This window comes from Lepidochelys kempii, chromosome 3, assembly GCF_965140285.1.
Source record: "Lepidochelys kempii isolate rLepKem1 chromosome 3, rLepKem1.hap1, whole genome shotgun sequence".
Taxonomy (NCBI): domain Eukaryota; kingdom Metazoa; phylum Chordata; order Testudines; family Cheloniidae; genus Lepidochelys; species Lepidochelys kempii.
The window spans coordinates 157,626,229-157,696,467 of NC_136382.1; the positions used below are offsets into that span (position 1 = coordinate 157,626,229).

At 45.0% G+C, this 70,239-nt stretch overlaps 1 protein-coding gene across 2 annotated transcripts; it reads left to right on the plus strand.

The window, feature by feature from the left end:
* Positions 1–5,771: 5,771 nt before the first annotated feature.
* Positions 5,772–38,325, plus strand: EHD3 (EH domain containing 3). Of its 2 annotated transcripts, none has more exons than XM_073338660.2 (6): positions 5,772–6,776; positions 14,460–14,636; positions 20,752–20,849; positions 32,886–33,298; positions 33,789–33,953; positions 36,188–38,325. In XM_073338660.2, the coding sequence occupies exons 1-6, from the start codon at positions 6,550–6,552 to the stop codon at positions 36,713–36,715; spliced, it is 1,608 nt and encodes a 535-aa protein (XP_073194761.1). In that variant the 5' UTR covers positions 5,772–6,549; the 3' UTR covers positions 36,716–38,325. The 2 variants fall into 2 exon arrangements, with proteins under 2 accessions (XP_073194761.1, XP_073194762.1); XM_073338661.1 differs by lacking the exon at positions 5,772–6,776 and adding an exon at positions 10,841–10,932 and having other exon boundaries at positions 36,188–38,324.
* Positions 38,326–70,239: the final 31,914 nt, after the last annotated feature.

Below are 70,239 nucleotides of genomic sequence, written 5' to 3' on the forward strand. Positions count from 1 at the left end.
TTTAGATGGAATTGTTCTGACCAGCTATAGGAATGGTTACAAGTTTGCATCAGTACAATAAGTAAAAACACACAAAATAAATGCTGTGAGCCCGATTCTGCTCTGATACATCAGAGTAAAACCAGTGTAATTCTGTTACAGACTGCTGACTTCAACGTACTTGTACTGGATTTACACCTGTGTAACAGAGCAAAATCTGCTCCATTGTATTGACCAATTTATACTAATAATCTCTGTAAATACCCTGCAATAAACTCTCTTGCTCTCTCTTCTACTATTTATTGAAGTTCCCTTAACAGCATCGCTTTCGTCAACATCACAGCTATTGGGGACAATGTACATTTTAAAAGAGCATATTGTTCATTAGAGGCAGACTGTATTGCACAATGCAGAACAACAAAGCTTGGAGGTAGAGCTGATTGAAAACTTTTCCACAGATTGTTTTTCCATTGGAAAATGCTGTATTGTTGAAACCGATTTTTTTCATGGAAATGTGCCAATTTCAATGAAATTTCATTTTGGAAAAAAAAAGAAAAAAGGTATTTTGATAACATCTTAATGTTTTCATTTGACATTTCTGAATCGAACATTTTGATTTTTTGTTTCAAAATAAATTTTTGGTTTTGAGGTTTTTTATTTTATATAAAAATGTCTTTTTATAAGGCAAAAGGCAAAATCAACGAGAGACATCTATCTTATCTAAATAAAATATTTCAAATGACCCAAAATATTTTCTGGGAAAAAAATCATTTTGTGGGAATTTTCCAAATTCTTTCTGGTTGTCCCTATTCAGAACAAAAACAAATGTTGAAATCACTGAATATTCTGAAAAAATGGAAATTCCAGTTCCTGTCCAGCTCTATTTTGGAGCCACTTAGCCATAATAACCCTGTTAATAACAACAGTTTTAACATTGTTTTGTCTTTGTATAGCTTTAGTTTCAGACACTGCCTAGTCACTTTAATGTGGCAAGCTGTCACGGAAGCCTGATAGTGAATTTCACATTGTACAGTCATGTTATTTTAATAGGGATATGTCCTTAAAAATGCTGCACTAGGTATTTAAAGAGAGGTATCAGGAACAGTTATAGATAACCCACAAAGGTTCATGTCATCATTGATCATATGACTTGTTTTATACGGCAGCTGTATTTATCTGTCAGTTTTAGACCAGGCTAAACCACATTCCTTGGACAAGCAGTATTTTCTCCAAGCCCCTCCACTGCACAGAAAGTGGGAAAGAGAACAGGCTTTTATATGGACATCACTTCCAGGAAGGCGATGTAGTGTTTGTGTAGAGCTGTTTGAGTAAAATATTGTAATTACTATTACAATTTGTATTATGTAAAGCACCTACGGGCCCATTAGAAATCAGAGACTTGTTGTGCTAGGTTCTGTACAAACACAGAGAGAAACCTAACGAATTTGCAATCTAAACACACAAAAACTTGGAGGGGAAACTAAGGCACAGGTGAAGTGAATTGCCCAAGATCACGCAAGCAGGTCTGTGGCAGAGTGAGAAACAGAACACAACTCCTGACTCCTAGCATCAATCTCTATCCACCAGATCATGCTGCCTCCCCCAGTAGTACCCAGGTAGTTCTTGGATCTACCCACATTGTACCTAGCATTTGTTCTCCTTCATTCAGCAAACGTTTGTAGCTGCCTTCATCCAAAGCAGCACAATATGCTGATACCGCCCCTGTGAAGTGTTGTCCCTGTTTTATAGATGGGAAAACGAAGACACAGAGGTTAGATGGCTTGCATGAGGCATCACAAGAAATTCTATGGCAGGTTCAGAGACAGAATGCCAAATACTTGACTCCCAGTGAGCTTTATCTCCTGAGGAATGATATGTCCACCTACCTGAAAAACGTAACCAGAATGAGAACTTAGACACAGAAAGTTTGTGGTTGTTATTTAATGCCTATACTGTTAAGATAGAAATAGAGACAATCACACTGGCTGTTAGACCCAAAGAATTAGTATTTGCCTAGCATTTTTCATCCAACAATCTTATGGATATTAAAAAATTAAGCTTCCTTATGTCACTATGGAATAAACAAAGGATACATACAAATAATGATCACTTCACCCAGCACTAAAATATATCCACCCTGGAGTGGAGTCTTGTAGCTATTTAAAATCAACATAAGTAACAGGTTTAAACAGGAAACAAAGAAAACAGTATCCATTTGAAACTACAAGTGGAATTTACGTTGGCAAGATGTAATACCAGAAGCAGAATTTAACAGAGACATGGAGGTTAACATCTCTCTCTTACGAGCAGTACAATGGGCTCTTATGTTACTGGTGGTCAGGACCTTTGTCCTACATCTCACTAGAAAGACAGTACCTCTGGAAGCACTGGGACACTTAGCACAATCATCATGGGGCATAGATTCAGTGCTTCTGAATCACCAACACCACTTTCTACAGCATCTAGTTTCATGAAGAGATTAAGGGGTGATTTGATCACCGGTTATATATCCATAAATAGGGAACAAAAAATTGATAATAGGCTCTTCAGTCTACCAGACAAAGGTGTAAAAAGATCCAATGGCTGGAAGATGAAGCTAGACAAAGTCAGACTGGAAATAAGGCATAAATTAATCATTGAAACAATTTACCTGGGGTTGGGGTTCATTCTCCATCACTGGCAATTTTGAAATAAAGATTGAATATTTTTTCTGAAATATATGTTCAAGTTCAAAACAAGAATTCAGGAAAGTCCTATGGCCTGTGCTATGCAGGAGGTCAGACTAAATGATCACAGTGGTCCCTTTCTGCTTTATAATCTCTGAATCTAGATTTTCATCAGTTGTCTCCCATCCAAGGCCTGACCGGGCTAAGTGTGGCTTAGTTTGTGAAAAGCAAGGCAATCACAAACACAGACTGTAAAGTGGAAGAGTCCAGCCATGCAAAAACAGCTGGGTAGATACTAGAATGGCCTCGCAAGTGTACCGTTCTTGAATGGTAGAGACAACTAGGAGATGAAATTGGCCATTTTTAACATAACAGGAAAATTTTGCAAAAGCCATGTTGATTTCTTCAGCATTATCCATTTTTAAAAATTTTAGAGAAAAAAAAATTAACGCACAATCATTTTTGAAAATGAAAAATTCTGAAGAAATCAGCATAGTTTTGCAAAAATTTTCAGTTGAGATACAATTGCTTTAAAGTTGTTTGTTTGTTTTAATTCTACTTTTGCACCATCTCTAATAACTACTGAAGAAACTGAAGTAAGAACCTTGATCTTCTGCAGGAAATGCAATAACAATATAATTTACTGCCACAATGGATATCCTTGCAGAACAGATAAATCACCACTTGGATTCTGAACTATCCAACTTCTATGCTAGATTGGGAGACCAGCCGGAAGAACTACTTGTACAAATAAATCAGATCATAGAATGGAAGCAACCAGAGATGACAAAATGCTTAACCAACAGGAAAAAAATAACCCAAATTTATTATCAAATATTTAGTAGCCAAAAGACAATGGAACCGGCCCTCGGGGCAGATGTAGATCTTTTATATTCTTCACAAAAGATAGATACAACAGAAACAAGTGAATAATGTAAGTGTAATCTTGGCCCATTGACTTCACTGGGGCAGAATTTCACCCCGACCTTTAAGATGATCCCACTTTCACAAGAAGTTACATTTATGGAATCTCTTAGTTTGTGTGGTTGGAGTAAACACTAGCACTGGTGGTCAGACACTAGTTTTGGCCTTCAAGGGTGCCTCTTCACTGGAGATTACTAGGAAAGGATAACCACATCTAAGACCCTGACGATCCTATTATCCCTAACTTGCTCATTCTTATTCAAATGCAAGGATTGTTTGTTGTCATACCGTATGGCAGACACAGAGGGCCAAATTCAGCCCTAGCTTCAGCAGATATATATCAATTGCCTTTCATGCAGAGTTGGAGTTGTTTATGCTAAACACATTTGGTTGAGGGATTCTTGAATTTAGCTGGAATTTGGCCTAGGGACTCTTTTCACTGTTATACGAACCACCCACCACCTGCTGGGAAGGTGTCAGAGCTTCTGACACTTTTCCAAAAAAGTCTCCTGACAGCTGGGAGCTTTTTCCAAAAATGCCTCCTGACAGCGTTCTTGGCAAAGGACTCAGGGTTTGTCTTCACTACCATGCTACATTGGCGGCAGTAGCCGACATAGCATGGTGTGGACACCGCTTTACGTCAACGTAATTTACGTTGCTCAGGAGTGGTTTTTTCACATCCGGAGTGATGCAAGTTACATTGACTTAATGGTAGTGTAGACACACCCTCAGTGGAGGCATAGGCACAGGAACTAGGGGTCCAGGTGGTGCTGCAGAACCCCAGCTTTTATGCTGGGTCCCGGCTAGGGATGCCAGGCATCCACTTTCGACCAGAACACCCAGTCAAAAAGGGACCCTGGCGGCTCCAGTCAGCACTGCCGACCAGGCCATTAAAAGTCCGGTCGGTGACGTAGTGGGGGCCCAGGGCTAAGGCAGGCCCTTGCCTGCCCTAGCTCCGCACGGCTCCTGGAAGCGGCCATCAGGTCCCTGTGGCCCCTAGATGCATGGGCAGCCAGATAGGCTCTGCGCGCTGCCCTGCCCCAAATGCGAGCTCTGCAGCTCCCATTGGCTGGTTTTATTGAGGGTTATTTTGCATTAAAAACATTTAAAGGGGAAAAGTTACTCAGATTATGGGCCAACCAAATTTAACTGTCCTGTTAAATAATATTTAGTTATTACTGTAAGATTATAGGTTAAAATATTCAAAGTCAAGCACTTGACTCTACATTTAGGCATCTAAATAAAAGGGGCCCGCTTTACAGGAGGTTCCAGAGGACCTGTAAAGCTTCAAAGTGACTTCACTGGGAGAAGGCTGCTTGGCACCTCTGGAAATCAGCCCCCTTTTATTTAGGTGGCTAAATGTGGAGCTAGATCCCTACCTCTAGGCACCCTAGTTTGAAAATATTTGCCATGGTTTTCTTGTACCATGCCAGCCATCTTTTTGGTATATGGTAGACAGGCTGGATTAATATAGCTCATATTTTAATTGCACAGTTATATACCCTACTGTAATGTAACACAATTAAAGAAAAATAATAAGTTTGCTAACAGAAGAGCTAAACTGCCAATGAACTATACTACTCAGCTGGCAGGTATGGTGCCAATGCAAACATAAGACAGATCAGGGAGAGCCACACTAGTGGCTGCTGACACATATAAAAATGAAATCCACCACAATACAAGCTTCCTTGCTGGCAGGTTATGCGAAGATACCAGACCCCAAACAGGCCTTGGAAACTGAACTACCCTCTCAAGGTCAATACCCAGAGGTCATTCCTGTGGGTCAGAATTGAGGTACATTTGAGGGGCAGTATGAGAGATCACAAGGCTTCTCTCTCTCTCTCTCTCACACACACACACACACAGAGTTAAAGAGCTCTGTCATTCTAGATTCTTTGGGATGAAAAGCACCATAATACACATACATTATGGTCCAGATTCTAACCTGGCATGCCTCTTCACATCACCATTGCAGTCAGTGGAGCTATGCCAGTGAATGCCAGATTAAAAATGAAAAACGAAGTATTTTTAAATCAATAAACCGTGTCTTTGTGTAATCTGCTAATCGAGATCCCTGCGTCTCCCTCTAGAGGCCGCTGTGCCCTGATCCTTTCCCACTCCAGAGATGACTGCGTCCTTGATTGCAGTTTGCAATCTGACCATGCCCAGCACTGCAGCAAATCCTGTGCAGGAGCAAAGCCAGCTCCTCCTCCAGACATGGTGTTTCCCTGCTCAGCCTCACCCGGCCCGTGAGAACGGGCAGACCCTGCCAGGAGCTGGTGACTTCCGCTGCTCGTCGATTTCCTGAAAGGCTGGCATTTAAACACCAGCTGCGGCTCCAGGGGAGGATGCTGTCGTGATTAGCCGCCTCTTCTCCAGAGCTGCAGCATGCACCCTCCGGGAGCAAATCGGCGCCTCAGTCCCACCTCTACGATCTGAAAGGAGAGAGTGAATGAAGTTTAGCATTTAAGTGCCTCGCAAACCGGGCTGGGGGGGGGGGGGGGGGAGGCATTTTTATTTTGCATTATAATTGCAATTCAAGAGGAGTTTTTATGCAAATGCTTAAAAAAGCCTACCTACTGCAGATTTAAAACAACAAAAGAATCAAAGCTCCGGTTGTGGATAACAAGAGGTCCTGGAGGAAATCAAGGAGAGTCATCTCATCTTCCACTGACACAAGAAAAAGGACGTTGTTTTGCAGCCACTACGGGTATTTCATTCCCCCTCTCCTCTGCATCCTGCCCAAGCGTCTTGCTTTGCATTGCAAGAGAATGCTCTTTCCTAGAGGATAACCAGCAACCTCTGGAGATAAAGCAGCAAATTTCTGTTTAACATAAACAAATACACAGTGACTAAATTTAGGAATTGCTGCCTGGAACCCTCCCCAGAAAGAGTTCCGGCTGAGCCATACACCTCTTCTGCTTTGTGTTCTGAAGACCAAGCCTCACTGAAAGACAATCACCTCTCTGGCCATTCCATCATGTTCAGCTGGTTGGGTACCGATGACAGGAGGAGGAAAGACCCTGAAGTGTTCCAGACTGTGAGCGAGGGTCTCAAAAAGCTCTACAAGACCAAGCTGCTCCCTTTGGAAGACTACTACAAATTCCACGAGTTTCATTCGCCAGCCTTAGAAGATGCTGACTTTGATAATAAGCCAATGGTGCTGCTGGTGGGGCAGTATTCCACTGGGAAGACCACCTTTATCAGGTAATAACTTGGCCTATTTACTTGAGGGGTGGAAAGTTTTGCTATGTTGGAAGAAGCCAATTTTGCCCTCTGATACACACATACAACCCCCATTGACAGTGATGGGAACTGTATGCGTCTCTCCCAGGGTAGGTTTTGGCCTATAGTATTCTTTTGCTCACGTTTGATGGCGGGGGCAGCCCTGGTTCTCTTCCATCTGTCTCCTGGGATGCCAGCCACCAATGACTCACAAAAAGGTGGCTTCATAGGAAATTCTCGGAGCTGTTTCTTTAAAATGATAGGTAGGTCAAATTCTAAATGGCAGAAACGTACTCAGATCAGGACCAAATGACCCACAGCAAGAGTGCTGGAGAGCTAGGGCACCACCCACGAGAAATAAGTCGCATTGACGCCTTTTTATCGGGTATGCCAAACATTTACACTTCAGTGCTCCTGCAGTTGCATGGTCAGCGTGACCCTAATGTGGCCTTACTATTGAATATCCCCATAGCTTTTGGAAGGCGGTGGAACAGTGTGGCCTCTGCACATGTCTCTCTCAAGGAATTCATTGATTTCCTAAATGACAAGCCTTGGGTAAAATTTATTGTGGGTTCTTTGGGATTTATTTTTTAAGTTTATTTTCTGATTGTTTTTTCTTTGTACAGTGTCCTGAGGTGCCCCTATGAAGAAGGGTGGGAGGGTGAGGGGGTGGGGGTGAAAAAGGACGGTCAAATGGCAAGGCTCTAAAAGCAGCCCTTTCTAGTTGTTTCGGATCCATCTAGCACCTATGTACCAACAGTGCTGGTGCCCGTGTCAGGTACATCCTAAAGGCGACCTGATTTCAGTGGAAGGTTAATGGCAGATAGCAGGTCTGGTGGAAGGCCAGCAGAGAGAGGGTTAAACATATTCACAATCTCAGGATGAGCTGGTCTTGACTGCAGGTCGGTTCAGATGCACCACTTATCTACCTCAGCAGTGATACTAACCCCAGGTCAGCTCCCTCCCAGTGCCCTCTTTCCTCAGATCAGACTTGGGCCACACCTTCTCCATTTCCCGTGTGGATTCACAAGATGAATATCTTGGGTCCGATTCACCACTGAGTATCTCTGGTTTGACACTGGGGTAACTGCACTGAAATCAAAGGAGTAACACTGGATAAAGCCACAGTAAGGCAGAGGTGAGGCCAGCCCCTTATGTACCTGAGAGTAAGCTTTACTTTGTACCAACATTTGAACGGGTGTGTGGGGAGAATAGGAGAGGGCCAGTGAAATGGGCTGTGCCTGAATGACTTTGTGGAATGCTGGCGTTTTTACCTGCTCTAATATTCCTGCAACCTACAGCTGTAACCAAGAACTAGACACAGAATGAATTTGCAATGCCTAGCCAGCCACCTGGCTGGCGCATGACCCCGTGTGCTAGAAAGCAGACAGTGCAGAGGTCTTGCTTGGTCTCATGAAGTTATTTTTAAAGAAGGGTTGAGTGAGGGGAGGGAATTGCCCTGCATAAAGCGAAACCACGCTGGCAGAGCTGGCTGGGCTAACCCTGCCCTCCTCTCCCCCACACACCTGACCCAAATCTTTGTTCTTAAACTCTGCTTCAGACCTCAGAAGATTTAAAAGGCGTGGTGGGGTCACATGTTGGATCCCTCCTCATTTTCATTCTCAGCCACACTTCAGAGCAGAGCTGACTCCAGATCTGGGGAGGTCATTAATTCTTCCCCTCTAAGCTCGCTGCCTGCACATCCACTCCCTCTCTTTGCCTCTCAGCCCCCATCTACACCCAGTGCTTCCTCCCTGGTCTCTGCAGCCCACACGGGCTCCCCCCAGCCCCCCCACCACACTCTCCCCTATTTCCATCACTAACTCCAGCAGTACAAGACTCACCACCACCTACCCACCTTCCCTCCTAGATCCCCTCTCCCACTCAGTCCCTCTCTTCTCTCCAGGCCTGAGAGCTGGGCTCCTCACTAGGTGAGCATGCCCAGGTGACACAAGTGTGATTCCACAACTGCTAGGGGGTAATTAGTGACCTGGGAGGCAGCATCCCCCCACCTCTTGGATTGATGCACTTGTGTGGTGAGTCAGCTGTCTCTCCTGAAGCAGCAAGTTCTCATCAGCTATCCCATGCCTGGCTGCTCTGCTTTCTGCTCCCGCTGTGGGCTCAGCTGGGAGCCCTGGGCAAAGCAGAAGAGGCCAGCCTGTTTCTTCCCGGGAGCAACCCCATCAGAATGGATGAGTGGGCCTTTCGAAGTGTGTCTGTCCCTCTGCATGTGCCAGTGGGTGGTGGGAGTAATTTTGGGGATGTAGGGATGCTGGGACTGGAAACAAAAGCATTAAAATAACATGACAGGCTGGTCTCCAGGTAGTTCTGGCCTGCCGGAAACAGGAAATGCCAGGAAGCTTTTGAGAGGTTCCAGCCCAAGCTTGCAGATCCTGTGGGTCCAGATAGTCTGGATAAAACCATCAGAAGTTAAACACAACAGCAAAGAAGTAAGAAATTCCTCCTCTGCCTCAGCATTAGGATTAGGCTAGCGATGGCTCTGACCCATCCTGGGGACATTCCCCTCCAGATTCTTCACCGGGACTCTGAAACAATTGAAGGACAGGCTGCCCCCAAAGAACCCCTCTTATCTTTACTTTGAGCTCTGTGTGCTTCAGGGCAGAACCTGGAGAGATTACTCGGTCCTGCTGTGCAGTGCAGATATGATCAATAAAACTCAGTCATATACCTGACCATTGAGTCTCCAAATGTTGATTTAAGGCGCTCCCAGCAACACAACAACACCTAAGCCACAAAATTTGGGTTTGGCCCCCAAGCCTCCTCCCTGAAAGTTGAAGGAGGGCATCTCTAGCCAAGGTTTAGATCCAGATGAAATTGTTACGCGGTCTCTCTCTCTCTCGAGGACTAAGCAGCAGCATCTTGTGATCAGACTCCTGCTGTATCTGGAGGTGGGGGTGGAAACAAGACAATCAAGGTCATCTGTGAAATATTTCTAGCGGCTCGGCAGGGGGAGGCTTGCTGTGTGTTTGGAAGTCGGTGAAGCGAGACTGAAATGCTCCCTTTGGTTGTGGTGGAACCAGACTGTTCTCTTGTCTGCCTTCAGTGACGCAGGGGACTGAGCCTTATTTTGCTAGGTGAAAGATGTACTGTCCTGAATTTCAGCTTGTACATTTCAACCATCCCTCACTCCTCCCAAGGCTGTCTTGGCAGAGTTTCCAGATCCGCAGAAAGGGCATATGTGCCTGAAGAGACACAGCGAGCTGGCACTTTTAACTGGGAAGTTAACCACCAGCAGCCTTTAACCACCAGCAGCCTAGACCAGTGGTTCTCAAAGCCAGTCCACCACTTGTTCAGGAAAAGCCCCTGGCAGGCCGGACCGGTTTGTTTACCTGCCGCGTCCGCGGGTTCGGCCGATCGCGGCTCTCACTGGCCGCGGTTCACCGCTCCAGGCCAATGGGGGCTGCAGGAAGGGCAGCCAGCACGTCCCTTGGCCCGTGCCACTTCCCGCAGCCTGGAGCGGCGAATCGTGGCCAGTGGGAGCCGCGATCAGCCAAACCTGCGGACACGGCAGGTAAACAAACCGGTCCGGCCCGCCAGGGGCTTTCCCTGAACAAGCGGCGGACCGGCTTTAAGAACCACTGGCCTAGACTGATGTTAGCAGTGACAGCAGGATCCCATTGGAGTCTGGCTCTGCAACATTATTACCTTTTATGTTTCCTGCTTGGGGAGGGGACAGCAGGACAGGATGTTACTATTTTAATTAATTAGTGGGCTGTAGTCTCTGCTAAACATAGCTCTGGCCTGGGTCCAGCCTCCCTGTTAATAAAATAAACAAGGGGCTAGAGTCCTGCTGTCCATCAGCACAGGTTGCTTTTGGTGCAGGCATCTCATCACTCCAAACATTCTCATGCTCTGCTCCCCAGGCCAGTTCCAAGCTGCTCCTCCAGCCACTGCTCCCCACTGCCCCTCTACAATCACTACATCATCTCTGCCTCTCCACAGCATCCTGCCTGACTCATCGCTAAAGAAACACCCTCCCTCCCCCACACACACAGACTCATCCTGCAGCATCCTTGCATGAAGATCAGCACTTCTGTCCTTTCTAGCAGGAGGCCGCAGTGTCTTGGGGTTAGAACGGAGGAGCCTGCAAGCATGCCCTGGAGAGGCTGCCAAGACGGTATGGACCTGATAGACCATGTGGGCAGTGGAGATTTCTCTTCCCTTTTATCCCTAGCAGGGCATCTCACAGCTGAGGGTTAAGGCACAGTGGCTGGGGGAAGCGTGCACTGCAGCTTCCCAGTCTCAAGGGTTAGAGAACTCTGGTGCTGTCATCCAACACCTTTTACAAGCCATTACATTCACTGTGCCTGTGTATTTATAGGATTTTTTCCCCCCACAAGCGTGCTTTAGTTTTCTTCTTTCAGCACAGGCAGCTTGCTTCACTGACCTGAAGCTATGCCATCAGCCCATCAGACGAGTGTACACAGCACGTTAATGGATTGCCTTGTGTTTGCCCACAGCATAGCAGAACCCTTGTTCGGAAGTTGTCCTGCTGTACAATGCGCCCAAATCTCCTGGAGAGTTCTCCCTGGGCAGTGTAAATTCTCATGTACCTTAGAATCTACTTCAGTTTGATTTCATACCGCTTGTTGCATATCAATTAGCTTTAACTTGTAACTTCTTTTGTATCTCTGTGAGTGCTTGGGGTTTTTTAAAGTGTTTTATATAACAAACAGTTGCGGGGGGGGGATTACTAGATGAGTGGGGATGGCTGGCTAGAAGAGGATCATTATTTGCTGCTTCTTTCTTAGAGGTCTTGTCTATAACTGAAAGGTGAAAACCACAGGCTTCTTAAAAGTCTGTATTCACAGAATACTTGCATGATGTCATGGTGCTTGTTCATCACAGAAAGGAGTGTAAAAATGACTTTTTTATTACAAAGTTACAGGTCAGTGTGGAGATCTTCAAAAAGGCACCTAACTCCCCTTTGTGCCTTTATCTCCTCTGAGTATATCATCTATTTTCCTATCACATTTTAAAGTGGGAATTCTAAAATATCTAACTCTGTGGATTCAATCTAGTCTGTGTGGGGAGAGCTTTTGTGTATATTGGCTCAGATTTAAAAAAAAATTGCAAAAAGATCAGAGGAAAGCCAATAGAAATAAAAGTATTTTCGGGCTATGCTATCAGTCTAGGGGTCTGCACTGCCATGCAGGAAGTCTGTGTTCAGTTTCTAGACTCCATCAAAGCAGCTTCTGAACTAGCTAACGGGGAAGCTAAAATGAGCTTTCCAGGAAGTGAGCTAGCCCTTCCTAACTCAGAAAGATAGGCCCAAGGAATTGAATCCAGGTAAGTTGCACGGAGGTCCATGCAGCACTTGGTAGAAAGTTGGCTGGCCATCTGGTGCTGCTAAATCCCACTAGAGATAGTAAAACATACATCCACGTTTTCCTAATATTCTTGTATGGAAGGAGCTGCTGTAACTGCCACAGAGAACCTATGGGATCATGATCAGGAAGGGAGGTGGCTCATACAATCATGAATGAGAGGGGAGCTGAGCCAGTGAGATAATCTCTCTCTGCTAAGATGTGGCCATCTACAGTAGAACCTCACGGGTCAACCACACACCTCATTTGGAACTGGAAACATCCAATCAGGCAGCAGCAGAGACCAAAAAATAAAAGGCAAATACAGGACAGTACTGTGTTAAAGGTAAATTGCTAAAAAAATAAAGGGAAAGTTTAAATTTTCGTTGACAAGGTAAGGAAACTTTCTGTGCTTGTTTCATTTAAATTAAGATGGTTAAAAGCAGCATTTTTCTTCTGCATAGTAAAGTTTCAAAGCTGTATTAAGGCAATGTTTAGTTGTAAACTTTTGAAAGAACAACGCTAACATTTTGTTCAGCGTTACGAACAACCTCCATTCACGAGATGTTAGTAACTCTGAGATTCTACTGTTCTGGAGACATTTGAGAACCTCTGCAATAGTCAACTGCTCGTGAATTTTAGGTAGCCTAGTCTAGGAGCTATTGGGCTGTTGTATTTTCTTCTCTTCCTGTCCTAAATTTAGTGTTGCTATGAACTGTTAAGCAGTTTCCACAATGCACCCCAAAGCTCCTTATATTTCAGTGTAGGTGAATCTTTCTAGTCTGTACAGAGCTTCGAAAGCACTGGGATGAAAGGCATGTAAGATAAAATGATTGTGACAGGAGAAGCAGAGCAAGACCAGCTCTTTCTGGAATCTGGAGATTCACCAGTAGAGTTAATGCTGTTGTAGCTCTACTGTTAATTAATCCCTTACAGGATCAATAGCCATCAATCTTGTGTGCTTCCTTGCCACGTGGCCTTTCAATTGGCTTTTACGTCTTATACTTGTCTGTAGCGTAGTTCCTCCTTGCCCAGCGAGAGTGGAAAATGCAGCTCCAGCCCAGGTCCCGGGAGTACAATGTAGCCAGATGAGTATAAAGGTTGCCATTCCTAATACGTCTATATGGTTTGCTGTGGATCAGATGACATTCGTTAAGGTGAAGAGAAGATGAGAATTCACCCAAATGATTGACCCACAGACCCTCACATGGATGATGGATTATGGGTGACATGCCCAGTATCACCCTCCTTCATAAAACTCATCCCATATCAAAACAGCACTAGCTGTGAAAAGCTAGAACCTCCCCATCCTTGTGTCTCCATTAGCTGGTAAAGACCATAATCTCAAAATGCAGCCTATTTTCCCCCCGAATTGACTTGCAGAGTCCATACAAGTCTATATTTGTTTTCCTCACCTCATGACAAGGTTCAATGGTGTGCTTTAAGCAACGGAAAAAACAAAGTGCCAGCAACCTGGCTTTGATGATCAATACAGTATTAAACTAATGTGCATAGTCCAGCACTCAATCACCTATAGCAACCCAGTGCTCACAAACTAGGCAATGCCAAGTCAGTATGTGCAGCCCTGTATTCACCAGCAGCCTTATAATCAATGCCCCATATACTGTGACAAACTTGCCCTAATTTTTGCAGCATTCCAGCTTTGTCTACATTAAAAAAAACCTGAGGGTTTTATTAATTGAGGGATGTTCTGTAGCACAGAATTGGTAAGTAAACTGACTTACCGCCCCTCTACATAGGTTATGTAACACTGCCCCCTATCCTTTTAATGTTCAGTGTGCTATTCTAAAAAGAACTGCATTGCAGAAGCTATCACGGAGGAAGGGGAGAGGGAGATTTTGACAGCGGAGTATGGGATAGTTGTGGCTTTCCGCATCTGCGAAGCAGTTCTGGATTGTGGGCTGAGCCCATCAGCTGAACGTTTCTGCTAAAATGATCAGCAGTGAAGTAATGTTAATATTGAATGTTAGGTTTCAGAGTTAACAACCCCATGTGCAATGAATGGAGGCAGTTTGCACTTTTCTTGGATAACAAATAGATCAGGTCTAAATGTCTAAGCGGTCATGGCACAGACTTACAGAATGACTAATCACGATGCGAATGTCTTCACAGCATCTGACATTCTCTGTTTCTTCATCTGATTATGCGGAGGCAGCCGTAGCTTTGAGATCCCAAGTGAAAAGCTACCATTGCATTTGCAGATTTCCAATGCTAAAAATAGTCTCAAGGGGCTGCACCGTGCACCTCAGCAGCAGCTCTGATAGAAATTCAACAGCTCAGATCTCAAGCATCATCATACCCCATTTTCTCTCTCAAGGTACCTGCTGGAACAGGATTTCCCAGGGATGAGAATTGGACCAGAGCCTACGACTGACTCCTTCATCGCAGTGATGCAGGGGGACGTGGAGGGGATCATTCCTGGTAATGCACTGGTGGTGGATCCGAAAAAACCTTTCAGGAAACTCAATGCTTTTGGCAATGCTTTTTTGAACAGGTCAGTGTATTGCGCTTGTATACCAAGGTAGAGCTGCTCTGCAGTGTCATAAGTCCCTGGTGAGCAGTACGATGAGTGTCATGGGGGCAAGACATCACCCAAGCTTCTCCCCACATTGCATTGGTGCGAAGCCACCCCAGTCACACAGGGAGCACTCCTTCCCTACAATTCCTTGTCATGGGCCAGACCTCCAGGCATAATGGCCTGGGCTGAGCTGTTTTGTAACACGGGCAGGCATTCACTAGAGAGCACTGAGGACACCAAACTTGCTTTGTGTCCTATACTACCTTGAAACTAATAGGGTTGAAGGATCACTACATTCCACTCTGCTCTCCCCTGCTTTTATATTCCTAGAGTCCTCTACTATGCAATCAGTTCAGTTCCTTGGCCATATTCATCTCTGGTGTAACTCCACTGAAGCCAGTGGAAAAATATCAGAAGTGAAACTGGCCCAATGTGTTCATGTTTCATCTCTGGATTTCAGCATTGCTTGAGCATCCCTTGAAACAGTATACGGATCTCTCCATTCTGTTGCACTGGTTTCAGATACAAACTGACTAGGGCTCCGACTTCCCACGGGACAACCTCTGCAAGGAGCACGTATGCTGTGTCACAGCTAGACGTGGGCCCTATGCTGTGCTGTTCGGATCTTAACTTCTCCAAAATTCAATGAATTTGAATGGGTTTGGGCTCATTTCTCCAGGCCCAAGACAGCCAGTGTGAGCATTAGGTCTGGGCAGCCACGCAGACCTTCCCCACTCCAGGGGCCCAGCAACACACAAACCCTAATCCAGACAGAGCACCAGTCTCAGCCTTTCCTGTGGCCTTGTCCAACTCCAGTGCGAGCATTGGCAGCAGAAACTGAGTTCTCTAACTGCCCTCCCTCACTTTCCCTGACAGTGCCTGGTACGCAGCAAAGGCGGGCATGCCAGACACTCTGCCACATGTTCTGCAGCATTGCACTTTGGCTCCACTCCTGGCTTCCAGGCGGTAATCGAAAAGCAGCAGAGCTGCCACTCAGAGAGAAAGGTGTGGGTATTGCTGCAGCCAGGCAGGAGATGGCATGGGCATACAGGGCGGGTGGGGAGAGATGGATTCCTATAGGTGTCAGGCTGCAAAGAGCCTCCCTGTGCCTTCGGTTGACTCTGAAAGTAACATTTGATCACAGCACACTCTGACAATACCAATGTGATGTGGCACTAGTTCCAGAGAGATTTCCAGCTGTTTTCAATGTCCCACAGGGCCCAGAACATCTGCATCCAACCAATGACCAGGACTTGTGCCAACCCACCCTTTCCTCCAGGATAGGGGGTGGTTTGCACTATGGAAATAACAGATCATCTGCTTAGGGCACAGAGGCATTAGATCAAAAAAGCACCATTAAGAGCAGCTCGGAAAGGAGTTGCAGAAGCTTCCTCACCCCAGAAAGACAATGCAGGAGAGCCCTTGCTGCCAGAAACATTCAGGTCGGGGGACAGGAGCGGTAATAAAGAGGCTAGACAAAGCGTGAAATACAAATGCACCTTACTTTGGCTGCCTGACTTATACTGATGACTTGCTCCTAGTACAAACCATGAATCTTCATACTGTTGCTAAGCTTCCAGTGGACTAGCTCATCTCATCACACCATGCTCTGTTATCCTATCATCCTTCTGTGCTGAAGGAGCTGGATGGATACATGGGAGGTACGTGGCGGCAGTTGTCTGCACCAGTGATTCAGTGGCAGGAGTAGAAGCACAAGTCCTGCTATTAATTCAGGGAATAGCCAAGAAATCTGATTAACCCCCTCTTTGCCAACACCTATGCAGTAAATAGAAAAGGGCAGTGTTTTCTGAACTGCCGGCTGTAGAGACTTCAAAGAGGGAAAGTCTGGTACATGCACATGGAGGTGCATTTTGCCTAGTGCATACAACTACATAAAGCAACAGCCAACTGCTTCAAAAGATAAGTAAGTACCCAAAAGAACTGTCCTGCTGTTTTAGCCGCAAGAGGCTATGGGCCAGATCCTCAGTGAAGTGAACAAAGTTATACCAGTATACACCAGCTGAGGATCCAGCCCACTGGCCGGAGGGAGGCAGGGTCCCCAAAAGAATTAGGAAGCTTATTTTCCAAGTGCGGCAAGTGCTACAGCTGGGAAATATCCTGCTCTTGGTACGTATCTCTCTGCCAGTGAACACTTGCAGGATCTGCATATGCAGGGGAGATGGGGCTATCATCACCCAGGGAGGCATTGGCTGCTCCATCCCTTTGCATTGTATTCTGTGGGTCATTCCAGAGAATGAACATGCTGCTCAGTTCATTAGCCTTTCGGTAAATACACTTCTGGAGAGAACATATCTTAAATTCTGACAATCAGGCCATGAATAGTTAAAGCCAGGGAACAGAGAGCCAAATACCACCCTGCTTTTGTAATTCTGCCAACCTAGTAACACCAAGGTGAATTTGGCTCAGTATGTTCAATCTAAGGAGAATGGTATGCGGATACTGAGCCTCTTGCCTCTAAGAGTTCAAATCCAACCCAGGCTAGTAGTGGCTACCACCCGATGGCTGTGATTGTTTAGCTGTTATATTGCAGCAGCATCCAAAAGTCCCCATCAAGATTGGGAAAGATTATATTCTGTCCTGTATGTAGTTCTGTTGTTGAACCAAATTCCATAGTGCACCCCGGCAATCCCCTGTATCTGTAGTGAACTGTGGCTGGTTATTTTAAGCCATCATCACTCTGGCACATATGATCAGTTGCCTATAGAACTCTTGCTCAATGATACCATGGAGAAAAAAAAAGTAACACTCCCTAAACAAATTAAGAGAATCAACCCATGTCTGAAGTAGGTGGAATTTCTAACTGAGACAAGAGTCTCAGCAGCCTGTTAAAGGAGGTAGCAAATATAACTTGGTCTAGTGAATGAGTCATCTGAATAGTCAGTCATAATTGTCAGCCAGTCACCATGAAGATCAGACAACCTGTCCTTCCCCCTTGCATTTCAGGGTTGTAGCTGCGTAATGTGGTTGGAATTTTTCCTGGATGAAGATCCTGGTACCATTTCACCTTACAGTGCAGTTCTACTCTGCAAAGTGGTATCAGCAGGACATCATAGTGCAGAGGTCCCCAAACTGTGGAGTGCACCCCCTACAGGAGCACAGAGGAATGCTTAGGAGGCACAGCTGGGGTCCAGGCCAGCCGCCACAGGGGCCAGAGAGGGAGCCCCCCCAGGGCCCTGCCTACCAGCTTCCAGCCTCTTACCACATATCCATTCCCCTTCCCCATAAGCCAGAGCCCTGACAGGGGTAAGGGGTACATGAGGTAAAAAGTTTGGGGACCACTCTCATAGGGGTTCATTTTTGTTGTATTGGGTCAGGTTTTCTGCTGCATTCAGCTTCCCCTAAGTGAAGCAGAGACAGGGGTAAGCAGGTAACAGCTGTTGCTCTCAGTTTCTACAGAGAACCAGGTGCAGGATCCTACACCAGCCGGGGATCACTGGGGCAACACTCTGGCCCTCTCCTTGACCATGACATGCCATGGGGGCTGAAGTGAGGGAGAGACACATACACTTTGTATCAGCTGGGGCTCCCAGTGCCCCCACTCCTGGAGCAACTTGAATGGCACAAAGTGCATGGAGCAGGACCAAAACTCTGGCTCATCACTTTTTCACATCAAGTCTGTACCATTGGCCAAACTGGGTCTCCCTGTTTGAGTACTGTCAGCAGTAACAGAGACTCTGAAAGCTAGTCTGCCCCCCATGTATTGTACAGTTGTGCAGTCCCTACTCTCTTCACCCGGGTTTGGCCCTGCAGCTGGAATTTAGCTACCACCTCCTGGGTCAGAACAGAATCCAGCTCTCCCTTCCTTCCTCCACCATCAAAGGGGCATTCTTACTCTCTGGATAGAGAGAGGGGCAGCGGATGGAGTTACAGTCACACCCCCTTGAAGGCAGATCAAAACCCAGCAGAGAAACAGCAAGGGACCAAAAGAAACATTGCAGACTCAGTCCTGAGAAAACAGCCCAGCCCAGGCATGGTTCCCCCTAACCTTAGTTCTCAAGGCATGAAACAATTGCAGAGCAGCTGCCTTCCACCTCACTGCTGTGTCCAAGAAATAGTCTTGCCATGATAATATGATCCTCTTGGGTCCTAGCAGCCCTTAACTACCACAGTTATGCTCCCCTCAGCCTAGGACTATGACAACTACTGCCTGAAGAGAAACTCCTCTCTCCCTCTCATACTCCGCTGCTTCCCTTTTATGGGCTGCTTCATGCCCACCCTAGCACAGCTGTCAGTTGCTCCTCTCAGTCTCAAAGTCTGACAAGCCACACCTGCCAGCCCTTTCCACCAGATCTAGCACCTCTGCTTGCCCAGAGAAAGTGTTTAACCCCATCCTGGTTGCCACAGCAATGGGTATTAGATTGTATGCTCTGGGGCTCTGTCTCACTAAGTGTGTGAAGTACTTAGCACAGCTAATCAAGCATTATCTGTGAAATAAGACGGTGTCACTTGTACGTGGTTCCTTTCCCTGGTATAACCAAATTTTAAACTCTGTTTCATTGGTCACTTTAGTAGTGGAATCATAGCAACTACACGGTTGAAAATACATTGTGGCTGCCTCCATGTGATGCACAAAACCCTTAATACTTAATAGACAGGCCTCCTTTTTGTTTTTTGAGAAAGCAGTACCTGAGATGAGTGTGCTAGTAAATAAAATGCATTCAGCTCAACCTCTTCCTCCCACCTACATAACTACTGAGACACAACCAGCTCTGCAGTGGAACATGTATTGCTGGCACAGAACAGCTGCCCACACAACGTTTTAGTGAGGAATAACTTATCCCACTGGAAACAACGGCAGGCTTGCAAGAGCGGCCAGGATGCAATTATGTGTACTGGCAATCTATTAAATCCCCTTCTTCTGGCTTCAGATCTGATCTCCTCTGTGGAATAGCTTCCCTGAGGAAAGTGCCGAAAGTCCCACTGCATGGGTCATTTAAAAGTAGCCCAGACAGAGCACTCAGGCATATACTGCAGGGAACAATCCTGTCTTGGCAGGGGATGGGCTACATGTCCTAATGGGTCTTTCTAGCTCTGACTGCACTGTTGATACGTAAGCTGTGCAGTGAGAAAGCCATGCCAGAAATGCTGCTGAATGCTCCGGTTTTGTTAGCTAACAATCATGCAGTGAGAAATGCCCACTTGCCAAGCTGGGGTGGTGTTTGAACTGAAATTCCTAACAGTGTGGGGCAGAAGTTTGTGGGACTCCCATTGCCAGATGACTAAGTTCATTCGTATAAAAACCAGCTGTGTCATACTTCAGGGTGAAAAGGTATTGAAGAAACAACCGACATCAGTGACACTCGTTTGTCCAGATGCCACGGCGACTTCAGCAGCACTGTTGGACTGTGTTCCCCCATCCTGACAGCACCCAGCTGTCCAGTATGCCAAATTTACCTCTGGGTTGGGCCAAAAGTTCTTCTGGTGCTACTGCTTCCTCCCATGACAATGCCTGGCTGTTACTTTTCATGCCAACTTCCACTACCTTCCACCTTGCCCCACACACAACTCCCCTCCCTCGTGACATGATTGCAAAAGAGGCACCCATGAAATATTACCATGGGCCAACAAGATAAATAACAGTTTAAGCTTTTGGCTTTCTCATCAGTGAGGTCAGAAGGGTCAGTTTTGCTTTCTGTTTATAGCCAGCTTTACTTTTGCTTTTTCAGATGTGTTGCTGTTTCAGCTCAGTTGAGTCCAGAACCCTGCAGGTGAATGTTTACTGGAAGAAAAACAAAAATCCTTTCTCACTGCAATCTAAACAACAAAAGAAAATAGTTTTCTCCATATTGGGATTTGCACATTGTTTTTCTTTAGCAACCTACATTTGGGGCCCACATGGACAAAGTGCTGTATGCCAACAGAGTGAACATAAAAATATTTTCCAGAAGAGCCAAATAAGCACAGAAGGGACTAGATACTGGTTTCATTTCCACCTGTGTAAATGCAGAGGAACTCCATTGATGTCAACAGAGTTCTGGATTTACCACAGTGTAAGTGAGATCAGGTTCTGAACCATATATCCAGAGGTATCAATTTATCACAAGATTTTTTTCCCCTTCTTTTTACACAGATTTGTATGTGCCCAGCTGCCCAACCCAGTTCTCGAGAGCATCAGTGTGATCGATACTCCAGGGATCCTTTCAGGAGAGAAGCAAAGAATTAGCCGAGGTAAGGGCGAGTCCATCTTCTGGCGTGGAGACACAAATAGAGACCAGTATTCAGAGTTTCTTTTCAAACAATAAGAACTCAAGAGTTAGGTAACCATAATGGGAGTCTTCAGAGTTACCTCATGGTCATATTGATCTAATATTGGACTTAGTGTGCAGTATCCTATACGGTACCAGAAATGGTCTCAGAATGGGCTGTCAGCAGGGACTGAATTAATTGCATCTCACCCAAGCACATATGGGAGAACCAATACAAATGGAATAAGCATTGACCTGGAACCTAAGCTGAACTTTTCTGAAGTTTTGAGAAGGTCTGGTCGCCTGGTAATTTCTCCACAATTATTTTTTTATTTTATTTAATTTTCTGCACTGCAGGTTCTGGGTGGGCATTCAGCAGGAGTGCAGGCAGGAGTGACCTGACTCAAAGCAGAGAGTGGCAAGAGCGCAATGCAGTTTAGTGGTATTCAGGACTCCTTTGTGCTAACCCCAGCTCTGCCCCTTGCTGTGTGATCTTGCGGGAATCATTTAGGACAGAAATGTCAAAAGTGTCCACTCATTTTGGGTGTCTCCATTTTTGAGAGCCCAGCTTGAGACATGCAGATGTCTCATCTTAGGCACCCAAAAAGAGTGGATAGTCTTCAACGTTTTGGCCATAACATCTTGGAATCTGTTTTTTCATCTGTCAAGTGGGATTGGTGACACTTGCATTTCCTCAGATTATGGTGATACAGCAGTTCATGTCTGCAGAGTGTCTTGATGACAGAAAGCGCTATGCAGGTGCTAGGATGAATAACCTAGTAAGCGATACCGACAACCTCAAACACAGGTCTGAAAAAATAAATGTTCGTGAAAGTCATGTTTTAATGCTTGCTCAATTAAATCTCAACGCAGGTCTTGTTAATCCCTCTCCCTCACCTTAATGCATGCCCTTCCCCTAATGTTTCTGATGCCCTGAATGCCTTTTCTGGTATTGCACTCGTCTCCATCCCATAAATAGGGCTCTTCGTGTACATTTCACTTTCTCTTGTCATTGAGTAACCAACTCTGCATTGACCAAGGTTTAATGCTTTTTGCTGACACCTGGTAGCAAGTTCTCAGTTAAAAAAAACAACAGAGGTATAAGATACACTGACAATATCCTGGAGCAAAATGGACCAGTGTTTGCTGCAATCTCTGCGGTAAATTTCCCCACTGCTTTTCTACGTGCCTCTGAGGGTGTGTCTACACTGCAGTCAGAGATGTGACTGCAGTATGTGTGAATATTTCCAAGCTAGCTTGAATAATGACAGCAATGAAACCATGACAGTGCAGGCTGTACAACCCCACCCAGAAGCCTGTGTATGTACTCGAGTAGCTAGCCCATGCTGCCCATGGTTACTGGCGCTAGCTAGGACACAGCTAGCATGGGTTACTCTGATTGCAGTGTAGACATATCCGGTGTCCTATCCCCCCATCTTAGCTATGGCAGGCAGCATACAAGGAGCTCTCTTGCTTGGAGCATTGTGTCAGTTGGTCACACAGTATCAGTTGGCAGATTACAGGCTGGAGGAGTGCTTCAGCACACAGGACCCAGTTCTTCCCTTTACTCTATTGAATCTAATGCAGTCAGATGGTGATGGATTGGGCCTGTGACTTGAAGTAAAACAATCAAGGGTACAGCTCCGGTTGCATCTTGGATCACTGACAACCGCCTGCCACACAGTTTGTGTAAGGAAGAACGTGGCCATCTGCTGCTGTTTGAGCAGCTAATTGTCCCACATGCCAAAGCCCTTTCTACACTAACATTGTAACCCAGTCAAGGGAAGCAATGACATCGTGGTTGTCCCCGACCACCACCCAATCAAAAGGTATGATGTAGAAGAGATGTAATGTCCCCGTAACTGAATTAAAATCCAGGACCGTCTGAGGCTTTAGCCTAATTATGGATACATGGCTGGGTTATGTCTACATTCATCTTGTAGCAGATTGTACAATGACCTGGTTAGAGTTGTAGGGCCAGATCCTCCACTAGTGTAAATAAGTGTAGCTCTGTTGAAGTGAGCTGTAGCTCACGAAAGCTTATGCTCAAATAAATTGGTTAGTCTCTAAGGTGCCACAAGTACTCCTTTTCTTTTTGCGAATACAGACTAACACGGCTGTTACTCTGAAACCTGTTGAAGTCAATGGCATTATGGTGACTTGCACCACCAAAGGATCTGCTTTACAGCACAGAAAGGGTCTAAAGGGTCAGGGTGTGATGCATGAGGGAAGAGGCTGCCCACAGCTCTTCTCAAGGAAGCCATGTTTGAAAAGGGGAATTTTAACTCCCAACCATGATGGAAAAGAAGCAAGAAGAGGTGGGGAGGCTGGCCCCACCTGCCTGGCTAGCCAGTTGCTCTCATTGGCAAGCTGATGTCAGAGGCGGGAGGAGCAGCAATGTGGTTTCTGGGAAGAGAATGGGAAAGTGCCAGGAATTGCTGATACAGCAAAATGCTTTCCCCGGTCCCACACCTTGCCAGCTTACTGAGATTTCACTTGGGCACCTAACTCAGACAAATGTCTGGCAGATGTTTCCCAATGGAGACCTTGAAGTGTCTTAGCTGAGACTGCGAAATAGCTAGGAGCAGGGAAGGAATGGCTTTTCTTCAGGGAGCTTGCGTGTAAGGACTATGAAGCCTTGCTTTCCTCCCCCCAGCGTACCTCCGGTGTAGTGTCCTGAAGGGACAGCTTCCACGGATCTCAATATTTGAAAACTATTTGAAGGGGAAAATAAGACTGATAACAGGGTGGTGAAATATGTAGGATGCAGCTGATTTATTTCTCCCCTTGAATGAACTAAACCAGCGATTTATTTTTTTTAAAAAAATCCTTAAAGCTAGGAGCTCTCCCAGCTAGCAACATCTTGCTGGCATCCATAGATCTCCTTCTCCCACTGATTTGGAGCGGGCATTATTGGAAAACGGAGACTAGAGCTATACTAGGAGAACTGGGCATGCTGTGTTGAAGCGGTTTAACCCACAGGGGCCTGGCATGTTTCCACTAGTCCTAGGAAAAGAAGCATAGTAATAATCTCTATCCCAATGGTCCAGGGAGTCTTGGGTGCCACAGGGACACACTGGTTCAAGGCAGAATCAGCACACTTTGGGGACTGCATGGCCCAGGGGACTGAGAGTGAGGTAGGGAGCCTCTCACTAATTTGAACCCAGCAAAGGGTCATGTGGACCAAAACTCACTGCTGTCTGCTAGGCTACTGAACAGCCACTGTCAAACAGGGGTGGGGGTGGTCACAGTCCATTTCCTGTAGGCAGGTGACCCCTCAGAACACCAGCACACATTAGCACTAACTGCCCCCTTGCTGGCAGTCTCAGTAGAGAGAGCCTGGAGACTAGACACCTCACCCACTCTTAGGGGTGGTCCCTCCCAAGCAGGGATGAGGCATGCAGGAGTGCAATATCACAGCCCACGTTGCAGCTGTGCTGTGAGTAAACAGAAAGCTCCAAGCCAATGCTCTTCCCGGGCACTAACGTTACCAGTGGTCACCCTGCCAAAAGAAAGTCCTGAGGGACCTTGAGGATTCTGGATGTCAGAACAGTCAGGCGCAGGACATGGGGGAGCTGAAGGCCCATGCTGTCTGTCAGTGCAAAGGTCCAGGGTGTCTAACTGTGTAGTAAGAACTCCATCGCTCGAGCAGAACAGGACCAGAGTCATAAGGCCGAGTGCCAGAGGGAAATTCCACAGAGGGGGGTAGATGGCTGTGAAATCAAGAAAGGCGCGAAACCTTGCTGCCTTCTTCCGCTCTTGGAGCATAACACGTTCCTTGCCTAGGGATCACTAGGGTCAATGCTGCTGTCCTTCAAGAGTGGAGCTAGCTCACTGGGAGGCAAAAGGAGGCTTGATTTAAGGTACCTGAGGGAAGTATTGCCTGGAAGCCACAGCACAGGGCATCCCTTCACTGCTCTGGACTCTCCTGGGCACGAGAAGAGTGGCCATTTATTCTCTCTTTCCCTTGTTGAGATGGGTGTCAGTGTCCACGTTTAAAGCATTTGTCACTATCTACCTCTGTCTCTCACTCCATTTCCTTCCCCTTTCTTTTATTTCCTCCAGCGCAAGAGGAGGGCTATAGCAGTCTGCGTAGATGCCCATATGGAGGTATTCGTACCAAAGCAGCGGTCGCTTTGTAGTCTTGGCCGCTTTGATCATTTGATAATAATACTGAATGCTTCCTCTCTTCAAAGCATTGTTCAGATATTGCATAACTAATCCTCACCACGCTCCTGGGAGGGGAGGTTTATGCACACCTGTGAAATGGGAATAACTGTGACACAAGGGGGGAGAGCGCAGCTTGTGCCATGTCACACAAGGACTCGGTAACAGAGTAGGGACCAGGAGTCAGAGGCTTCTGCCTCCTTGCCCCTATGTGCAAATCACTAGGCCATGCTTCCTCTGTTTATTTTGCAGCGATGCCCTGCATGGAGCAGTAAACTGAACCACACTCCTAAATAAGCCAATAATCCTCTGATAACAATAATTCATCCTCTGCTATAGCAGGGCAGCACTGGAGGGCTGAGCATTGCACACTTTGCTAACCAATGATTGACAGCTTCACACTGGCCTAAAGATAGTCCTCGGCTAAGCAAATGGAATTCCACTGAATGCAGTGGGGTTCTGGCTGGGCTGTATTGGGCTCCTGGTTGAGGTAAGGTTTGAATAGACATCCAGAAACCTGAGTGCTTGTTTGAACTAAATCTTCTCCTAGTGAAAATCCTTCGAGCCAATCTGCTTTTCTTCCCCCACTAGCGGTTGAGTGTGAGAGCCTAGCCTGGAGATAAAGGATAAGAGTGGGAAAATGGCTTTAGGTTTCATTTCCAACACACGCATTTAGCCACGTCCATTTTTGCTGGCTCAAGTCCAGCCCAGGGATCTGCACAGCCAAGGAAATGTATATTCTAGCCCAGATGTCTCCCTTAGAATGAATGAGCATCAGTGATGAGAAATGCAGGGCAAAGTCATTCTTTTGAGGAGCAAGTCTGTCCGTGAGAGTCATGCATTTTCATGGTACAGTGTAAAGTTGAAATCAGTAGTAATCTTATGTGACTACAGAACCCACCGATAGGTTCCGCCTGTAACGGCCGTGCTTGGAGCAGAAAGGAGAGCAGACAGAGGGCTTTTCACCTCCTATCCTGCATGAAAAATTAAGTTAAATGGATACTATCAACATGAAACTAATTTTACAAAAAGTTTCTTTATCAATATCAAGAACAGTGTGATACAGAGCTAACCAAAATTATTTAAAAGGGACAAATTTTAAACCTGTGCCGAGTCTTCGCCACAGATGCTGGTTGCTTACATTTTGCATTTCACTCAACTCACAGGAAGAAATGACATTGGCCAATTTCAGCTTCCTCGTTCTCATCCATCAGCACAACGCTGTTACAGTATTGCCAACTCTTGTAATATTATCACAATATTTGGTGTTTTACCAAATGCCTCTGCTCCTGGAGTCACATGAAACTCAGATTTGCTTTTTTTTTTAAAAAAAAGCAAGTTGTAACCATCCTGGTTGCAGAGAAAAGCTTGAAAATGGGACCTGAGCATAACACCAAAGGCTCAGAAACCAGAACCAATAAAAAGAACCCGAGATTTATTTCTAATGTCTCATAATTTTTAAGCCAGTCTCATGATTTTTTGTCACAGCCCTTACTCATGAATTTTGAATGCTCAGTGGTGGAAATGCTGCACTTGTGTTGTGTTTCCACCAACCGCGGAGAGGCAAATGTTGCGGTTTTGAAATAAAACAACATTTTAATTCCTAATAGGTTTCTGTAAGATATTTTATTTTTATAACGGTAGTGACTTCTCGATGTTTTCTAAGTGTCTCATTTATTAATCAGGCAATGGTCTATCATATTTATGAATCAGATTTTAAATCAATTCACATTATTTAAGCAGATCACTTTTTCTTTCAATGCAATGAATAATGATTGATGGTGAAGGTATTTCAAAGTTGCCAGTAGCTGTGGCTGGATGAGTGAAGGTTCTTACTGCAGATGGTCATTAAGGGCTAGATTTTTCCAAGGGCTCAGCACTCTGGGTTGGGGCCAGATTTTCAGAAGTCAATATTCATAAATGGGATCAGATTCTCAAAAGAGACCTGGCCACAAGTGTCACGATAGGAGCTGCTGGATGCTGAGCACTTTTGAAAATCTGGACCTTATTTCTGTGCCTAAATGGGAAATTAGCTTTTCTGAAAATCTGGTCCCAATTGTGGGTGCTGAGCACTTAAAAAAATCTCACTTTGAGTTCTTTTCAGAATGTGGCTCCAAAGTACCAAGAAATGCTGAGTCTGGCTGATACAAACTATGAGATTTAACACTTAAAGAAAGTAGCAATTATATTGTGTAATAAAAAACAGCATGTTGCCAGGAATGTAGGTTCTGAGAAACGTGAGAACTGGTTCGTCTCCCCCAGGTTTTACACCCATCTGACTCAAATGCTGTTGCTGAAATTATTCTTGATTTACCCTGGTTTAAGCGAGAACAGAATCAGGCTCCTGGTCTCCTCTTAGCCTTGAAACCACTACAAAGCAGGAGATTTCTCTGTTCCATTCCAAATACTTGTTAATGTAAATGTTAGTATTGTAAAGTTGACATTAACACATCATTCCTAACTGAGAAAGCAGTGAGATTTGCACTGCAATGTAGTCACTCATACCTTTGCTTTGGAAACATTTACATATCCAAGATGTGTGAGAGGTTTCCACTAGCCAGTTTCTCTCTCTCTCTCTCTCTCACACACACACACACATTCCACCCACTCACCATTTTTCATGCACTCTTAGTGCTTTAAATTGCTAGCTCCGTGTTCGATTATTTCCTTAAGCACAGGCAAGGGCGGAAGTATCATGATGAGCCCTGCTCTGGGAATGATGACATGTTATATTCATATAAGCCTTTTCATCCTGAAGAGTTCCTATGCACTTTACAAGTACATCCAGAGAGGGAGAGAAAAATATCTTTACCATCACTGAAATGCAGCCACCTCTGTGGAGGAACAGGGCAGCTGTTTAAAACAATAGTTTAGGACAAGATGTGAAGAAGAACATAGGATCCATCATGCCTCCTTCTGTTTTAATCTTCCCTTCCCTTTTGCCCTCCTGTTGCTGCTGCTCCCCCCAGCTCTAACTATACTCCTCACCCTATCTTCTCCCCATAAATCCACTTATCCTCACCTCAAGAGGCATCTACCCAAGCCTTGGCCCTCCTGCCCTCCTTCTCTCCTTCGCCCCCTCCCTTTCAGACTTCACCCCCATGCCTCCACTCTTTGTTCCAGCTGGAACAGGCACTCCACCTCAAAGACGATCACCACCATCCATGACCTCTTCAGCTTTCTCTCCCTCCCTCTCCTGGCTCCGGCTGAAACCTAGATTCCCATCTCCCTGCAGCTGCTGTCTCTACAGCCTTTTTGCACACTCCCTACCTTGATTCATGCACAAAGGGCCATGGCAAGGGCACAGGGCTCCTCCTCTTTCCACCTCTAGGCCCTTCCTCTTCCCCCTTCTCACTCATTCTTCTCAAAAGAACTCTCCATCCAACTCTTCTCCATTTGCCCCTCCATGGAGCCATCACTTATACCCACCTGACTCCCTGCCCACTTCTCCGATTCAGTCTCTTGCCTCTCCTTCCGCTGCTCAGTTTCCTGCCCTCAACCCTGGTGATTTCGGCTCCCAGGTTGATGTCCTGTCTAATCCATTAGATCCTGCCTCCTCACCACCTCATTTGATTTCAAACCCTAGATCAACTCTCTGACCAAAGTGGCTACTCACTCAATCTTCTCACTAAACTCAGATCTCTTAGTGTGGCTGCTCCCTCTCCTGGCCATCATCTCTGCTCCTTCAACATTACTCATGTGCCCCTCTGTGACGCTGCAGCCCACTAACTGTGAAGCCTTGGGCAAGTCACTTAAGCTTTCTGTGCCTCCGTGTCCACATCTGTAAACTGGGCGTGATAAAATGTCTCTCCCTCCTCGGGGTGTTCTGAGTCTCAGTTCATTAATGTTTGGAAACACATTGAGATCCTTGCTTTAGAGGTGTCAAATATTATTATTATTTAGGACTGATCCCTCCTACCTGGTGACATCTGATAAGATCTCAGGCTGAGGGGGATGCAATGAAGGGATTACTCCAAAGTAGGCTGCTGGAAACAGGCTTATGTTGGCTGGTAGGAACTCATTTGGCGTTTGCATGGGCAGTGCAAGTACAGAATGCAAAACGGCCTAAAATAGTGCTGAAGACTGACCTACAGAGTAATTCCAGGTGCTCCCCAAAGTTGAGATACTGTTGCACAAGTTGAGCCTATTAGTATTCAAGTTATGGTACGTCTCATTGGTTTGTAGCTCAGTGTAGGATGCCCTTAGGGTATCCAGGAGGAGCGTTTTTTGACTCAGACCCAATCTCTCCATCAGTGGAAGATGCAATCTCACTTCCTTAGGGTTTTCTTTGGTATAAATTCAGTGGCCAGGTTCAAATTTGCAGGCAATGCCAAAATCTGAGGTGGGGGGGTGGAAGTCACTGGCGGACGGAGCCAAACTGTGCAGGAAGCTGCACCGTTTAGCACCGTGGAGGTTGCTGGCTACAAATGGCTTGTCTATTTTATCTCCTCTTGATCTTATTTCCCCAAAGCTCTAAGTGCTACAGAGAATGCGTGGAGCTTGGGCTGGGCACAGAGGTATTCACAAGAGGACCTGTATCTCTTTACATTTAGTCCGCCCTATGAAAAATCCCCCCATCAGACTTGCCGATTTGACATGCTTGTCGGCCCTGGAGCTGGGATAAATCCGTTGACTGCCTCTCAAGCTGGCAGAAGGAAACCTGTCCCATGAAGAAACATCTGATGGAAGCAAATAGTTTTCCTGTTTATCTTGTCTGCTTCCCCTTCCACTTTTGGGACTCATTTTCCATTCATGCCCGAGTCTTAAGTAGCACCAAGGGAAGGTGATTTCAGAGCGAGAGTAAATGCTGGGGCAGGGCATCTGCTTATATCTCTTGCTGTGTTTTGCCAGTGAAGTTCCAGCAATCAGCACCGTGAGACTCATTAACTCAAGCAGGCCATGGAAAGCCCAAAGGAATTACATTCTACTCAGATGTGTTGCATTGCATTTGACACTGGAAGGAATTTATGAGCACAGCTCCTATTTGTGCCAAGCAGAGTGATAAATAGCCTTCTCGCATGCACCACTGCTGCATTCCAGTCCTTCCTGTAGTCATTTGCACTGACAGGCACAGCTAGATTCAGAAGGAAAACAGGTGCAGGTGGGAGAGATTTTTTAACAAAAGAGTTTAGAGAGGGGTGGGAATTCCTGCACTTTTCAGCACAGGACGATCTGCGAAAAGGAAAAGGGGAGATGGGTATGGAACCAAGGCTGACTGCGGAAATGATTGAGTTTATGCTACAGCTACTCCCTTCATTTGGGTCCTGACAAGGTCACATGAATTCTATGGAAGGCGAGCCCTATTGAGGTGCTGTTTCAGCTAGCCAAGTGCCTGGGGAAATCGCTGACCAGATGAGCACTTCGATTTTTTTTTTCCCAAACATATAACAGAGTATGGGTTATTAACTCTCAGATACTTAGCCACCCAGATACCAAGGTGATGGGCTTGGTATGAAAGCTAGGCCCAAGTCTTAAACAAAGGCCTGCCTAAAGATAGGATCCTAAAAGGTGCCTGCATAAAAAGTCTTATTTTCAAAGGACTTTTCAAAAGTGCTAAGCCCAGCAGCTCCCACTGACTTCACCGAGAACTGGGGGTGCTCAGCACTCAAAAATCAGGCCAATTACTTTTGTGCCTAAATACTGACTTAACATCCTAACTTGAAGCACATATGTTTTTATACAAAATATGGGCCTAGATGGATACATAGGGCCTAATTCTGCTGTCACTTACCCATTTTACCCCAGTCTAACTCCAGCAACATTGTAGTTACTCCTGATGTACACCTGCGTGAGATCAGAATCAGGCCCTATGTCCTGGCCAAATTCCAAGTCGAGTAATTGTATTCTAACTCCTCCAGAATTCCCATGGCTGTTTCAATTGGATATGGTATTTCTCTTTGCCTGTTGTCCTAAACTGTTGTGCTAAGTACCACCCCAGACGTGGCTGCATTTCAGCGGTGGATGAAGTGATCCATGTTCAGTACATATATGGTACTTTAGTAAAATGGTATAAAGCTTTTGGGAGGCCACCTGAAAAGACTGCATAAAAGTAAGATCTTTACATTTTCTGTCTGACTTTTTCTTTGATAAAGTGGAGAACCCCCCTTTCTCTAGAATGCACATATACCTCTGTTAAGTAATTCATCAGCTAGTTCAATGAGATCTGCTGATGAAAAGTGCTCATTAAGAGCAAGGTATTATAATTGCTGTGGCTTCCTCCACTGTACCCTACTCATTTACTGGTTGGAAAATCGAGGCCCACAGATTAGGGCTGAAATACTGGCCCTGTTAAAGTCAATGGGAGTTTTGCCATGCATTTCAGTAGACCCAAGATGTCACCCTTGGTGACTTGCCACACACGTCGGTGGCACAGCCAGGAACAGAGCCCTGGAGTCCTGTCTTCTAAGTACAAGGGCACGCTGCCTCCCTCAAGGTATTGCAAAAGACGAGCTGATACATTCTCATACATTTATTAAAGGGAGTTGAACGGGAGTTTAAAAATTATTTGGCTGAAAATAGCAACTGCTGCACCCTAACCTCTTTGAACCCAGCAGAAGGGAAGCTGCATGGTACGGTCGTGGTGGGAAGAGCATCTCTGTTGGCTAGAGGAGTGTAGCAGTTGGAGCTCCTCAGCTAGCCAATATGCTGAGCAGTGCAAAAGGTGATGTCAGGGGCGTGTGGGTAGGACGCTGGCCTGTCATATTGTATGCTGGGCTCAGCAGGGTTTCAAAGAGAACCGAAAAATCTCATGTGGCCAGAGGGGAAAATAAAAATCTATGTTTTCCATATCCATGTTTCACAAACTGTCTGATTTAGAGACACAGCCAAACCTAACGCCTCGGTCTGACTATCCTGCACTCTAGTGCATCCTGAGCAGCCGATTCAAAAGCTTGCATCTCTGGGATTATCAACAATGCTGCCTTTAAAAGTGAAGTAAAATGTAAATTATATGTCTTTTGTGGCTGACCTATGTGGTGAGATGATCTCTCTCATGTAAAACATGGTTGGTGTCAATTTTTTAAACATAATGGGCCAAAGATAGCCCCATAAAACTAGATAAGACCTGAAAATAGACTATTTGAGAACTTTACATTAGAGTTTGATTTAAGGCTATTTATATATTTGTATATTTTGACACGGGATCTTGACAGTTTTGTTTTACTAGTTAGAAAGCTTTAACTTTTTGAATCTCAACAACTACTATCATTAAATAATTATTGTCTTATACCCTCCGATCATTTCCTGCAACTGTGAACAGGGATAAAAATCTAAAAAAAAAATTTAAAAGTAAAATCCATATTATCCCTCAAAATTATATAAAAAAATACAAACTAAATTCTGCCAAGGCTAAATATTGTTAATTAGGAGAACAAAATACACTCAGAGCAGCCAGGGTACAGGTTATAAATCTCCAGAACCCTGCAGCCTTCGTGGGTTACCTTGATGAAAAGTAATTAAGAGGCTAGACTTTCCTGTCATGTGGCTGTGTGCAGGGATATACCAGTTTGCATTCTGAACATGGCAGTTTCTTGTGTGTGTGACTTATAAGACTTGTCTGGGTGCTCCCCGATAGCCGGTCCAGAGGAGAAGACTATTGTCTGTAAAAGAAACTGTGCATGTCACAGGCGAAATAGTGTTGGTAAGAATGAGGTGTGGGAAGAACACATGTTGGGGTCAGGGATATGGTGGAGGGGAAAGTGATGTCTCCAGTGCCTTTCTTATCTGGTTCCCACAGAGCTGTGCACAACCTGCAGCATGTTGCCTATTCTTTTTCAGCCTGTCAATGAATACAGCATCGCATTGCCTCTCTCGTCGCCCATGTGTCTCTCTGCTCTTCCTCCTCTCCCATTAGGTTATGACTTTGCAGCCGTGTTGGAGTGGTTTGCAGAGCGGGTCGACCGCATCATTCTCCTCTTCGATGCCCACAAGCTGGACATCTCAGACGAGTTCTCGGACGTCATCAAGGCGCTGAAGAACCACGAGGACAAGATGAGGGTGGTGCTCAACAAGGCTGACCAAATCGAGACCCAGCAGCTGATGCGCGTATATGGCGCCCTCATGTGGTCCCTGGGAAAGATCGTCAACACGCCCGAGGTGATCAGGGTCTATATCGGCTCCTTCTGGTCCCATCCACTGCTGATCCCTGACAACCGCAAGCTGTTTGAGGCCGAGGAACAGGACCTGTTCAGGGATATTCAAAGCCTGCCCCGCAATGCAGCCCTGCGAAAGCTGAATGATCTCATCAAGCGGGCACGGCTGGCCAAGGTGGGTCCTGCCAGAGAAATTCAGCCTTGTAGAGTTTATGGTGGGGAGGATGGAGGAGAGGTCTTGGCTATTTCAGCTCACTGGTTCATAGCCATTGTCCATCATGTTGCACTGGGGTGGCGGGGAGGGAGAGGGGAAGGAGCACTGTGTATATTTGCTAGCTGGAAGGATGCTTTGTCCTGAAGGGAGGTGTAAAATGAAACAAAACAATTCCCTGTGACAGATGACGTACAAACACATCTCCCAGCATGCACAATGTTCTTGTACCAGACCAATCAGGACACACAATTGAGAATGGTATGTGTTGTGCAGTAGCGATAACCAGCAAGAGCAGGCAGGGAGAAAGAGCTAAGTGAAGGGGAAGGGAGAGAGGATAGGGTTTACTCCAAAGCTTGGATGCATGAGTACCATCTGCTGAAGATAATGTTCAGCTGTACCCATTAATGCTGTTCTTGGTCTTCTTTCCCATCTCTTTTTTTATGCCCATCAGGTTCATGCCTACATCATTAGCTCCCTGAAGAAGGAAATGCCATCAGTGTTTGGTAAAGACAATAAGAAGAAGGAGCTTGTGAACAATTTGGGGGAGATTTATAGCCGGATCGAACGGGAGCATCAGATCTCACCAGGAGACTTCCCGAATCTCAGAAAGATGCAGGTAAGCACTGGAATAACCAGGCCAGAGCATTGACCAAGGCAAGAGCATTATAGCAGTTGTAGGGAGTCGGTCAGAAGCAATGCTGAACTGATGCTGTTACAAGTGTGTCACGACTTTTGTAAGGCAGAAATGAAACCTGCCTTATGTCCAGGCTATATTTAGACATACATATTTCAACAATAGCAGGTTAACGCCCTCGCAAGAGGGAAGATTCCTTCACTTGAGTCTATGGCACAAACAACTCTTACAGTGAGTTAATTAGCTCCTTCTATCTTATTTCAGACCTTGGGCTTACAGCTTTCAGGACCAGCCTAGCCTCACAAATACTACTAATGTAATATTTATAGTATTCTGTATTCAAATAGGGGCTTTTTTCTTTTTTGCTCTCTTCTCCCTTGCTTGTTTGTTTCTAGCAAAGAAAGACTCCTGCAGAGAAAGAGGATGTGACAATTAAAGTATCCCTCTCTGTTTGTAAATGGACAAGCAGGTTTTCTGTGCTACACATTTGGGGCTTGAGCCAGCGGCCGTGTAAGTCAATGGGAGCCATTCCAGTGACTTCAGTGAGTGCTGAATCAGGACCTCGTGTAGTGTATGCTAACCATGCTGGAGATGTTCAAACCATTGGCTGGCTTCAATCCAGGCTGCAGCCTGTTTCCAGTGGTTGCATTGTGAAGATTCGCAAAAAGAAAAGGAGTACTTGTGGCACCTTAGAGACTTTGAGCATAAGCTTGCATCCGATGAAGTGAGTTGTAGCTCGTGGAAAGCTTATGCTCAAATAAATTGGTTAGTCTCTAAGGTGCCACAAGTCCTCCTGTTCTTTTTGCGAATACAGAGTAACACGGCTGCTACTCTGAAACCTGCCATTGTGAAGATTATTACCACATCTTTATGGAGCAGATGGAATCTGCTGTTCATTTAAAGAGAAGGAAAATACTCGCAAGTCCTTGAGAGCCAGCTGGAGGATCTAGTTGATTAGTTGTTATGATGTGAATTTTATACCACTGTTAGGAGTAAATGGATGCTGTTTAAGAAAGAAGTAGAGGTTGAAGGATAAAGATGTAGGTCACTTGGCTTCTCTCAGTAGGGGATGAACTAGTAACACTTGCTCTAAGCACTTTGACTTAGCTGTGAAAAGTGGGGCCAGTAGAGTTTGTCACATCAGATAAGTTCCAGGCCAGTCCACAGGTGTAGAAAGAGACTGGCATCTGATGTTTCAGAGGAAAACAATTTGCGCAATGCTGCGCTTAAGGGGGAAAATTCCCCTCCTTATTCTCATGGGCAATCATGAGCAACCTGAAGTACAAAGGGTAGAATGAAATTATAGCTCATGCCAGGCACTCCCTCAGTTTGCTCCATAAGATAGTGGAGAGGGGAGCTCGTGCATTTTTAAAGGAAGGTTTACTCCTGAAATGTCGCAGTTGCTTCTAAAACTGTTTGGACGTAGATTGAACCGTGCCTCTCTTTAGTGTAATATGAGATAGCACATTCCCATGTAATACTAGGGTTGTATGTTCCCACACAGTAATGTGGAGCAGTATGTTCCGTAATACATGCCATAAAGTATTGGCCTCTTTCTGAGGTCTTGAAATTGTGGTTCATGATGGCAAAAATCAAAGCCATATAAATAATTCTTTTGCCCCAGCGGTGGCCTCCCTCCTCTGTGGAGCATGGGTGTGGGAGCTCTGCCGTGCAGAGCATTGGTGAGACCAGCTGGGGTGTAGCAAGCCATGCAGAAGTGCTCTGAGACGCAGAAGCAGATGTGGGCTGAATGGGTCAAGGAGTCATGGCTTTCGGGGAGGGTGCCCTGCATGGTACTACTTGTGCCTCCTTCTGGCAAGAAGGTTCTATTCCTGGTCCTTGGTTAAGTCTCTGATCCTATCTGCACCCTGTCTCTCCCCATCTATAAAACGGGGATAAGAATCTTTACCAAGGGTTAAAGTTGATTGAATCAGGAGTGAGAGCTTTTGCCACACCAGCCAGGAAGGAAGGGGTCCGTCTACCTTCTGCACTTTTAGCTGTACCGGCCAAGGGGACAAGAGAGCTCTCCCTTTGCTTTTAGCAGAGCGGGGGAGCTGTGCTCTCCCCTGGTCCCCCTTACTCGAGTCCCTGATCTTTACCCACCCCCCTTTATGAAAGTGCTTTGGGATCTGTGGCAGAAAAGAGGCGTACTGAGCGCGGCTAAGTCTCACTAATGCTTGCAGCTTAACCTCTCTTTGTCGTTGTCCTGCTTTAAGGATCAGCTGCAGGGTCAAGATTTCAGCAAATTCCAGCCACTGAAGAGTAAACTGCTGGAGACAGTGGAAGACATGCTGGCCAATGACATTGCACAGCTCATGGTGCTGGTACGCCAGGAAGAATCCCAAAAGCCCATGCAGATGGTGAAGGGAGGTGCCTTTGAGGGCACCCTGCATGGCCCATTTGGACATGGCTACGGTGAAGGAGCGGGAGAAGGAATCGACGATGCAGAGTGGGTGGTGGCCAGGGACAAGCCCATGTACGATGAGATCTTTTACACACTGTCACCCGTCGATGGTAAAATAACTGGGGCCAACGCCAAGAGGGAGATGGTGAGATCCAAGCTGCCCAACACTGTGCTGGGCAAGATATGGAAACTGGCTGACATCGACAAGGATGGAATGCTGGATGATGAGGAATTTGCCTTGGCTAATCATCTCATTAAGGTCAAGTTGGAAGGTCATGAGCTCCCAAATGAACTTCCTTCCCATCTCCTCCCTCCATCCAAGAGGAAACTGACAGAGTGAAAGGAAGGTCACTGGAGAGACACAGGGGAGGCGGGAGAAAGAGAGAAGACACAGAGACACGTTAACTTAAATTATACCTTTAGATGTGAGGTCGCCTTTGGATTTATAACAATTTTAATGTACAAAGGAAAACCTAAAGCAAAACAAAAAAGCCCAGCCCTTTTTCATAATAACATGCAACTAACTCTCCCTATGTAATGTCTTTGCTTCCTAATGTGTAGTCTGTAAAGATGAAGAGAAAGGAAAGGCTTAGAAGCAGTAGCAGAAGCTGACAGAAGAGGGTGGAGGGAAGAATCAAGTAGGTTGTGTCTTCTGGAGTTGGATTAGGCGCGAGTTATCTGAGGATAATCTCCAGAGTCATTCCTCAACTTCATCCACGCTGTTTAGTTGGGTTCAGATGCAGCCTGAGATTTGTGAAATTCCTGATGGGAAAGGAGAAGCGACAAAAAAATCCCTGAGCTGCAGATCAAAGTAAAAGAGCACATCACAGTTAGTGATGAGCCCCCACAGAAACCCTAGATAAAAGCCCTCATGGACAGGGTCTATAGAGGTGTCTGCAATCTGGATCCAGATCTAGTTATGAATTTTCCAAGTGGCTCCTGTCATTTGAGTGGGCTCAGCCAAAACAGCAGATCTGAACACACCCAAACTTCAGTGCTTTTGAAAGCTGGATCTGAATTTGGCAGCTTGAATTCCTCTAACCACAGCGGGTCAGATCCAATGAGCTACTGAGCACCTGTATCTCCCCTTGACACCAGTGGGAGATTCCCACTCAGTACATGGCCAAGAAAATGATAATACAACCCACAGGAAAACAAAGAGAAGGAGGGGATGAAGGCATGGAAATAGTTGAATGTTTAGAGGCAGAGATCAGATGGTTTAGAGGGGAGGAATTTCCCCCACTTCATCATCCTCAAATAATCCACTGAATGTGTCATATGGAACTGCTCAGTGTTTTCCCCTTCTGAAAGCTTTCTGGACAATGGATGGTATTTATCATTCCTAGAAAGGTATATGTTTCCCTGTTATCACAGAAGTGTGTACAATGCAAACTGCAAACTCATGTTCTTATCTTATAAAAAAAAAATCCAACACTGTCAGATGAATCATCTATTATCAAGAGTACAGAGGCACCATGTAGTAGTAGGAAGGGCTTGCTGTATTTTCCGTGTCCTTGTGAGCAATAGCCTGGATACCGGTAATGAGTCCTTGCTTAGCCCTCAGACAATTACTCTTTATTCCATCCAGAACTTCCATCCTAAGCCAAGCAATGTTCAACTCTTCCTTTCATTCACTATGAAATTTCTGATTTCCGGGGATTTTACTTTGGTAATAATCCCTCCATTTTAGATTCATTTTCCCCTTCACCCCTTTTACTTTTTTCATTTGAGACGGCTTGTGGTTCCACCTCCTGTTGTCACTTGATATATGCTGAGCTCCTACTGCGATGAAAAAACCAAGACAAGTATAACTTATTTTATATCTGTGTTGATATTATATAGAGAAATATATTCTATGTATGTAGGATGTGCTTACTGCAGTGCATTTATCTTTTAAAAATTAATGCATTCACCTTTTTGTACCCCGGTCCTAAAACATTATTAAAAAAGTTTAAAAAAAAAGAAGTCAGGACTGTTTCTTTCTCATCTCCCTTATATAGTGGAATAAAATATTGGTGGTTTCTTAAAGAGACCCCTGTTCCTGCCCAGAGGCTACAATAGACGCAAACCATCCCTGGTACAATCTGTATTGCCTGTGTACAGAACAGCCTTATTGGGCTTGTGGTGGCTCATGACTGGTTAATATCTGCATTAAAATTTCCTGCTACTTTCTGGGAATCTTAATTATAATCACCGGTGTAGCTTCACTGGAGCCAGTAAAATTGCACCCGAGATCAATTGAGCTCAGCAAATGGGAAGGGTAAAATAAGCTCATTTCTGCTCAGCTCAGTTGAGGTTTTGCCCCTAGCTTCAGTAGCAGCAGGAAGGTTCCCAAGTAATTTCTTTCCTGCCAGCCCTGGAAGGAGAAGGCGCCAAAGCTTCACTGGGACCTGAAATGAACCAAACCACGTAGTCCCACAGCCCCTCACATGGTCTTCTGAGCTTGCGTTAATCGACCCCTGCGAGATGGGGTACTTCATTTGAGTGACCTTTATTCCAGGGAATAACACAGTGAGGGCCCAGCTGAGAGCCGGTGTAATGCTGGTAACACGTGTAGAAAGTGGGCATAAGCGGTAACGCAGCACAGGCTGAGCATTTGGTGAGTATATCGAAGGCTGCCCCGACACTAGGAGCGAGGGTAATTCCCAGCACGTGTGTATGTGTGGTCGCACTAGCTTGATGAGAGCGAGCAGGAGCACAAAGAGCAGTGTAGCCACGGGACCGCAGGCGGCAGCAGCAGAGCTTAGCCAAGCCACTTACAAACCCGCCTGAGTCCTGTCTGTGTGTACATGGCCCAGCAAGCCGGTGCCCCTGCTGCCGTTTGTACACCAGCTACCCCTCTGGAGTACGCGAGCTGGGGATCACTCCCTCAGCTCACAGTGTAGATATAGCCTTTGGGGGTGTAGACGGAACAGCAAAGGAGGCTGCGTCTGCTTTCCCACTCCATTATCAGGGTCCGCTCTTTTGCCAGGAATGCCTGTTTTTCCAGCTAACTTGCACTGCAATTCACGTGTCTGCTGCACGTTGCTAGATTCCTCCAAGGAAGTTGCATTCACTTAACTCCAAACCCTGAGTTTCTGGTAGATTTCAACGGGGGCTGGGGCTGGCTGGGAAAGTGAGGGAAGCACCTTGTGTCACTCCTTAATGACATTCCCACCTCCAGTCTGGGGACTGACTCTAGAGGGGATCTCTAATCTGGAAGGGCTTGTGGTGAAGTTGTGACACGATTGCTTTAGCAGCAAAATCCCAGTTCCCAATATCAAAAAGCTGAGTGTCTATCAACCTTTCTTCCAGGATAAAGTTTCACTGGCAGGAGTATTGAGGTTAGCCATAAATTTCACTCTAGTGGGGATTGGGAGGGCTCCAGAGATACAAAGCCTTACAGATCCAGCCCTGTAGTGACTGAAACATCATTAGCACCTTCGGTTGCTGAGGGGTTTCAGTCCACATTACAAAAACCCTCACACCATGTTTGGCCGCTTGATCTTAGTGGCCTCAGAAAAAGAGGCCAAGGATTGAACAGGCTGGCAGCACAGACAGATTTTGTTCCCAATTGAGGACAAGTCAGCAGAGTGGCATGTGGCATGGCTGCTGCCCGTCCTGTATCCACACTGTATGGATATACAGAGGACTTCAGTCTCCATGATAGCCAATCTGGTAGCTTTCATCAGCTCTCATTTAAAAATGCTAACAGGAGGGGTCTTGTAGGGGCAAGGTTGCGGAAGATTGGCGAGGAGCTACGTGGTGGACTGAGTAGGTGACTGGATGTAAGCGGAGGATGCAGGCAGTTTCAATGAACTTTGTCCGACAGACCCTGCCAAAAGATATTGTAGCATAGCTCAGCATATTTTTGCTTGTAAACGAGTCAGTTTATGTAATAAGCATAAATCGTACATATAAGAATGTAACCAGCTGTTGATCCCATGTAACCCCGAGATAAACGCGGAGAATATAGCGCCGCAGAGGACTCCCCCCAGCAGAGTCCTGCCTGGTCAGCTGTCCCGAACGGCCAGAGTCCCCTGCAGCCCCTCCACGCATCCTAGGGGCTCCCCACACAGATTGGAGCGTAAATTCTTCCTTCCTTTAATAAAGCATCGTTTAGTATTCTTAGGCCTGAGTGTCCTCCTTTCGCTGGTATCTTCCCCACCAGCCCTTGCGGGCACAGGTCTACAGAAGAGCTCTACCAACTGTTACAAGTGCCCAAAACATAGAAGATTTATAGGCTGTAACGCAAAAGCCACTTTGCTTGGTTCAAGCATAACTTTTCAGGCCATTTCAAGAGGAAAAACTAAACAGACATGAGTGTTTTGTTGCTTAGCGATCTGATTTATTATGCATTATGGTTTAACAACAAGACAGAAGAGGTGAAGCACCCTTAGCATTCAGTGAAAATGAGATGGTATGAAAGGGCAGGATGCTAAACAGGAAAGGTACAAATAAAAAGAATACAAACAATAGTAAATTGCATTTACACGTTACAGTTCATCCTCATGGGTTCCAAAGTGCTCTGCAAACTATGAGACAGAATAAACCCCTTAGAGGGTAAAAAGATGCTTAACCCCCACACGTTTGCATACATAAAGTACATACAAATTTCTCTGGTAAACAGAGCCAGTCAAAAATAAATAAAAACTGAAAATTTAAAAAATAGTGTTGAAATTTTGGCTATTTGAAAAAGTCTGGCCAAGCTGTAAATGGGATGAAAACTTTTCAAAAAATAATTCTTGCAAATGTTTTTGACCAGCTCTACCTCCGAGTAGGTGGCATGGCCCTGCCAAACCGACGACTGTCTCAAAATCCACTAGGCAGTCCCATGGATCTCTAGATATCCATGCTATTCCCTGAGCCCCAGGTCTCCTTGGCAGGTCTTCTCCAGCCTGAGCCATGCTGCCGTTGCCTCCCTGTCTGTACCTGTCCCCACTTCCTCTTTCCAAGAGATGTGTGCCAGTGTGGGGCAAGAAGTCCCCAGGATTTTGTGTGGAGGGCTCAGCAGTCATTCTGATTTGTTGGAAGACGGCGCCAAGCAGAGGAATGCTTCTATCAACATACTCAGCCCCGCTCCTCTCCGTTCCTGTCATGCCTGCCTAAATCTGAGGTGCTGCAGGCACACAGAGGGATGTTCCACAGACTCAGGAGGAAGGGACGATAAGATGCCATTTGGCTCAACTCCTATTGCTCCCATTTTCAGCCATTGTAATGGGTTTTCCTCTATTTCCATTGCTCCCTGGACAAATCTCAGAGGGGACTATCTGGCCCTATGGATGATAGCTGCATTTTAGAGTTTCTGCATGTATCGCTAGGGTAAGACAGCCATTTCTTACCCTAGAGATACAAGGGACAAGTTGTTCTGGGAGAAGAAAATGTAAATAAATGGAATAAATGAGATTTATAGAATACCAGAGTTGGAAGGGACTTCAGGAGGTCATCTAGTCCAACCCCCTGCTCAAAGCAGGACCAATCCCCAAATTGTTCCATTAAAATTTTAGGGGGCATTTAGGTTGGCAGAATGCAGTTAGTTAGCCAACCTGGTGCTTTGCCAGGACAGCGAGGTCAACATTCCTACACTGCAGTGGGATCCTTAATCAAACAAACGGTCAGGACCTGTTTTACATCACATTTAACTAACTGGCGTAAACTGGATACAACCAAGACATTCAGCATTAAGGCTGAAAACTGTCCTCTAGTAATGCCTAAACATTTTGCCTTTGAATAGAGCTGCTGGTGACCTGACCTCACATAGACCATGATCTGCACCACCCACAAACCAACACCGGGGGAATACCTGACAGAGTGTCTGCAGAACACATCTAGGCTCCGCCACTATTGTTTCATGGTTTCCCTTATTATGGGGCTAGCTGTGGGAAGGGGGATTGAGTGGCTATTTATCTGGGCTTTGACAGGTCGAGAGGACATTGCAGACCCAGTGAAATCTTTCCCCAGCCTCAAGATTGCCTGAGTTCGCTAGGTTTGGAGTGTCTGCGTTAAGAAAGAATCGTGGCGAGAAGGAGGAGGCCGAACTGTTACACAGGAATAGCCGGACAGTAACCTTGCGGGTTATTTTTTATGATGCTTTCATAATACAGCATGCATCCGTTATTTTTGGTCTTTCCCTTTCCTTCCTTGTGCTTCCAAGCCTCTCCCTCCCTCCTTCCCTTCCCAAGGCCGGACTGGAGATGTTCAGACCAGAGTTTAGTTTGAGAATTCTGCACACGGAGAAAGTTCAAGGCTAATGTGGGCAATTCACTCAGCATGTCATTTTCCTATTCCTGCAGGCAGGTCAAATGGAACAATGAATCTGATATTTCAAGAGAGACGCAGTGTACCTAAGACATCTAATCTCTGCCAAGGGAGGAGGAAATCCCCTGTGAATATGACCTGCCTGCTCTGGGCTTTGTTATATTGTACTGGTCCCTTGGATGGCATGGGCCTAAGAACACATCAAAAGTTTCCAGGGTTTTAGATCAGGCCCATTTCCAGCTAACAATATAATGCTATGTCTTGTAAAGAAATGTGAATAAAGGCTCCAGTAGCATATTTTAAATGGTCTTATTGGCACAAACGACAGAAGGTATTTTTAGGACTAGTCCCCGGTGGTTGGGGTTTTTTGCCAGTCTCTTTCCCCCACTGTAGTGAACACTGCATTAAATCAGCTGTAGGGTCAGAGTGTAAAATTCCTCTCCTCAGCCTTAGCCCTAAATTGATTGCAACACTAATGCTAAGTGGAGATTTTCTATATATAGCTTTGTACACACTACTTGGCCTATGAAATTATGTCCTTACCAATAAGATGAGAATGAAATGGGTGCCTACAAATATAGCACATGTCAGAATTTTAAACTCTTTGGAAATAAAGATACTATACAAGAATAAAAGCCAGATCCACCTGCATCTGTGTTATTTAAAAGATTCACAGCTACAGCAGAGGGAATTGTTCAGATACAAACACCCTCAAAGTTTACATCTTAGGTTTGTAGCTTGGGCCCATCTCTAATCTATACCCTAACTACGTCAGTGGACTCTCAAATTCCAGATATGTAAGACCACAGGGGCTGGAACTAGGGGTGCTGCGACACCCCCTGGTTTGAAGTGGTTTCCATCATATACATGGTTTACAGTTTGGTTCAATGGCTCTTAGCACACATACACCCCCCTTATGCAAATATTTCCAGCCCCACTGTGTAAGACTCTCAAGAGCCTGAATGTAACTGACCCATAATTCTGACGGAAGGCACATGTAACCAGGTACAGATTTCCTCAGTATGCAAGTCAATTTTTCTCTTTCTGGTAGGACATTCTGTTTCTCTGTACACCCTGAAACGCTACAGTAATGTTACATCCAACGCACATTTTATGCATCCATCTAAATCTAGCATAGCAAAAGTATCTGTAAAGTCAGCAAACAAAAGGACAGTGATGACAATTCTCTGGCAGTCACAGCTTGTAAATTCAGCCATAAAAATTGTCGAACTCATCCAAGCTTTCTTATTAGCAGTTGCCAGGATCTGCTAGCTGTGGGCATTCATCAACCCCTTGCTTTTCTTTAATGTCATATAAATGATATTTTCTTTTTGACACACATGACAACTCAATGTCTAATTCTTTAAGGTCAATCTCCTGGGCACCAAGCAGTGTTAATTTTGATCACTGAGTCTCAGTCTATGGCTTTTGAGCTGTAAGCGTCTGCTCCTGGGCTGAAGTAAAATGTCCTACTTCTGATGCTAACAGAGCACCTGCTTCTTAGGATAGCTAGTAATTTAAAACAAAATCTCAGAGACCCACTGATACACGTGGGTGGAAAGGAGTATCTATAGAACTAGACTTCTTGAAATTGATGCACTGTTACCACCAGATGTCACAGTGAGCCCTAAATAAAATAATGACATAATGGGCCAAATCCTCTGAACCTTATGCTCTCTATACTAGAAAAATTAGCAATACTCCTTGAGTATTTGCTTGAATAGACACTCTTTGTGCTGTGTGATTGGACATCTCAGTCACAGGATAATGTTTCTGCTCCCTGATTGGATGATTCCCAAACCCACAAAACACTTCTAAGATAGCTGCCAGACCCTGATGGTGCAAGTACAACATTTGCATGAGCTCTCAGGATGGGTGCCAGCTGCTGCTTTTTGTTTCTGTGAATATTCTTGTGAACAAAAATGTGCTGACATGAACATTTGTAGAAAGGGACTAACGGGGTTGCAGGGGGTTTGGGCCTCACACACAGGGCCCGTATGCTCTTTAAGCATCTCTTGGTCTGAGTAGGCGGCAGTGTTGTCTCTCCCCTTGGCCTCTGTGGTACACTTCCTCAGGTACAGGCTCTCCGTTACCCCTTCACAGAAACCAGGCTCTATAACCCAACTACCCTAAGTCCCCAGGACCAATGCTGCCCCCAATGCCGAAAAAAGACCCTCTAGTAGCTTGGGAGCACAGCCTTTCCCAGAACTCTAACCTTGTGGGTACTCTGGGTTTAAAGTTCACCTCTTCAGGGACATGAAGGACATTCAGGGGGTTGGACAAGATGACCTTTGTGGTCCCTTCTAACCCTATGATGCTATGACATGTGATCATTGAAGTAAATAGATCCAATTGTTTTGCAAAGGTTTCTAAACACAATCATTCTTTACCTTATATAACACAAAATATATACAGAGCCAGACAAAAATAATAAACACACCTCCAGACATTTCTCTACCTCAGTTTCCTCACCACTCTGGAGCATTATCTGGGCTTAGGTCAGAGTCCTCTAGATTGTCCAAGATCCTTGCCAAGCAGTTTATGACTTCTCTGAATCATGGAGACTCTCTCTCTCCCTCTTCCAGATTAGCTTCCTTTGGTCTTGGCTAGGTCCTCCATCAAAAATAATCCCCCATGATACAAAAGCATACCCTATTTTGTTCCTATCTTGTGTCAAAGGCTTCCTCTTTCCCTTGGCCTGTGAATCCCTCAAGTTTGTAAGTCCTGCCGCTAACACCTGGTTCCTTTGTCTGCTGCTGAGAAATTGCATTGCTCTGTCCAAACCCTCTACAGGGAAATTGGAGAAAACTAGCTTCCCCCAGACTTCATCCTTCCTATTGTCGTATAGGCCAGATCGGTTCACTAGTTGCTAGCCCTTAACCACTCTCTCCTTCAATAGGGTGACCAGATAGCAAGTGTGAAAAATCGGGCGGGGATGGGGGGTAATAGGCGCCTATATAAGAAAAAGCCCCAAAAATCGTGACTGTCCCTATAAAATCGGGACATCTGGTCACCATGCTCTTTCAAAGACAGATTTGTAGGCAGCATTCCCCTGTTCTTTAGCAAAAGGGACACGAGGCAGTACACAGTAAAAGACTCTTGTAAGATATATGAATACAGACAGTTCATAAAATCAAACTGGAATTCATAAGTGGAACAGAGATTCTCCAAATTGTCACACCATTGAAATGAATCTGAGGTTTTTATTTTAATGTTTGGATTTTTTTTTTAATTTTTTTTTTTTTGGTGCATTTCTAATCAAGACCACCACTGAAACGCAGCCACCTTTCGGGAAAGCACTCTGCCACTGTTTGACGGTGTACAGCAGGACTGCGTGACCATTAAGGGCAGAAAGTAAAGAACAGCACATACAGTTGAAACTGCAGAGAGAATTTCCATAGGCAGAATTACCTGAGATGGAATTCAGCCAGGATACCAATGTTAATGCCCCTACTCTTAAAAAAAACACCAAGGGATCTTAGAGGTCTACATAAGATCAACACCTTGGTTTAATGTCTGTCCTTATAGAAAACAATATAATTTCCCGAAACGTCTCAGAAATCAGCAGTTTGCTCTGAACAGCAGCAAGAAGTCAACTATGACATGCTCTGAAAAGTCAATGCATATTTTAGTAAAAACAAACTTCCAGCCCATTCCAAGATTTTTGCTGATTGTCCATCTTTTTGTTTTAATATACCCCTCCAAGGAAAAAGCTGTAGGGTACTGCAGTGCTAGTGATTCAGTAGGAGGTTCTCTTCCCTCTGGGTCAGTTCTGATCCAGTGCTCAAGCATTGGATCAGAATGTTGCAAATAGTATATCTATTGTTTTACAAAGTTGTCTGTGTCTTTTGCCCTGCCAGGTAGCCATTTAACATAAGACTGCTATGCTACGGCACTGTCCAGATACCATGTAATGCTCTAGTTCAGTGGTTTTCAACCTTTTTTCCTTTGCAGACCCCTAAAAAATTTCAAATGGTGGTGCGAACTCCTTTGGAAATCTTATACATAGTCTGCGGACCCCCAGGGGTCCACAGACCACAGGTTGAAAACCACTGCTCTAGTTCTTTATCTGTAACTGCTTCCTTGACATTGCCACTGGTGTCAGCCTCCAGCACATCTATACAAAGAAATTTCTGTTGCAGAGAGAAAAGCCTGTTGGAGCTGAGGCAGAGCACCCCGGTGGGATGAGGCACCTCAAATGTGACCATGGACAGCTTTATTTTATCTTCCCTATATAGCCCCAGGATGAACACCTTTCTGGTCTCTTTTTACTTCTCTCTCTCTGGTAGAAGTGTAGTGAGACACATATCCTGCTCCGCCGGATGTGGTGAGACAAGAGGGGCTCACATCCTGTCCCTCAGAAGACCCCTTAGGATTGGCAGAAGCAGTGGTCCTCACCAAAGTGCCCACCTGTGGGAAAGCAGCCAGCTGGCATGCCCAGAAGGGCTTGGGCTGTGGCAGAGGCAGCTTCTCAGCCCAAAACTCACAGAGGTCCACTGGGGATGTCAAAGGCAGTGACTGGAGAATGGAGGGGTGGCTAGTGAACCTGTGAAAGTTGGCTGAGGCACAGTTCATCAGTGAATCACTCACGCAGACTCAGGCATTTCCCATAGCCCTAAAGAGTCTCTGCCAGGACCAGGCCTTTCTGAGTAGCTGCATCCTGTCACTAGAAAAGGGTCAGCCCTCCTCACAGGAGAGGAAGTAGTTGGGTTTGGAGTGTGGGAAGAGAAGCACCCAACATGACAGTGAGGATTCTTTGCCCAGGTTCCTATGCATCTTAGGTGTCCCTGCCCAAATCCTGTAGCTCCTTTAATAGCATGTATATTTCTAGCTGCGTTTCTACAATTCTTACTGCTCGATTAAAAAGGGGCAGTATTTTTTCACTGCCTCCTTTTAATGCACTGTTAGGAATAAAACCTGGGATATTATTCCCTTCCAGGTTTGGATTGTTGTATAATATCCCACAGGTGAAGGAAGCAAGCACTGTCCACACAGGCTGCAAAACACACTGAGATCCCATGCAACAGAAATGTAGTTTATTTATTAGATTCTCACTAGAGACAAGCATGAACCTCAGAGTTCAGATCTGTAGCCAATACTCCAGAAAGTCAGAGCATTCAGGGTCCATGTGTTGTGTTTTCATTCGTTATAGAATTGGGGATGAAGGCCGGGACAGGGACATTCAGATCTGGAGTTCCCTCAAGTATGGGGCTGTTCAGACTGGTCTTTCACGGTCACAGTCAATTCTTACTTATTTAATGATTTATGTTGATTGTTACTACTCTGTAATGACAGAGTGCCCTTCTGTTGATCAGAGCAACCCGGATAGTCTTCTAAACATTCACAAATAATCAACAGACATGTCAGTTATCCCAAATAAATTCAAAGCAAATACAAACCCAGCCCCAGCATAAACATAACCTCCACACTAGATGCAAACTACATCTTCATCCAAAAATGAACCTACCCAGCAGAAAAAAGGCCGGTGACATTAGAGATCAAACAGTTACAAAATGGTAATGCATCTGGTCTTGACAATATTTCATCAGACCTGCTGAAAAGTGGAGGCCTGGACTTAGTTCACTGGGTTCATAGCATTGTTTTAAAAGATTGGAAAGGGGGCTGTATCATCCCTTTTTTCAAAAAAAGGAGCATACTCAGCTTACTCAAGTTATAGGGGAATTACACTACTGACAGTCCCAAGGAAGGTGTTTATGATCATACTTCTGAACCAACTGAAATACTATCTCAACCCTAAAATGAGACAACCAGTGTGGTTTCTGTACAGGTTGTTCTACAATCCATGCTATATACACTGTGTGGAATGTTATTGAAAAACACTGGAGCAACAAGAATCATAGAATATCAGGGTTGGAAGGGACCCCAGAAGGTCATCTAGCCCAACCCCCTGCTCAAAGCAGGACCAATTCCCAGTTAAATCATCCCAGCCAGGGCTTTGTCAAGCCTGACCTTAAAAACCTCTAAGGAAGGAGATTCTACCACCTCCCTAGGTAACGCATTCCAGTGTTTCACCACCCTCTTAGTGAAAAAGTTTTTCCTAATATCCAATCTAAACCTTCCCCACTGCAACTTGAGACCATTACTCCTCGTTCTGTCATCTGCTACCATTGAGAACAGTCTAGAGCCATCCTCTTTGGAACCCCCTTTCAGGTAGTTGAAAGCAGCTATCAAATCCCCCCTCATTCTTCTCTTCTGCAGGCTAAACAAGCCCAGCTCCCTCAGCCTCTCCTCATAACTCATGTGTTCCAGTCCCCTAATCATTTTTGTTGCCCTTCGCTGGACTCTCTCCAATTTATCCACATCCTTCTTGAAGTGTGGGGCCCAAAACTGGACACAGTACTCCAGATGAGGCCTCACCAATGTCGAATAGAGGGGAACGATCACGTCCCTCGATCTGCTCGCTATGCCCCTACTTATACATCCCAAAATGCCATTGACCTTCTTGGCAACAAGGGCACACTGCTGACTCATATCCAGCTTCTCGTCCACTGTCACCCCTAGGTCCTTTTCCGCAGAACTGCTGCCTAGCCATTCAGTCCCTAGTCTGTAGCTGTGCATTGGGTTCTTCCGTCCTAAGTGCAGGACCCTGCACTTATCCTTATTGAACCTCATCAGATTTCTTTTGGCCCAATCCTCCAATTTGTCTAGGTCTTTCTGTATCCTATCCCTCCCCTCCAGCGTATCTACCACTCCTCCCAGTTTAGTATCATCCGCAAATTTGCTGAGAGTGCAATCCACACCATCCTCCAGATCATTTATGAAGATATTGAACAAAACCGGCCCCAGGACCGACCCTTGGGGTACTCCACTTGATACCGGCTGCCAACTAGATATGGAGCCATTGATCACTACCCGTTGAGCCCAACAATCTAGCCAGCTTTCTACCCACCTTGCAGTGCATTCATCCAGCCCATACTTCCTTAACTTGCTGACAAGAATACTGTGGGAGACCGTGTCAAAAGCTTTGCTAAAGTCAAGAAACAATACATCCACTGCTTTCCCTTCATCCACAGAGGAAGGTAACACTGCGTTTATAGACTCTGCAGCCACTTTTGACTCAGTATATTGATCAGCACAGTGGATACTGCTATTCCAGTTATGGGGTGCCTGACGACTGAGTGCACCGAGTGGAGGAATTGTGTTGTGGTACATTTAGCTGTGTGAAGGACAATGGTTGTCTTACAGACTGACTTTTAGTAGACTCAGGGGTACACCAGAGACGCATACTCTCATCTACGGTATTTAGCATTCTCCTAGACTAGCTGACGACAAAGGCGAAGGAAGCCAAAGAAGGAGGTGTGAAATTTAAGAATCATCTTTACAGGATCTTAAGTATGCAGATGATATTGACTTACTTGGAGAAACTACTGACCAACTACAGCTAATGCTGGAAGAGCTGCAAAAAAAAAAATGCAGAATCTATGGGCGTTCAGATCAGTGGTGACAAAAGCAAAGCAATGCATGCCTTCTATAAATTGGAAATGAATGACCTGCTGATGCTGCCTGTAGATGGAAATGACATTGAATGGGTGAATAGTTTTATCTATCTGGGTAGTTGGTTGACAGCAGGCAGTTCTATAATTGCAGAACTTACATGTTAATTCAGTCTTGCTTCAATGGCATTTCAGAGGCCTCTGTTTGGGCAGCAGGATGTCTATGTGACAACTAGGATACAACTGTTCAACATGATAGTGATAGCAACCCCGTTACATGGAGCAGAAGTATGGCTGTTAACCACAACAACTGAGGAGAGGAAACTAAACAGTTTTCAGTGTCAAAAGTGACGCTGTATTCTTAGCATTTGTTGGTTTGATTTTGTCACAAACAAGGAGATACCCAGAAGATCCTGGCTGCAGTCTAGCACCAGCTGAGAATAGCATAATTGCACTGACGGGGTTATGTCCCACAAGCAGAAGGAGGTATGCTTTCACAAAAGGTGCGTAGAGCTGAGGTTGAAGGAAGCAGAGCACGAAGATGACTATGAACGAGGTTAGAAGATGCAATTCTGAGGGATTTAAGAAGCCTAAACCCTCCCTTATTGTCGAAGGAAGAAGTCTTGCAAGGGACCTTTCCACTTAAAAGTTCATTCTATACACCACCACAGCTATATCATAGCCATCTGAATCTGCTGTCACACACAGCCTCTACCCAGTCCAACCCAACATCCTTACCCTCAAGGGCAGGGGAGAAGAGCTGGCTCCGGCCATGCATCCTGAGGACTAACATACTTAAACTATTATACACCAGGGGAAGTGAGCTTTGGAGGTCTGGAGCCCTCATAGAGAATGGCCTGCCAGCCAACCCGCAGTCATACCAATAAGGCTCCAGCTCGGACACCAATGCTGACCACAACTGTGGGGGTATGTCATTGGGAGAGAGGCCATTTCTCACATAGATAGGTCATCACAACCTGTTGTTTTGCATGTTCATATCTGGAGAGCTGCTACTTGAGAAGTTACACCCTTTGAATCATTCCTATTCAATTGTTTATCCAGAAAAACAGCACTTGACAGAGGAAAAGCCCTGAGGCACGGGGAGAGGAAGAGTGATTTTACAGCCCCAGCAAAAAGCTATTTACTTCCTAGATAAGTACAACTGGAAACATTTTATCTAATCCAAGGACAAAAAAGCTATTAGCTGTGTTTACTAAGCCTGAGATATGTTTCTTCAAAAAGCCTAGTATAGAGGTAAGTAGATAAAAGACAAAGAAATGCACGTACAACAATGAAAATTCTTATGCTACACATCTTTTTGTATTAACAACCTCTTTAAAAACCACATAGGCCAAGATTCTAAACAACCTAAAGTTTAGACTATAATTAGGCTCCAAAATCCATATTTAGGCACCTATATAGGTGCCTTGCATTCAAAAGTGCGAAATCCCCAGGGATGATATTCAAACACAAATGAAAGGAAAGGTGGTCTGTACATTTTTCATTGAAAGAGGAGGTGTTCTCAAGACACTCTCCCTATTAGGATGTGTTCCACACTATGACAAAGTTTGTGAGCTCCTGTACTAAGTCATTTCTGCTCAGTAAATTTTTTCTGAATATATCGTACTATTGGGACAGGAGGAAGTAAGTTTTACTGCTCGTCTGGGGAACTCAGTTAGAAAGGTCTCCAGTTAAGATGCTGACGGAGACCAACTCCAAAGGGTTCATGTGAGAATTATCAGAACACTGGACATGAGACATGCAGTGGAAGAGAAATAATATCCCCTGGGGGGATTACTGTATTTGAAAGGTCATGGTTGGAAGTGGCTACTTAAAGTGAATGGGATAAAGCCTCAGCTGCATTGAGTTCACATGGAGCTGGGGAAGGGAAGGTGGGTCTGAATATTCACTTTCTGAAAGTCTGAAGTGTGGGGAATTGGATCTGGAATACTACTTCGGACCCATATGAATAAAAAACCCTAAAAAACCCAAACCACTTAACCAAACCTTTAAAACCTCAACAAAGGTTCAGCTCATATTTTTAACACAAACAGATTTCCCAGGCTTAATGATAATATAAGATGAACAAACAATGTACAGAAACTTTGATCGCCACTCAGAGCTTTGAAAGTGATAACTGAGAAACTGGATGCTATTAATAGGTTTTCTTCTTTGTATTAGGCATGCACAATACAGTTTGCAGATAATACATAATTCAGTTGTGGAGATATCCATAATAGGCTTGACCATGGTGATGAGAACAATCCAAAATAGTCAAACAAATATAACAAAAGGTATTTAATATTGGGTAGTGAGCCAGTGCTGACTGTTCAGTCAGAAATATTACGCACACTCCAAACCCAAAGAATACATCGCACTCAGCCTCTAAAAATCAGGCCCCTTTAAGTGGTCTCATGTTGGGCATTTCAAAATTGAGATGCTCAAAAGTACTAGTCAGTCCTTTATGAAAATCTTAGCCGTTATATATTTTGATATACACATATATATTTTATACATATACACTATATATATATATACACACACATACACACATTCTTTGTGTTTGGAGCACACGGACACACACATTATTTTATATGTTAAGAGTTTAGCAGATGCTCTTCCAGAGAATTTTATATCTTCCTGTAGCCCTCCATATCTCACATTCTATACATACTGATTTCTATTGAATAACAAAGTCCGAAAAGGCTAAGACTGTATTTTTTAAAAGACACAGGGTCCCTGCTTCCTGGATCTGAATATGGAACAAAAACAGGATCGTAATTTACCATAGAGGACAATGAAAATATTATCAATGTGAATGTACACTGCAAGATAATACAAGCTATTTCCCTTGTCATTTCCCCCTTCCTCCACCCCTCTGCCACTACCCCTCCCTGGCAAAGGGCCACTCCTCCTGTTCATGGAAGGCTTGATGGCTATCTCAGACCATAAATTACTCAGAAACAGCCCCTTAAAGAAGCAATGACCCTAAAGTAACACTTCCACAAAGCAATAGAACTTCCTGCTGAGCTGATAAGAGTTTCCTGTTTTGAGGTTTTTTAAAATAATTGACTCTCTCAGACTTCTGAGAGATGACAGCAAGAGTCACCACTAGGTATTTTTCTCCCCACATTCCTTTCATGCCACATGTACTAATTTGGGTTTGTTAAGTCTCAATTAAGAATTGAGTCTAAATACCCAGACCACCAGGACAATTCAGGGAAGAGGTAAGAAGTTCTCGGTCCAGGTCCATCACGCATTCCAGTGAATGGATTTAGAATGTGGATGGCCTGTAGATCCTACCTTTATCACCTACTGATCTCTATAGCCTTAAGAGCCCAATTTTTTATTTCATAGAATCATAGAAATGTAGGCTGGGAAGGGACCTGAAGAGGTCATCTAGTCCATCCCCTGCACTCAGGCAGGAACTTCTAGGGTGAGGTTAAGCCCACCACTACTGTAACTGAAGAGTGACTGATACTGTGATAGTATTAGTTGTCTGTGCTATACAGGGCACAGTGATGAGGTGTTCACCCCACACCAACCCTGAAGGGTTTAAGGTGGCCCAGAAGAGGCCAATTAACCTTCACAGTTGAACTTGAAGGGAGGCCCAGGAATTTACAAATACTCATTGCTGATGAAGCCCAGCCAGGTAAGGAATATAAAGAGAGGAAGTTTGTAATAACAGGAGGAGCTGCAGGGGGAGAGTCCCCAGTCACTCTCTGAGAGCAGAGAAGTGGCAAGGGGGAAACCCGGGCAGGGGGAGAATAAGCCCTGGCATTCTAACCATGGAAGAAGGGTCAATCCCAGACAAGTTGTGGAGAATGAAAGCCTGAGATGGCAGGGTAGGAAGAAGCCAGGGAAACAGCAGCAAGGAAGGAGACCGTGTCGCCTTTCCCTGCTGATTACAGGGTCCCTTGGCTTGAACGCAGTTTAGTGGGGGGAGCTGGGTTCCCTGCCATCCACTGGGAAGCCACAGGACAGCCTGAGGCACCATCCAAACAGCTGGTCCAGCTAGACTTTGAAACCCCAGAAATGGGGACCATGTAGCAACTTAGCTGGAGGGCTGAGTCAGGAAGAGGCAGCACTGTGAATTACAGGAAGAGAGGCCACTTACAGTGATGGAGGTGACCATTGGAAGGGGGAGCCATATGGGAATTATCTACTTTGCCATGCCTGGCCAAGAGGAGACTTCTTACAGCGAGTGCACCCTGCCACAGGCACTCTCACAGCTAAGGATAGTAATGGTGATTTAGGCCACATAGACCACAAGATCACTTGGTACCAAAAATAACTTTGATGCAAGAAAGTCAGTGCGGAAACTATCTGTATCATAGGGGTCAACACTGGAATGATGGGTGTCAAGGGCATCGGGGTGCACAGATGTTAGTAACAAGAAGTCAGTGCCAGTTGAAGTGTGGATCTCGGCCTGTGACAGTACCATATGTGTTCAGAGACCAGGTTTTGTTAAGGTGTCAGAGGGACCCGATTTGGGCCATTACCATTTAGCTGAGTAGCCTGGAGACATATAAGCCTTCTTTAACTAAGTCCTGAGGAGGGTGACCTAGGCCTGTGCTTACTGTGGGAATGATGTTGCTTCCCACTCCTTTCAGATAACTGGGTGGAAGATGCTCTGCCAGTCTCAGTGGATGAAGGTGCCTCTGAAGAGCAGGCCTGAGAGCTGGGAGTTGAGTGGTAGCTCACAGAAACACTGACAGAGGAAGCCTGTTTAGGCCCAGTAGGCCCCTTCCTCTGGTTCTGAGGGGGCTCTTGTTGAGTGCTCCATGAGAAAAAGTTTAGGATTGGCCTCTCTTGCCTTCTGTGTCCTCATAGAGAAAGGGTGACAGATTGAGCATGTACTAGGGGTATAGGTACTTCACAGGAGGTGCATGTACCAAACACTGGGGACTTTGTTTCAGCCATAGCTCTGTACATTTGACAGTGGATTCTCATGTGGGGGGGGGAAGACTGATGACCATCGGCACTGACATTCTCCTTTCATCCATATATACTGGCAGAGGGACAGCGCAAGCTTTACCTTGTGCCACCCTCCACTGCTATGCCTTACTGTTGGGAGTGAGGCCCCGCTATAGATGGAAGAAAGGAGGATCATTTCCATTGCCCATTGATTCCTTGCCCTCTATGCTGAGACTGAAAACCAGCTGCCAATTTGTGCACATGGTGGTTGTGGCTTTTGTAACGTGGACACTTCAGCAGCACTTGGGAGTGGACTGAGAGCATTCATTCAGTTCACACCTACTAGAGGAGAGACATCAGATAGTTGGCTATTTTTGGTCACTGCTGACCTGGCCCATATGCAGACTAGTAACCTAAGATGCAAGTTTTTGTTTGATGTTACCAATCCCGGAGTCACCCAGTTCTTTCAGTTTGTAAGATTGTCTAATATTTCTCTAAGTAGCATAAGGAGGCTGAAGCTACTGTAGGAAGCCCTTCCCATTCTGATACCCAGTCAAACCACCTGACTCAAAAGTTCCTTATTTGCCAGAGGACAGGCAAGAGATACTGTAACTGTGCCAGTTCAATTAAGGATATGTCTACACTGCAATAAAACACCACAGCTAGCCCAGGTCAGGCTTTGGGGCTATAAAATTGCTGTGTAGAAGTTCAGGCTCAGGCTGGAGCCCAGGCTCTGGCACCTTTCTGGGCCAGCCATAGGTGTTTTATTGCAATGTAGACATATCCTAAGATTTCTGATTTAGGTAGTGTACTATGCCTCAAATTCTGCCTTTCCAATTCTGGTTGATTTAAACATCTTCATGTCAGTAGGGGGCATTTAGTGTAGCCCTGCTTAAAAAAATAACCTTCTTCATAGCCATCTATCTATCTAAGGCTATGTCTACACTCAAACTGTTACAGTGTAGACCAGGGATCGGCAACCTTTGGCATGCGGCTCGTCAGGGAAATCTGCTGGCAGGCCAGGACGGTTTGTTTATCCGCAGCGTTCGCAGGTTCGGCCGATCGCAGCTCCCACTGGCTGCAGTTCAACGTTCCAGGCCAATGGGGGCTGTGGGAAGCGGCGGCCAGCACATCCCTCGGCCCGCGCCACTTCCCGCTAGGGTGACCAGACAGCAAATGTGAAAAATTGGGAGGGGGGTGGGAGGGTAATAGGAGCCTATATAAGAAAAAGACCCCAAAATTGGGACTGTCCCTATAAAATTGGGACATCTGGTCACCCTACTTCCTGCAGCTCCCTTTGGTCTGGAGTGGTGGACCGCAGCCAGTGGGAGCTGTGATCAGCCAAACCTGCCAGCAGATTTCCCTGACGGGCCGCGTGCCAAAGGTTGCCGATCCTTGGTGTAGACCATATAATGACGGGAGGAGTTGTCCCATCACTGTAGTTAATCCATGTCCCCAAGGGGCAATAGTTATGCTGAACAAAAACTAACAGTGTCTACACCAGAGGTTAGGTTGGCTCAGCTACATTACTGAGGGGTGCAGATTTTTCATACCCCCGAGCAACATAGCTGGGTTGAGCTAACTTTTTAGTGTAAATCTAGCCTCAGGTATATCTATGGCCCAGCGAGCCTCTCACAATTTTTAAAGCATTTACTTCTCAACATCACTGTGAGGCAGTCTCAAACCCAAGTCTCCTAAGTCCTAGCCTAGTACCCTAACCACTGGACCATCCTCCTTCTCTTTGAATACATTGTTGTATATTGAGTTATTATTTAAATCAAAATAAATACTGGGGCAATGAGACTAAACCATTACATTTTAAAATAAACCCATTAAACGGTTATACATTAAAAGGTCCAAAGTCCATTTGAAATATAGTCCAGTGCTGGAAATGAGGTAAGAGTAGTTTCAGGTACTACACACATCCCTGAGTCCCCCAGCCAAGTTTTGTGGCGTTTATGTATCTATTTTCCTCCATGTTTTTCTCTCCCCAGATGTTATGTGAAAAACCTACAAAAGCAAAAAAAAAGCAGTTCTTTTGGCTATACAGGGGAAACAGTGAAATGGACTCCCAACAAAGCGCAGTCAAATGCACAAAGTAAACAAAATGTATGAAAAAGAAATGAAAAATATCTGATTTAGGGTTTACTTTAACCACAGAAGATTTAAAATATTTCAGACAGAAGCCTGATTTTTAAGTTGCTGGTGTCCCCCAAGGAAGTCTTAACACCCTTTTGACTAGTGCTTCTTTAAATCAGAAGGGATTAGACTTTGTTCTATTTCTCCTTTAAAATAAATTGTGAATTTTTGTATAGTGCATGACTAAGCAAGCAACTACTCACATGCTGTAGCTGCATAGCTGGGGCACTCTCATTTTCATTCATTTGGGAGAAGGCTTTCATTCTTCTCCATCCATGGGTCAGGCACATGGACTGGGTTTTCCTAGCAGGAGTCAAGTTCTTGCTTGCTCTGGTAACTGAAAGTTCCATATTTATGATGAAGTCACTTGGCCCATGCCTAATTCAAAGTATGAGGGGAAAATATGTAAAATGAACAATACCAATAAGTTGCAAAGTAAGTAGCTTAAAAGATCAGATAGTAATAGGGGCCTTTGTATTGTATCATCCACATCATTTGCAAATATAGATTTCCCCCTCAAGTGTAGCCAAAGAAACAGCTAGATGATTGGTAATTACAGAATTCAGGCTGTATCCCCACCCAATCAGAATTCATAATTTCTCTCTTTCTTCCCAAACCCGGTGTTCTATGCACTAGTGTCTAACCACACGGAGCTCTCTCTGTGCACCATAGCCTTCTTACTACGAAAACTTTTGATAGAGTTTAGTTGACCCAATCCCTCCCCATGTCATTTTCATTTGTTTCTGCATTTGCCTTTTCTAGTTAAAACTGCAAATACTCCAATGCAAGGAGAAAGGCTGCTCTCGTGACATTTCTGGCCATCTAGTTCTATGTCTCTATGTTCATCTATGTTCTATGTCTCACCTGAAATCTCACCACAAACCGTAGAATTTCCAGTCCAATTTAAGTTAAGGGAACAAGCTAAGCATCAGCCTGTACAGGATTGTTTATAAACACATATTAAACAGGTAGAATGAACGAGCTTCCAGATGAGAAGGTAGAGTCAAGATTTAGTAATGCATTAAAGAACAAAATAGAGCAAGCACATTGAGTTTAATAAATTAAAGCATTTGCCCACTATTACTTCAGCTGTGTTCTTTTTCCCCCTTATAAGTACAAAAAACAGTTAACAATTTGTTGGTTTAAACTTACATTAAGTTTTTAAGATCTTGTGGGATAAAGATAGTAAAGATGTCATCCATCAAGCCATTCCAGATAGACGAGACCTATGATCTGCTCTGGTTTCAACACAGTTATGCACTTACATAGACAACACATTCAGCTGGGCATCCAAACTTTTTGGTGCCTGTTGTTTATCAGATTTGAACCTTTTGTGATTCCCTCTCTACCCTGTTTTTCTGAGTCACTTCTTTGACTCATTACTTTCCTGGCTCTCTTAATGTAACTAATACCTACTTTGTTCTTACACTCACTTTCCTAAAACACCCACTCCTTTCTCTGCTTTAACTCCTTCTTTTAAACTGAGCTGTACTCATCAGTGTCATCTGTGTGGGAGACCCTTCCCCCACTTCTGCACCCAGTCAGCCAACTGTTCACAGTGTTAGCAAGTTTAAGCCATCTTTCATTCATGACTGAAAATCCTGTTTTACCACAAACAACCCGCATAGATGCCTTTAAAAACCCTTCTATATTCAAAAGTCATTTTAAAGTGATTTGTGCAGGGATCTCTAAAAAGAGATTATGTACAAATGGCATCTTGTAAGTCATTCAACATATTTGCCCCTTGGGTGACTGTAATCAGTCACATCTACTGACTTTAATGAGTAAGTTTTAGCTGCTTTTTGCTCTTAATAGCCCTGCAGAGCCAGCACAAATGAGAGAGAATGATCTGGGTTCACTTTGTTCTTCTGTCTGGTCAACAGAATTGTCTACTAAGTACCACTAGTTACACCTGAACAAACCCCAGGTGCTAATGAAATCGCACAAGTGTCACTGAGGGCTTAATATAGTCTGCAGAACTTTTGCTGCCAGTGACAGGCACAAAAGAAGGAAGGCCCAGATTCATAAATGGAATTAGTCGTTGCAACGCTGAGTATCCCGGCCTCTAAATTGTAAATGCCTAGAAAATCACAGGAACAACAGTGCACTCCAGAAAGGCAGGTTAGGTGCTGAGGCTCCCTATGCAAAGCATGGAGAGAGATACCTGTCTTAGAATGCAGTCCACAAAAGCCAGCATCCTAGGGGGACAGCCACCTACCATAACCATTGCAACACCCCAAGTAAAGGAGTGTGTCCTTAGCCTCCCCCCCCCCCTCGGACATAGGTGCTTAAGTCCACACTGCAGGGAGACACCTATCTCTGTTTAGGTTTCAGAGTAGCAGCCGTGTTAGTCTGTATCCACAAAAAAGAAAAAGGAGGACTTGTGGCACCTTACAGACTAACCAATTTATTTGAGCATAAGCTTTCGTGAGCTACAGCTCACTTCATCGGATGTGTCTGATGAAGTGAGCTGTAGCTCATGAAAGCTTATGCTCAAATAAATTGGTTAGTCTCTAAGGTGCCACAAGTCCTCCTTTTCTATCTCTGTTTAGTCATCCATGAATGGGATCTCTGGCCCAATGACTGTTCCCTTATGGATAAATACACAGTCATTGGGTGTGTGTGTGTGTGTGAGAGAGAGAGAGAGAGAGAGAGAGAGACTTTGACTTTTAAAACACTTTTCATAAAATCAGTACAGCAACCCAGTAAAAACAAGAACATCAGTTACAAATCCAAAACAATTGCCCATCCCAAACAGTACGAAGTGCCTTTCCAATAGCCTACTGCTGAATAAATTGATCCAAATCACTTATAAGAGTAAAATATCTAAACTCCACATGAAGGTGTAAAACCAATAAAAATCTACAAAACCGAAGAAAACGGCAACCTCAGTAACAAATAATTTACATCATCTACTCTTTAAAATGTCCGTCTTTGCTTGCCTCAAATAAAGTTTGCAAGGCACACCACTGATCTATTTGTGAACTTATATTTAACAGTAAAAATAAACACAGTATGAGAAAAATGAAGGGACAATAACTGGAAAATACCCTAAAATAAAATAAATCATGGCTGTAACCTGGAACAAGAAAGAAACATATGAAAAGCAGTTTCCTCCATGTCACAAAAAGGACATGACACCGACACCTCTGGAGTCAGATGATGCACAAACACATTCATGGCAATAGCTCCATGAAGAATTCTCTATTGGAGATCACCCATCCTCTTTGCAATCAGAGGCTTGCACACATAAGAACATAAGAACGGCCAAAGGTCCATCTAGTCCAGTATCCTGTCTTCTGACAGTGGCCAATGCCAGGTGCCCCACAGGGAATGAACGGAACAGGTAATCATCAAGTGATCCATCCCATCACCCATTCCCAGCTTCTGGCAAACACAGGATGGGGACACAGTACAGTTCACCTGGATGGATGGAGTCCGTCACCAGCAGCTGTCTCCTCCATATCATATCAGGATAACCAACAAGCATTTGAAAATGATGACTCTTTTACCACAAGCATATACAATGACTTATGGCCTAAGCTATGAAGAAGACCCATTAAGGGCAAGCAAGCTACAAGGCTTGTCAACATCCCAATCCTCAGCAGGAGCAACAGGCAAGAAGATAGAAACATTAATATATTCAGGAATGGCTCGCTCAAGGAGGCAACTGGCCAGTCTGGCAATACTGCCTCTAGGAAGGGCTGAGTCCACTTCTGATAAAAACCAACAAACCCTGCAAATGGAATGAAAACCAAGCTTGACAGCCAAGCTAGCCACTGAGACCCATGTAAAATTAGTAAAATCAATTAAACGAATCAGTTTCGTTACACCTGCTGCCATAAGGAAAGAGACAAGACTCCTCGAATCAAGACTACCAATCCTCACAGTAGAGTTATAAACAAGGAGTTGCAGCAAGCAGCCCTGGGAAATCCAGGCCCCTGTCCTGAAGCCTCAACTTCAAAAATCTCCAAGCATTAAAAGGAGTTTGATAAAAACTAAGTAACACCTCAAAATTGAGGCACCCCCGGTCCAACAAAAAAGAGCCCAATCAAAACCGAAATCCCCCACCTGCCGAAGAAAAGCAAAGGCCAGTTGCTTCCAAGGGACAGGCTCATCCACAGACAACAGGTGCTGCAGAAACAGTGACCGAAAAGTAACTCTGGTCAAAAGACCAATGAGACCTTGAGCTCCTTCCACAATGGGCAGATACAAGATACTTTGCCTCTGTCAACGATGCCCCCCCCTCCCCCGGAAAAAATTCACAAGAACCTTCTGAACTTTTTCTAAAAGAGTGGAGGGAGATCCAAAACAATACACTGATGCCACAACACAGAGGCAATTCAATTCTTAATGACTAACACCCACCCTTGGAAGGAGAGCCGAGGCAAACACCACTTCCACCTTTGCAACCTCCCCTCCAACATTTCCATAACTCCTCCCCCCCAATTCTGACCCAGTCCCGGCATAATTCCCAGTGTCCTAAAGCTCCACAATAGTCCCTGCCCCAGCAAAATCTCTTTGGCACTCAGTAAACTGGCACTGCGGTACACAGGATTACTCAATTAAACAGGCCGAATTAGGGTCACCTAGCACAGTGAAATGCTGAGCAGCTATTTACTGTCTGAATGATTTTGCGGGGTCGGGAAAGGAAAACATCTTCCAGCTTGTTCTGGAGCATCAAAACCCTAGAGTCTTTGCACACAGCTCATAGCCTGCAGCTTTAGACAAGGCCTTAGCCTCCCTTTAAAATCACAGCCTGGCCTCACTAGAATATCTCCAAGAAGAACCAGTAGTCATCAGCTGCCAACTGACAAATAGTAAGCTAAGGTGGTCTAGACCATCTTACAACATGGGCCTGGGTTCTTTTTCCCAGCTTGGCCACTGGCTGTCTGGGTGGGCTTAGAAAGTCATCATTGTCTCCAATGGTGGGATTATGATGATGATAATAATGATACTTCCCCTCCTCACAGGGGTATGGGGTAGTTTCATTAATTCACTCTCATAAAGCACTTTGCGAATAGATGCTCAGAGGACAGGCACTACAGAAAGGCAAAATACCATAGCAGTGTTAATTTACAGTTCAATTCTTCTTGTAGTGCAGCACTGGTTGTTCATGGAGGACGGCACCAAGAATAAGCAGAATGGTTTAATTTTAGCACAACACTTAGACACAAGCACACGCACTTGCGTCTTTCTCCTGTATTTTTAATTCAAACATCAAGTAAAAATAGAATTTCCTGTTGTGCCGATAAGAAAATCCTGTTTTTGCTCCGTCTGGCTTGGGGAGCCGGCAGTTGCAGGGTTATTGATGGACTCTCCGAAGGGTGACAGTATTCAGGAGGGGATAGAATTGCATTTGTTTCTTGCATTGTTCATGATCTCCTTAAATATAACAAGCAGTACTACCCCAAAAGTAACTATAATGGGATTACAAATTTCCGGAACAATCTGTGCTTTGGAAAATCTCTCCCCTTAACTCCCATTGGCTGCAGTATTTTTAGTAGCAGGGTTTGTTTTTGCATTCCTCCCAGGTAAGTATTTGTGTGGGAAAAGAGAGAATCATGAGCTGCAAGTGGGCGCATCCTGCTTTTCAATATCAGTAATTAATATGGGGGAGGAAATATAAGCACAGAGGAACATTGTCTTTCTTTCCCACCCTTTCCATTCCCCTGCACCACTGCTCCCAGACTCCTCAGTGGATGTGTGAGGCCAGGACAATCCCACAAGCTGGGTGCTGCCCCTCAATGCTATTCCATGTATCCACTGGAGAGCAATACGTGGCTCCCATCATCAGGGCTGAGTGTTTCCCTCTGTGCAGCACTGGCAGGTTTGTCACGGTGAGGAGCAAAAGATTGAACTTGAAGCCCAAATTCAGATCCATAATTCAGATCTTAAGTCTGGATCTCAAACTTAGATACCTAAATTTAGGCCACAAGCCTGTGGACACTGAGGCCCAGATTCACAAAGGTATTTGGGCTTCTAACTTCAATTAAAATGAATGGCAGTAAGGAGCCCAGGCACCTTTGTGGATCTGGGCCTGAGTAACTTCACACTGAGTAACTTCATGTGAGAGCAAAAAGTTACTCTAGTGTGTTAGCAGAACTGGGGTCCTGCTCAATTTAGATTCAAATCTTGACTCTCAGATTTAGCCCCAGAACTCAGATACTACACTTGGATCTAAAATGTGGATATAATAGGATCCAAAATTTGGGTGCAGAACTTGGGATCTTAAATCTGGATGCAGAAATCTGATACCAAATTAAGATCCTGAACTTGGATTCCCCCCACATGGGTATGAATTGTTGCCCAAACTTTGGTCAGGGTTTCAAAAGGAGCTCCATTAGGAAAAAATATCTATTGCATATTGCATTTTAGGATAGTCCACAGATTAATCAGTCGTCCCGTTTCATTTAGCGCCTAGCTATTTATGCAGCTAAACTCACAACTATTGCCTGCATGTATGATTTCATCATTAATCATAAGGGTCTCTTTCTGTCTCCTGCATTCTCTCCCTGCCCAGATTGTTCAGCCCCAGACTCTCACAATTTCATCGGTCTCCTATGCAGTCCTACTGGCTGGAAGGCCCGTCCAGCACAGTTCTTACATCTGTTTAATCTAATCTGCTGTTAGTGTTTCTGGGTTATAGCACTATATACAAATCTGAAAGATTTATAAACCAGTGTGATTTATAAATTGGAAAGGGGCACAAGCTCTTCAGCCAGTTGCGCAGCAGTCTTTACAGGATGGCATTCAGCAGGCTTGAGAAAACCATTTTCATTTTTAACACTGAACCAGGTCACGATGAGGAGCCAGGATTAGATATTTTCAAAAAGGATCAGAGACAATGGAGCTTCCTTGTCTAAATCACCTGTGGCTTATTAGGTAAATAACACAAAGAGAGAAGTTTCAGGTGTGGGAAACACCACTTGCCATGCCATTCAAAGATCCCTGGAAAAATACCAGAGACTGCTAGGTACGCAAGTACCTGAGTCTGCCATTTGACATGATGTCCAATGACTGCCATTTCTAGAACATTCCCAGAAGTGTGATGTTCAATTTCCTTAAAGGTACAGTCTCCATTACCACATATGGAAAACAAGGACATAGTAGCTATGGAATGTGATGCCTTTGTTTTTGATGTACTCCACCTTTAAACTCTAAGCACTCTGTCTGTGCACAGAGAAAGCAGCCATTTTGTCCTCCAACTTGTGGCAGCCACTTCCAAAGAAAACCCAGACACTATGCTCTCTCACATGAAGATTTTTTTTAGTGCTGTTGTTTTTTTTAATCTAAAAGAGAGCTATCTGGAGGGAAAGCATATGGCTGCCCTTCCTAAAGAGAAACATAACAAGAATTCTGGTGACAAGGATGGGGTGTAAAACAAGAAAGTGGCTATTGTCTCTGCAAACAGAATGTTTTAAATGCAGGACAGGAAACAAAGATCTCCCAATTTCAAAGCTCCAGCTACCACACAATATAGGTGGTTAGGCATGGAAAGCTGTTATCTTCTTCAGTGGCTTGGGTGAAACAAGTTAGCTGTTCTCAGTCCAGATCCTTGCTGAACAGATAACCACATAGAAAAGCCACTAATAACATTAGAATTAACAATATAAGAAAGAAACATTTGCAAGTGATTGTTGCTATCAAGGATCTTTCACTCACAAGCCTCTGCTCACTACTGGGCATTTCTTCTACTTGAATTTCCCTGCAGCCCCTGTTACCGGTGAGGTAATTGTCATAGCCAGTCTAAGAGCTAAGGAGAGGAGCCAGAAAAGCACAGAAATAGGTCATACATTTCTCAAGCCTCTAACAAGGAAACTTCTCTCAAGCCCTAGTAACCTCCTCATCTGCTCCTGGAGATGAATGGGAAAGGGCTGGTTTTTTTGCCTGGGGAAATGGAAGGTATATGTCTGGTTTTAAGCAGAAAACATTCTTGATTCTTATATGCTGCAGCTAAACTGTGAATGCTGAAATGCATCATAGGCAGTGATGGCTCAAACCTGCTTCTGCTGAAGTCAATGAGAGGGCCTGCTCCTGCTCTTACTGCTCGCATTAGTGATCACCCATATACACAAACACTGATTCTCCTCCAGCTTGCACTGGATTAAATCAGGAGCCTGTCCACTGAAGTCAACAGCACTACATTAGCGTCTGTGAGAAGAGAATCAGGTACAGTGGCTCAGGAATAAACCTGAGTTGAAAGCACTGTGCTGTAGAAACAATGTCCCTTGTGGGAAGATATGCTGTAAAAATGTTTCCATAGGACAATGCCAGAAATCTTGTTCCTGCCGTTTTGAATGTTGGGAAGAGGGAGAGAGAAGACAGAGATAAGAACAGCCTTTCATTAGCCCACTACCTCTGGGAGAAAATTCTGGGGTTCACAATAGAGCGTGGCAAGACAGAAAGACATTTTGTAAAGTTTCATGATGATCCAAACTTACCAATTCTCTGTTAATTGGCCAAACCAGAACAGACTCCAAAGACCCTAAAAGTTTGAGACCGTTTGCAGTTAGAACCATTTCCAGTGCTGAGCTTCCCCATTAGGGGCCTATCTCTACTAAATCTGTAGCATCTTTGTGTGTGTGTGTGTGTGTGTGTGTGTGTAATTTTCCAGATCCCCCTTATATATCAGTAGCACTTGCTACCAAAATTAAAAGATTTTATTCTAGCAATGAGACCAAGTAAATGGAAACTCTGAAATACCAACAGTGACATGGTGCTGTCAAATCTGACAGTAAAAAAATAAGACTTTGATCCTCCAAACATGTTATCACTGCGTTTTAATGTCTGTTCTTGTTATGCCAGTCACAAAACTAGGTTGGTTTCTATTATGAGTTTTCTAGGCAGATCCCCTACAATCCCATAATACAGTAACAGGTCATGAACTTGTATTGATAGATCTAGCAAGGCTGACTCACCTACTATGACACCAAAATGGAGCCCAATAAAGGCAGTCTGATAGGGACAAGGAAGAGGGGAGTGCTTCCCTTTTATTTTCAAACCTAAAAATAGGATCAGCCTTCAAAATTTGGGGTACAATTTCCAAAAGCACCTAAATGACAAAATAGGACTTGGGCTCCTAAGTGCCTAAGTTACTTTTGAAATTAAACGTAAGCTCCTAGGTCATTTGGGTGCTTTTAAAAATGCTGCCCTTGGTCTGTGCACGGTGTTCAGATCTAGGGCTTGGATTCAGGCTCATCTCCACTGAAATTGGGATTTTCAAAGACCGTCTGGGAGCTATATACTCATCTCCCACTGGAATTCAATGTGAGCTGGGTTGGTTACCTCACTCCCTTAGATGCCTCGAAAATCCCAGGATAAATAACTACAGAATGTAATAAGGCTAATTATCCCCCATCACCAGGTCTGTTCACAGGTTGTATCGGCGGCGCCGCCATGAGGGAGGATGCAGCAATTGTGTCTCTGAATGGATAATGCAACATATTATTATTGTTTAGCATCATAAATACACACACATCGCTTTCCAAGGTACACACAGAGAAAAGCCCCCGCCACAAAGATCAGTCTTTATTGAGGCAAATACAATGCCAGGAGATTTCAGTGACAGCATGGGAAAAATCTAGGGTCCTTGTGAGTGAGAAGAGTGGCATAGACAAAGCCTCCATAGACCATGCGGGATTCGAGGGGGTGGGGGAGTAAGAGAGGGTGAACACTGGGCATAGGGAAGTGACAAGCTGGTTTAAGTGTAGCAAGCGGCATGGAAAGAAGAGCAATATCATGAATGAGAGAGGACAAAGGGAGCCATTATATATTCCCCTTACAGTAGTGCACTGTTTACTATGGTAGCAACACCCTTCTACGCAGCAAGGACCTGGAGGCAGCTTTGGGATGCGAAAATTTGTGATGAGCCGAGTCTCTGTCAACTAAACTAGATAGATAAATGATAGTGACTGATATATGATATATATATATGTATATATATATAGTTCCTTACATCCAAAGCTCCCAAAAATGGTCCTCACACTGGTTAATCAGAGTTTACACACACACAGAGCATATGCACATCTCTTCACCCACCTCTGAAATGAGCCATCTTTGAGGCTGACTGCAGCAGCAGCTTTTAAACTGCACAATAGCACAGGAGAGGCAATTAGGGTGGATTGAGATTTTTCATTCACAACTTTTTTCAGCCAAAAATGGCTTTTGGGGGGGTCAGTTTCCACAGGAAATGTCTGATTTAAATGAAATGTGTGTGGGGGAGGGGGGAGGTTCACTAACAAAACAACCCAGCTTTTGTTTTCAAGGGAAACTGTAGCGACCTTGTGGCTAAGATGGAGTGGGGCTTCTGGCCAAGAAAAGGTACGCACAGGAATGGAGCAGGGAAACTCCCTTCTGACCCCGGGGTACCTGTGCCAGACCCCCAGGATCAAAGACACACACACACACACAATGAATACTAGGATGAATATACGAAAGGAAATATTTATTTACAGAGGGATGAATGGAGAAAAACAGGTGGGGGAAAGATAGAAGGAGCAGTAAAATGGGATTACATCCAACACGAAGACCCAGGGCCCAGTGGTACCACAATATAAAAGGATAATAGATGCACCTACTAATGTGCAAAGAAAAAGAAAATTAATTGAACCAAACTGAGGGACACAAAGAATAAGCAACAAGCTGACTTTTCAGATAGTGTTGTTGGCAGTTAGATAAATATTGCAGATTGTGTGGACTAACTGATCCAAGGCCTAATAACTCTGAACTTTGGAACTCAGGCTGGGTCTAGCTCTAAAATTCACTGCTGGACCTTATCTCTCTGATGGATCAGACCAAAACCGAAGATCAAAACACCTTTGAGCATTGGGGGTTCTCAGTTCTGGATCCAGAAGTGAATTTTCCAGGTTAAGCCCATGTCTCTTGATGATGTTTAGGTGCTTCAGTGATTCAAGTAAAGTTGATCTTGAGATCCTGAAAGAGCAGAAGATGAGACATTGCAACCGCCTGATATTAGAGACGTGTGATATAAACTTGTGTGGGTCACACTGCCCTGTCTTTCTGCCTGCCTGCTCCATTCTTGTTGCTGATGAGTCCCTGGAATAGCATGGGAAACAGGTATTGGTTTTTGGTTTACTGTCAGTGTGTTCTGAAACAATGTCATTTACTGGGAGGGGAGGAAGGGGAAAGGGTGACTTCTTGGCACCACTGAGATTGATGATGGCAGGTTGGGTTACATTGTTTTTCCACTAGACTCAGAGCCTCCAGATTTCCTTGGATGTATTCAGAGGACTTTCATCCCACAAAAACATGCACTCAGAAGGGGGAAGGAGGTGGAAAGTGGGTGATGTCAAAGCTCAGATGATCCTATGCAGGCTTGTGGTCAAACTCTACCTTTCCTGCATGTTTGCCCCAATAACCTAACATTGCTAACGGGGAAAAACAAGGTTTCATGGCTCTCCTCTTATTCGTTGTCATCTCGGGCTTGGCACTTAATGGGGGTTCAGGCCTGAAAGGCATAGGCACCGGCTCCGTGGGCACTCCAGGGCTGGAGCACCCACAGAAAAAAATTAGTGGGTGCTTAGCACCCCCCAGCAGCCAGCTCCTTCCCTCCCACCCAACGCCTCCCATCCACTGGCGATCCCGCCAATTAACTCCTCCCCCTTCCTCCCAGTGTCTCCCACCCACCACGATCAACTGTTTCACTGCATGCAGGAGGTGCGGTGGGGGGAGGAGCGAGGGGTGCGCTCAGAGGAGGGGCGGAACTGGGTGGGAAGAGATGGGGCGGGGGTGGGAAGAGGTGGGGCTGGGTGGGGGCTTGGAGGAAAGGGTGGTGTGGAGATGGGGCCTGGGGCGGAGCTGGAGCAGGAAATGGTGGGGCGGGAGGTGGGCTTGGGGGTAGGGAGTGGGTGTGGGCGGAGCGGGGAGTTGAGTATTCCTGGGGTCTGGAGAAAGCCTGCACCTGTGCTGAAATGTACATCCAATCAAATTCATCCCTGGTGTCTCTCCACTGAGATAAACACAGTTACATCAGGGCTGCCTTTGGCCAACTCTGTTTTTCTTACAGTTCTCATCCAAACAGAGGTAGATGTGTCATTTTCCTTTCACAGGACTCTGTACAGCCTGATCCCAATGTAAACAACCCGGGCCTAACTACCAGGTTATTGTCTGGAAAAAAAGAAAAACAAACAGCCATTAAATCCTGTTCCCCCTCCCATTTCTGGTATGGCAAGTGGCAGAGATCAAAGACTCTAGTTTTCCCGAAAACATTATTTATCCAAATTACTCAGAACCTGGCTGGAAGGTAGATGTAGAGAAGGTGCAAGGGCTCATCACTGACTCGATCTAGTACCTATTTGATCTGTAAAATATGCAGCCATCCACCATCTCTGGGCATTTGGACAGTCACACAACAGTATCACCAAAAAGTGATAAATATCTACTTAAAAAAGAACTCATCTCATTCACACCGCTCCCTCAAGACTGACTAGGGCCTTGTGGTATGCCCTGAAGGGGAACACCCCCAGCTTGGCTAGAACAATTCCACAGCTGAGAGCTGCTTGCTGAGAAAGCCCCCGCTGTGTTAAGCAATGTACAGATAAGAAGAGAGAGTCCCTGGAATGGGGAGTTTATAGTCAAAATAGACAAGACAAAAGCAGTAGCATTAGCCCCATTTTTCAAAGGGAAAAGGGAAGCACAGAGGGGTTAAGTGAACTACCCCAAGGTCACCGAGGAAGTCTGTGACATACCTGGGAATTAAATGCAGCTATTCTGTATCCTAATCCAGAGCCTTCACAGCAAGAATACCTCTCCTCTCAGGGTTTTTGGGGTCACACAATGCCTATTTACAATGACAGAGAGATTGTGCCATATTTATTGTAGTCAAATTGCACGTTTGTCGTCTTTTGAAAGATGTAGTAGTAATTTAAAATGCAGCATCTAGGAAAACCCCTGGTCTGCTTCCTATCTACAAATGGAGGGATCAGTGCAAAATAATTCTTGTAGAAGAAATTATCAGAGCCAAATTTTCCACCAGCCTCAGCTGCACCCTCATGTGCCCACAAAAATGTCCGTGCACTGGGCAGCCAGGCACAAAAAAAGGGGATTTGCAACAAGGCAATTCCAAGTGTGGGTGCCCATGCAGTTTTTGCTTGTG

Coding starts and splice junctions, on each gene's coding strand:
- EHD3 (XM_073338660.2), top strand. CDS start 6,550: ATGTTCAGCTGGTTGGGTACCGATGACAGGAGGAGGAAAGACCCTGAA. Junction 33,299..33,788: donor AGCGGGCACGGCTGGCCAAG/GTGGGTCCTGCC, acceptor TATGCCCATCAG/GTTCATGCCTACATCATTAG. Junction 33,954..36,187: donor CGAATCTCAGAAAGATGCAG/GTAAGCACTGGA, acceptor TCCTGCTTTAAG/GATCAGCTGCAGGGTCAAGA.